This window comes from Dendrobium catenatum, unplaced genomic scaffold, assembly GCF_001605985.2.
Source record: "Dendrobium catenatum unplaced genomic scaffold, ASM160598v2 fragScaff_scaffold_542, whole genome shotgun sequence".
Classification (NCBI taxonomy): domain Eukaryota; kingdom Viridiplantae; phylum Streptophyta; class Magnoliopsida; order Asparagales; family Orchidaceae; genus Dendrobium; species Dendrobium catenatum.
Window position 1 is genome coordinate 1417436 of NW_021319004.1, and position 69495 is coordinate 1486930.

Sequence of the window (69495 nt, forward strand, 5' to 3'; positions counted from 1 at the left end):
TTTCTTTGATGTGGTGCTATTTAAACCGCTTAGATTCCCCTTATGCAAGGGAGATATTTAGAGGCTACAAAAAATTAGACAATATCTACTTACAATGAACAAATATAAAATGAAATTTCTAAAATAATGTACTTAAAAAATTATAATATTTAAAAGATTTACAATAACTTGCGACGATCAGAAAGTCCACTTGCAAGCGCATAGACTCACTATCAGCACTAAAACATTTACAAAACATTTAAGGACTCAATCACTAAATTTTACTGGAATAAAAATGAATTGAAAAACCCTAAAAATATATAAAGATGAAAGCATGACTCATAGGGCCCGCTTGCATTTACTATTTAGATTTTTTTATAATTAGTTATGATTTTAAAAAAGTTTGGTATTTATTTGTATTTTTGAAAATCTTAATTAGAGTGTTTTAAGGATTTGTTTCAAACGAACACCCAACTCCTTGAATCAACTCAAAGGTCAGGAATGACCTAGGAGAGATTCTTAAGTGTTTAGAATTTTTAAGAATGTAATTATTTTTAATTAATTAAATATTTATTTTTTAAATTAAAATTAGATTAAGGGTAATTTTGATGTCAAATCAAAGTGATTTTAATTTTTTTTAGTTAAGGTTTGAATTATGATCAGTTTGAGGTATTATTTATTTTTTTTTATTTAAATTTGATTATTAAGCTTAATTAAGGGTTTGGTTTTAAATTAATTGATTAAGTGGCTTGATGATTTTTAAATCAGTGAAAACTTTCCTAGGGATGTAGATGTCACAGTCAAATGTTCAAATTTCATGTAATAGGAGGTGCATCTCATTTTTATAATTTTTCTAGTTCTCTAAAATGTCCCTAATTATTGTCCTTAAGGTGTTACTAAGTCAGTTAGGCTTAAATAAAGGTTCAACTAACCCTTAGACATATATGAAAGAAATGCAATCATCCAATCAAAATCCTAGATCTAGGAGAGCCTAAAACTAGGTGTATGTGTGCATCCTAAATATATAAAATCAAAATATTAAACTTAATTAATATGAAGATTAATGTATGAACAGCTAGCAAGTATTGCTCATTGATTATATCACTCCCATTATGCTATTCATTCTCATCAGCCTATATTTGAAATTTCAAAGATCTCTCAACACTCAAAGATTTAAATATGTATAATTTTAAAATTAAATTTCATAATAAAAATATGTTGACTTTAAAATTTTGAAAAGATGTTTTAGATAATTTTCAAATAATATTTTTTAAAAAATACCTTATTAATTTTAAAATATTTAAAATGAAAGTTTCTAATTTTTTGAAAGTTATTTAAGGCACAAAAATCATAAATATTCTTAAATATTAAGATATTTAAAAGTAAATTACTTAAAAATATTTCAAAATATCTAAATGAAATTTAATTTTAAATTAAAATAATTCTCTGATATTTATTTAAATATTTTAAATAAAACATTTAAATTTTCAATATTATATTTAATTAAATATTGAAATATATAAGTAATTTCAAATTATTTAAAATAAAATTAAATTTAAATTTTGAAATTAATTTTGAATTAAAATATTTAAATTCAAAAATTTTCATTTATTATTATTTTATTTAAATCTATTTCTTTTGAATTTTCAAAATTTTATAGTAATTAAAGTATTTAATAAATTTAAAATTAAGTAATATTTAAATAAATATTTAAATAAATTAAATTAAATTCTAACTATTTCTCAAATTTTAAATTATTTAAAATATTTTTATTTGAAACTTCCAAAATTATTTACATTTAATTTTAATAAAATATTAATTAAATATTTAAATGTTTAATTAATTAAAAAATTTATTTAAATATAAATAATAGCTTAAATTAATCTTAAATTCAAATTAAATATTTTTAAAAATAATTCTTTAATTTTTTTAAAATACTTTAATATAAACTTAAAAGGTTTTCAAAATATAAACTAATTAATTATTTAAATATTAATATTTAGTTAATTTTTTTAATATAAATATTTAATTATATTAAATATTTGAATTAAGTTGTTTTAAATATTTAAAATATAATTTATAACTTTACTAAATTATATTAAGGCAAAATTTTGGTTTTTTAAAATAATTAGTTAATATTGATCTTTATATTAATTGAATATTAAAAGAATGAAATTTATTTAAAAATTTTTACAACAAAAATTAAATTAGTATTTTAAAATAGGATATCTTAAATATTATCTAAAAATTTTAATATATATATTTAAAATAAAAAGTTTAATTTATAAAAATATTTAAATTATTTTGAATTAAATGTTCATTTAAAATATAATATATTTAATAATTAAAATAATTTAAAATATATACAATATTTTAATTTAATTTTAAATTTGAATAAAAGAACTTAAATTTTTTAAAAAGTTTGATATAAAATACACATTTTTTTTTAATATTTTATTTATTATGATTTAATGAATGTTTTGGATTTAATAAATGATTTAAATTAATTAAACTAATTAAAAACAAAATGACGATGCTAGCAGCTCACGCGTCATCTCTGGATTGGTTGGATTAAATAGCAATGGCAATGACATTTATTGCTAACGATTACATCGACCATAATCGTTAGCAATCATGAAAACACGGCTGTGGCGCATGCAGTTTCCACTAATATGCAACAATGGCTACACCGAGCCATCAGATCTTCCACTATTCTAAATCAATGGTTTAGATGTAGATGGACAGTGATTTGATCAGACGAGAACCTGCATGTGGTTGGATTAAAGAACTAAACAATGGGATCGTAACCGTTGATCAATAAATCAACGGTTGAGATCTTGTATAGCTTATGCATGTTGCAGATTAAGCCCTAGAAGTAAAAGAAATGTTTGTTCTCTCAAAATACTAAACATTTCAATTTGAAATTTTAAACACAATAGGAATTGATGAAGGGCATCAATGGGGAGTAATTTTTATGGTCTAAAATGAGCTTAATGAAAAGTTATATTACCCGATATGTCCTAAACTAGGGTTAGAGATTTTACCCAATCTAACAGGTTAATTTAGCTCATTTTTGACTCTCTGAGCTTGTAGATTGTCCATGTATAACTTCCTTGTTAAAGTTGTAGTGTGATAAGCTCTCGATCTCCAGCTATTAACCTTAGATGGATTGGTTGCTAGGGTGGTCAGAGGATCATCGCCTACGAGCTTCTAGCGACTGGGTTTTGGTCAAGAAGTATAGAAGATCCTCTTGAGAACCCAAACAAAACAAGTATTTATCTGAAGAGCTTGAGTGTGAAGAGAGAGGCTCTAGGTTCAAATAATGCTTGATCTTGATCTCTTAGCCCATTCAAACATCCTTAGACTAAAGGGACAATCTAGATCATTGTGGCCTCTCATTAGATGCTTGCAAAGTGTCAACGGTAGTTAGAAAGCAATGTAAATGACAGGTTCAAAGGACATCTAGGTGGAAAGGTCCTTTTGTTCCCATGTGAACATGTGGAAAAGAATATGGCCATTTGATTTCAATCCAAGGGTTGAGATTGATTTAGAATGTTCTATGTAATGCTAGAACAGCTAGTGTTAGCTGAGATTTGATTTTGGAGGGTTTGATTAAATGTTTTGACCACTTAGACCTCTTAAACCACTTTGGAGACATTGTTGACTGGTCAACAATTCAACTAGGCTGCTGAGGTGGCAAGGGAGAGGTCTTAAGTGATGGTTAAGTGAAGTCTTAAGAGCTTAATTGAAGATGCACAGAGGTTTAGCTAGAGTTATGGATATTTGACTTAATGCAAGAGTTGACTTTGGTCAAAGTCTTTAGAATTCAACATATATTAAGCTTGAATACACTTAAACTCTAAAATGGAATATGATCAAGATCATGATATGTCTTGATTAAAGTATATAGTGAAATGACTAAAATATGAAAGTTTGACCAAGTCCAGAGAGTTGACTTGGTCAAATTCATATTGATGTGACTCAAGTTGGGTTTGAATAGATTCAAGATATACAATTGAGTGGTCTTTGAAGGTTTGAAGGTGTCACTTAAATTGGGTTTGGTTGTACGTAGTGAATGGAGCTTAAGTTGACTAGGTTTGACCAAACATGAGTCTGGTTGACCATGTCAACTGATGATTGAGTCAAGGTATCCATTCAAATCTCCAAAAGGGGTGGGTGATTAGGTGAGTTTAAGAGGATTTGGAATTGATCTATAACTTTATTGGATGTAAATAGGCTTAAGAGTTGAGTTGACCCAGGGTCTGAGATTGGGTTTAATAGACTTGAAATGATATTCTGAGACTGTTGGAGGTGGTCCTAAGGTCTAGAGAAATCATTTTAGTCAAATTGACTATTTGGACCTTAAAGGGCTTATTTGATTAATTTAGATTGACTTGGTCAACTAGGTTGACCCAGGGCTTGAATTTAGGCCCAACAGATTTGGTTTGATATTTGAAGTCTGTTGGAAGTGGTCCCAAGGTCTGGGGCGGTCAATTCAATCAAATTGATTGTTTTGACCATTAAGGGCCTATTTGGTCAACATAGATTGACTTGGTCAACCATGTTGACCCAGGGTCAAGTTTTGGGTCCAACAGGTTTGGTTTGATACTTAAAATTTGATGGAAGTGATCTTATGCAATTTGGATATCATTTGGTTCAAAATGATTGTTCACATCCCTATGGGATATTTTAGTCATTTTGACCCCTAGTGAACTGGGGTTCAAAGTGGGTCCACCAAAATACAATTTAATATTTATTAATACGTAATCAAGGGTTTAGAAGTGATTAGAAGCTTTTGGGAAAGCTCTAAGGTTGTGTTCCACTAAGGGACAGGTCTAGTGGCTTAGGCTTAGACTTATGCCATAAATATTTGAAGGTTTTACAATATTTGAATTTATATCTAGTTTCTAGGGTTAGAGGTCTAAGAATGAGCTCACATTTGGATTGTAGACCCTAGGGACATATCTAATTAATATGTGATTGATAGATCGTGAATCGGGGGTCATTCAACTAGGTTTTAAAGTATTTAAAAAATAACAGGAAAAGGCTTTCATGATAGAGCCTTTGAACCTTAGATTTTGGTATGAATTTCTATATTTGAGCTGGATTTTAAATTTGATTGCTTGATTTTAGATTATTTAAATCAATGACAATTATTTGAATGATTGTAAATGATTAGATAGGACTGGAGTTTGATAAGAAGCCGGATCAAAAGATAAATTGGGATTGAGATTTGCATAAGTTTAAAACCTAGAAAGATTTGAAATTTAAATTTATTTGAGGTCTGGATTAACTTGAATTTGGATTGATCTAAGATCTGTATAGATCTTAGGATCTGGTTAGCTCTAGGACCTAAATAGATCCTATGGTCTGGATAGCTCTAGGGTCTAGGTGGATCTTAGGATCTGGATTAATTTAGGGACTAGATTGGTCCTAGTGACCTCATACAAAAAAGAGGTCAACAGTCTAACCTATACAACTCTTTCTTGAGTTCTGATTCTTTGATAAAGCTTTATGTATGTTCAACCTGAAATATCCGTAATGCGTACTGAAAAATATGCAGTACATAAAGTAGGATAAACTAAATAATTGTTCAATAATATTAGTAGTCATCAAAATATAAGATTGAACTACCGAAATGTAATAGATTCTTCCTCTGTATTGATTTACTAATCTACGGATTTATTAGTTTATTAGTTTATCGATTATACTATTTTTATTGCACTATTTTATTGTCTTTTGTATCAGTTTGCTCTATTATTTCATAGATTTTATTACTAGTGCATGTGAGTTTTATTATTTCTAAACAAATTTATGATCATATAACTATTATTTTTATGAATTAACTAATAATATGCATACTACTTTTTTACCATGCATTAAGTCAATTATATGATTTAGTGACATGTTGGACTCTTTAGCTCATATTATATAATTTAAAAAATTTCATGTCATGATAGAGAATCGAGAGTGTAAGATTGATTAGGACTCATCAGGTTTTGCTTCTTTTATTTTAATTATTCTTTTGTACTTAGGATTGGATGATGTGTTATATTTATATGATTCATAAGTAAAATATATGAGTTTTTTAGCAATGAATATAGTTCTATATTGAGTTTTGATTACTATATTTATTTCTATTGATATTATTATAGATAAAAGAAAATAGATATTATTGATGTTGTTATATTAAAAGATAAAAATAAAAGAATTCTTCCAATTTAAATTCTATACAGCTAAGTACTCAGCCTCTCCAATGGAAATAGCTATGAAATTTTATTTTTTACTTGACCATTAAACTAATGATTTTCATATGAACTAGCATGTTCATGTGGTGCTTTCCTATTTGCTCTGCATCTAGCAAAGTCTAAATATGATTGTCCAATTAGGTCAAATATTAAATTATTCTTAGGATATTTATATTGAGTTTTGATTACTATATTTATTTCTATTGATATTATTATAGATAAAAGAAAATAGATATTTTTGATGTTGTTATATTAAAAGATAAAATTAAAAGAATTCTTCCAATTTAAATTCTAGGGCATGATAATAACTTCCTACAGCTAAGTACTCAACCTCTACAATGGAAATAGCTATGAAATTTTATTTGTTACTTGACCATTAAACTAATGATTGTCATACGAACTAGCATGTTCATGTGGTGCTTTCCTATTTGCTCTGCATTTAGCAAAGTCTAAATATGATTGTCCAATTAGGTCAAATATTAAATTATTCTTAGGATATTAGATAACTAAGTTTGAGTTCTTATGAGATACCTTAATATTCTTTTAATGGCAGTCATATGAGATTTCTTAGGTAAAATAAGGATCATATAATTCTCTAAACTTCTTTTGATCTACTAATACTTTGTCCCGATCTTTATTTAATCGAGTAGTCGGGCTCATTGGTGCATTAATGCTTTTGTAACCTTCCATATAAAATTTTTTTCATAATTTCTTTAATATATTTAGTTTGGCTTATGAAGATTTCATCATGTATTTGCTTAACACTAAATCTAAGCAAATAAGTTAATTCTTCCATTATAGTCGTCTCGAATTCAGAACTCATAGTAGAAGAAAATTTATTGCATAAATCATCATTTATGGATCCAAAAAGAATATCTTCAACATAAATCTAAACAATGAGTATATTTGCTCCAACATAAATATAAATTAAAATTTTTGTACTAAAAGCTGATTTAAAAAATAGTAAAAAAGTTATCCGAAACGAAGTCTTAATATGTTAATTTCCTCTATATCTCTCACTAAATAAAAATAGTTATTGTCTGGAGCAAAGATCTTGCTCCAGTTTCTCGGGAGAGAAGACGAAAGACCTTCAGAAGCCGGGCCTAGAGGAGGGAAATCCGACTTACTAAAGGATGTATCCATGGCGAAGGGGTCCTCCGGCCTCGCCGGAGGAGGAGAACGAGGAAAATCTTCAGGAGGCGGCGACGCAGAGGGGAAACCCTAGCAGAGCACCTTTCCTAAAATATCTCGTTCGATATCTACTTTTTTCCAACCTATTCCTCTCTATATTATTCTTATATCTATGAATGTAGATAAACACACATCTTGCATCCGATTTGATGACGATTCCTTTCCAAAAAATTGATGCCGATTCCTCTCCAAAATCACAATATTAGTTCTGATAAAAATGTCAGTGACTTCCGATCGAACAGAAAAGGAACGTCATCGACGGAAGTTGCAATGAAGTCGAATACCAAAGATGGAACTGAAGAAGTGGCTTATGCAAAACTCTACCTCATGCCATGCAACAAAGTCAAAACAACAACGACGAAATAGAGAAGATGAAAATCAAAATATGATGCAGAAATCGAAGATGAAGAGCAAAATATGTACTTTTCTTTTAATCAAAGTCGAGCAACAACGATGGAGCTGAAGATAGGGTAAGGAGGAAGCAAAGGGTTCGGCTAGGGCTGGGTATGGCGACGAGTTCGGCTACGGCAGTGGGGGTCTTTGGTTTGCTTGCGTGCGTGAGGAGGCGAAGGAAAGCTAGGTTAAAATTGTTGTTTTAAAACCGCTATGCCCGTGATTTGATGAAAATTTGGCAGCGTATACCCTGCTATAGTAGCGGTTTTAAAACCGCTGTTATTATTCTGCTGTTGAAACATCAAATTTTTAGTAGTGGGATTACAAAAAAAAAAGCAATGTAATTCGAAACTTGCTCGATAGACTTGCTGCTCATGCAAACACTTCCTCACGCGAAGCACCAAAGTGAGCTGAAGAAGCTACGTACTGGTACAAAACTATCTCATGCGAAGCATCGAAGTTCAACATGGGAGGAATAAATGTCGATGGTTTCCGCCGCATGAGGAAGAAACAAAAATGGTTCCACGTTGGCTTTTCTCTCACCTGCGTGATTTTCTTTTTTGCTCAAAAAGAGTGATTTTATCTTATGCTTAAAATGACTTTTAGTAGGGAGTTTTGAATTCTTTATGATTTTACTTTATTTTATATTATGTCCAACCAAACAATAAAAAGAAAAAAACAAATAATGTATTTACTATACTTTAATAAAAAGAAAAAAACAAATAATGTATTTACTATACTTTGTATTCACTTTTCCTCCAACCAAATTGCCCCTGAAAGAAGAAAACCTTCAGAAGTGTATGAAGGCAAAAGATGTCAATGCAACATAAAATATATTGAAATTGAGCACAAAACTATTACTTTTAAATCTTGAATAAAGAGTGAATATATAAAAAAATATATTACATAATAAAATAAAATGGGAGTCCAACATATTTTTTAAATATTGAATACCAAAACATAATATTCATATAAATTCACATATACTTACTAAAACTTATAACCCACACAGCTTATCTTATTATGTTGGTTCAGAGTTTTAACTATCAATCAAAATATTTTAAATTTAAAGTTTAAGTATGTGATGTTTGCATGAATTTGAGGCTCAAAAGTCACCAAAAAAATTTACAACCTTGAAGTGACCATTAAAATTATTAGGAAGACGCTCAAACTATTTAATTGGTAATTTTTTTGAAAATTTTGCATTCAATTAAGATAAATATGCATTAAATTTGGATAAAATCTTATATTGATAGTAAAAATTTCCAACCAAGATTAAAGTGATGCATTTTAACTGTTAATGTGAATAAGGCCATGGCTCACAAGTGATAGTTATGTGTCCTAATCGATTTCTCGCATGTTCAAATGTCAAGTATTTATTTTCGCGGACATCGTATATGGATTTGGACTAACGAAGCCTGCAAAAAATTTCGAGAATCCTAAGCAGGCGCGCGCGCTCTCTCTCTCCGTGGAGGAGGGGTTTAAAATTTAAATGGCGACCCACGAGCTGAAAGAAACCCTAACAAATCTGGCTAAGAGGTCAAGTTTGGAGGTGGAGAGCGGCAAAGATGTGGCAAATAAGGATGAGGATGAGGATGAGATGCAGATCGAGGCTCTTGAGAGGGAGGTGAAGGAGATGGCTCAAAAGATCGTCGATTTTCGGAGTTCCATCCCGGAACGCCTTGGTGACATCGTCTCTTCCGCTAGTCTCGCCTTGCTGAGGCCAAAGCTTTCTTTGGTGCTCGCATCCGCTGCTTCTCAGAATACCGGAAGTGAGAGTAGGCCCCATTCTGTGATTGGTTCGTTCCTCAATCTTTCTATTGCTAAGAATTGGGTGCTTTCAGTTTTTTTTTTTTTTTTTTTTTTTTTTTTTTTTTTTTTCTCAGTTTGTGAATTTTTTAACTCCTGAATTTACGTTGAAGCGAATTACATGCTAGTTATGTCAAGGGGCTGTTTGGCTACGGGCAGCATTTGGTAAATCTTGTAATTAGATTTAACAAATCCTGGAAGTGGAAGTGTTAAATGTTGAAAACTATTTGGCATGATAATTGTTAATTCTGATTAAATTATAGTGAACTGTTTGATAGATATTTTCAAAATTTAAGTTTTAAATGCAGAAGACGAACATGCACACTGAGTAAAAATAAATGTAAATATCTTAGATCCTATTTTCCTCAGAATGTAATAAATATAGGATTTGCTTAGAATGGGAGGATTACTGGATTTAAAGAGACAGTAAAATTTTTGTTGATTTAAAAAAAAAAAAAATTGCATCAGTTAGCCTAAACGCTGGCTAAATCTTGCATCCGAACTCCCCTTGACTGGTTATGTATTGTGATAACCCGCTTATGTTGATTTAGAGCCGGGTTTACTCTGCAATATCAGTAGCTCAGGAGGCATATACTGGATGACGACCACCCACTTAGCACCTAAGGGTCCTGCAATTGGAGGATTTCGTGAAACCACCAAGGAGAAGACAGTAGGAGGGAGCGGGGGAAATTTCAAGAGGCTGACGGAAAAGGAGATGCAGTAGAAGAGGGCAAATGGGTTGTGTTTCAGGTGTGATGAGAGGTATACTCTAGGGCATAGGGGTAGGGACTAAACTCTTCAGTTTCTCATCATCTGTGATGACGAGAAAACTGAAGAGGGAGGCGAGGGGAAAGTAGAGGAGGAGATAGAGGAGAAAATGCATTTGGATCTGACATAGGTTTTCCTGAATTCGGTGGTAGGATTCACCACGAATCATACCATATAGGTGAAAGGGGAGATAGGGGACAAAGAGGTAGTGGTTCTAATTAACAGTGGGGCTACCCACAATTTCATTTCCACTTAGGCTGTCAACTAACTGAGAGTGAAATTGGTGGACATTGATTATTATGGGGCGATGATGGGTACAAGAAAGGTGGAGAAAGGCCAGATGATCTATAGAGGAGTGGTGTTGACCATCCAGGGGATTCAGGTGAGGGAGGAATTTCTCCTAATGGAGTTAGGAAGTATAATTGTCGTCATGATGATGAAGTGTCTGCAGACCTTGGCGGACACCAAGGTCAATTGGGGAGCACTCACGATGGAGCTTAGTGTGGATGTAAGAAAGGTGTTGATAAGAGGAGATGCAGGGCTATCCAAAGCCATGGTATCACTCAAAACCATGGTGAGGAATATCCAAGAAGTAGGGGAAGGCTATTTGGTGGAGCTACAGATTGGATGGAGTTAAATTGGAGGAGGGAGGTGACATATGTCTCTCCATACAGACATTGATCCAGCAATTCTAGGAGGTATTTAAATCGCCTCATGGATTGCCTCCACCTAGGGAGAAGGAGCACGCTATCATCTTGAGGGAAGGTGTGTCACCCATCAGCGTTAGGCCCTACAGATATTCTCAATTTCATAATGATGAGATTGAGAAGTTGAATAGAGAGATGTAGTAGGCAGGAATTATTAGACCCAATATCAATCCTTTTTTTAGTCCAGTGTTACCGGTGAAGAAAAAAGATGCCAGCTAGAGGTTTTGTGTGGACTACAGGGCGATCAACAAGAAAACTGTGCTAGATAAGTTTCCTGTATTAGTGATTGATGAACTGTTGGATGAACTCAGTGAAGCAATAATGTTCACCAAGATAGATATGAAATCAGGATATCATCAGATCAGAATGAAGAAGTAAGATGTGCCAAAAACTGCTTTTAGGACTCACGAGGGGCATTATGAGTTCCTGGTGGTGTTTTTTGGCCTCCCTAACGCTCCAACGACATTCCAGTCACTCATGGACAAGGTCTTTTGGCCTTATCTTAGGCGATTTGTTTTGGTGTTCTTTGATGGCATCCTAGTTTATAGCAAGACATAGGAGGAACATTGGGAGCACTTGAGGAGGGTGTTAGGGGTGCTGCGGAACATCAGTTGAGAGCCAACATGAAGAATTATTTTTTTGCCAAACCAGTGTGGTGTATTTGGGTCATATTGTGTCCAAAGAGGGGGTGATAGCTGATCAATAAAAAATTGAGGCTATGTTGAGATGATCATTACCTAAGAATTTGAAGGAGCTGAGGGGATTCTTAGGATTGATAGAATACTACAGGTGGTTCGTAATTAATTTTTAGTTTGATAATTATCTTGAAATTGATTTGTTTTGCAATCTTATTTCTATTCCAATTGTGTTTGGCTTGATAAAAGTTTAATTATATTTTGTAAATATACATATACTACATAAATTTATGGTGAATGAATGCTTTTATGTGTTTTGTGCATATGCATACACAAAAATATAGAAATCAAACAGAACATATCAAGTAATAAACAAGCAAACAAACTAGAGTACCCAATTGGTGGACCTAATATAATTTGATTCATTTTCAACAACTATTAGCAATTCAATCAAGCTGAACACATAATAAAGTTTAATCTATAATTACATCAACCGAGGGTAAACAGTGAACCAAATGATTCCATTCACTTCACCATTTGGCTTAGAGTTGGAAACTAAAGTTTAAGTTTTGACTTGGATTGATTTGGTCTAAGGTGGTTTTAATCAATATATTTTGTTTTAGTTTGGTTCACACTATGACCATAATTAAAAAAAAAAATGGAGTTTATTAAGCTCATTAATCATGAGGTGTGAGATCAATCTTTTATTTTGTTTTCAATTTGATGGGTAGATACATCATGGATAGCTTAGTGTGTTTGGTTTCAATCATTTTCAAAAACCTTAAACCTTAATCAAATCAAATCGATTAATAACACCAAATCAAAAGCCAATAGTAATTTGAGCTCTATTTAAATGTAACTGAGTGCGCACGATTTTTTCAGCTTGAATTTTTTTGTATCTTTTAACAATTTTTGTTGCCCTTAACTAAGATCTTTGAATAAACGGTACTAACATAAAAAAGTCCCTCTCCACATTAGTTTGATTGGTAAATAATTTATAAGATGAGTTGGAGTCACAAACAACATGAATAACTTTGATGAGAAAGCTCTATAGGTAACACGTATTGCTAAGTCATAAATAACACCATGTGATGCATGCTAAATGCTCAATAAAGGTTGCATAAACATCATGTTATATGAATATAATAAACTCTAAAATAGAATCATCTTCAAGCTAAAATTTGAAATTGTGCAATTGGGTATTGAAGTGATATATATTTCTATGAAATGAGGCATAAGCCTCAGATTAAATTATAAAGGGTTCATTTGATTATACTGAATTTCTCCGTTTTCCATTTGTATAAGCCGACATCAGTTTTTGTTAACTGTTTGGAATTACAACTTATTCATAATTCCGTTTTAGTAAACCTCATATTTCGATGGTTAGAAAATTTATTTCGTATATGCTTATTTGGTTACGAATCAGAGTTTCAAATGACAAATTTCCAAAATACTCATCACGATCACACGATGACACACACCTTACCGGCCTTCTTCTTCTTCAGCATCACGCACGACAAATAACCTTCGTTATTTTTGAGTTTGCTCCATTCGCAGGTCTCCAGCATCTCCTCTATTTTGCATACTAGGTCTGAACTCTGCTCCTCTCCTGCGAGTTGACCATGACAGCCAACAACCACCCTAGCGTCGGGTCGGACATGATGTCGATTTGTTCACCCAAGTCCGTCCCGACGCCAGCTCGTCCAAGCACCGTCAGCCTGTGCTTTTCCCAACCGTCGACCCGACCTCCCAGCTGCCATCTAACATCCCCACTGTTCCTCACAAAAGCATATTCAACATCCATCTGATCGGTAACTATATCCACTTAACTTGCTTCAGTTGTTCCTTATATTGTGCCCTAGGTATTTTATGCTTCTCCTTCTTCTTCTTCATTGCCAATTTGTGACTTTTTTGGTTTGTCCTGCTGCTAATGAACCCAAATCACAACTTACACAACATATCATTAAAAACATCTAAAAAATCATAAAGAGTTTCATTCAATTTGGTATGCATGTATCTTTTAAGAGGTTCTTCTACTGTTGTACATGTTGTTAATTTGTATTTGATCCATGAAATATGTTGAAAGCGGCACAATATAAATGTCTGATAGAAGCTGATACTTTAACATGATTATTCATAAACAAAAATCGTCATACCTTTCTGATTATATAAAATTTATTATGCTATTTTTTCTGTAATTATATAAGTGCCTCGTATATTACTAACATCTTACTATATTATTATTATTATTTTTTGTAACATATATATGGAAAACTAAAAAAAAGGATGCACAACTGTAATGTGGGGCATTGATACTATTTTAATATATTGTGATATATGTATAAAAGAAATGGTATTAGGGAATAGACCAACTACATATTTTACTAAGGCTGGAAAAACCTACTTAAACATTTTAATGAGGAAGAACATATGTTCGAACTCAGCTAAAAAATAAGTGGGACCAATTAAAGAAGAATTAGAAACTATGAAAAGATTTGATGCGAGGCGAGATCAGAATTGGATGGAATCTAATAAAAAAACTATAGATACTTCTAATGATTGGTGGAATGAAAAATTAGAGATATCTCTCTAATTCTAAATCATTCACTTCATCTTTTAAATTTAAATCAACTCAGCAGTAACATAACACATGATTTCTAATTAATCATTTATTGTACTTTAGGTTATGCCAAATGCGAAGAAGTTTCATTACAATGGAATAATATCAGAATTGGAAGAGAAGTTAAATTTTATGTTTAGTCATATTGTTGCAACTGGAGCTAATGTTTGGATTTACTTCCCTCATAATTAATTCACGATTTTACAATCTCATCTGACAAAGAGTACACTCTAGACGAACAAACACATCGTCCACATGTTATTATAAATGACCCTACAAGCAACTACGATTCATAGATATCATAATAAAGTGACAGATTATTGCGTAGAAGAAAAAGTTGTCTTATCCCCGACTTAGGAGTTCTTACTCTTTTCTTTCTATGCAATTATCTAACACTTTGTTACGATCCTGTGAATCGTAGTTGCCTGTATGGTTATTTGTAGTAATATGTTGAAGATGTGTTTATTCGTCTTGAGTGTACTCTTCGTTAGATGAGGTTGTATGATTGTCAATTACTTCTGATGGAAGTACATCAGAACTTGGAATCCAAACATTAGCCCTAGTTTCAATAATACTACTGAACATAAGATCTAACTTTTCTTCTAACTCTGGTATTATTCCATTGTAACGCAACTTCTTCGCATTTGACATAATCTAAAGTACAATAAATTATTAATTAGAAATCATGTGTTATGTTACTTCTGAGTTGATTTGAATTTAAAAAATGAAGTGAATGATTTAGAACTAGAGAGACACCTGTAATTTTTTATTCCACCAATCATTAGAAGCATTTATTTATTTTTTATTGGATTCCATCTAATTTTAGTCTCGCCTCACATCAAATCTTTCCATAGTTTCCAATCCTTCTTTAATTGGTTCAACTTATTTTTTAGCTGAGTTCGATCATATGTTCATCTTATGCGTTCATTAAAATGTTTAAATAGGTTTTTCTAGTCTTCCTTAGTAAAATGTGTAGTTGGTCTATTCTTCAATCCTATTTTTCTTATACATATATCATAATATATTAAAGTAGTATCAATGTCCCATATTACAGACGTGTATCCTTCTTTTTGGTTTCCCATCTAGGTGTTACAAAAAAAATAAAATAGTAAGATGTTAGTAATATACAAGGCACTTATATAATTACAAAAAAAGCCTTAATAAATTTTATATAATCAGAAAGGTATGATGATTTTTGTTTATATATAATACTATTAAAGTATCGGCTTCTGTCATACATTCATATTATGTTGATTTCAACATATTTGATGGATCAAATATAGATTAATGGCATGTGTGTGGACCTCTGAAAGGGAATACCACCATGCAGGGGACAGAGCGCATAGGGTACAACCGCATCATGCCGAAGGACGAAACGATCACAGGCCTTTGTGCTCTTTGCAAGCGGGCCAATGAGAGGACATATTAGATTGTACATACGATTAACAATTAAGGATAGTGGCTCTCGCCTACGCACTTTGATGGGTAATAATATGCACAACTTGATCAGAGTTACGGGGTTTCCCCCACATGATACATCAGCTCGAATGTGATTTATTTGATGTGGGATTCGGCTTCTCACGGGCACAAGCCCCCGTGGTTAATTACATCTTAGGCTAGTGCCTAAGAAAACTCTCGATTAAAGATTCTATATTATCATCTCAGATGTGATTGATACATAGGGAGGATACTAGGAAGTTCCTACTTAAAGAAACTGGAGAAAAGAAATAAACAATACACTCGATGCATACAAGAGAGAAAGATGGAGGTGATGTCATCCAGGTGATGCAGATAAGCAAGATTTATAGCCCTTGAAGGATAGAAGATTTACCCACCGATAAGGCATACTATGAAACACCAATAGTAGTAGCCTTGAATCCGAAATCTATAATTAGTTTAGTATTCTATACACAATACTAATACCTGTGTCCTAGCTAATGCATTATGGACTTATATTCTGTCTGAAAAAGAAAGCCAGTTAACCACCTAGTCGTATAAAATCCATATCCGGTCTTTATGAAAGATGGGCGGGTAGCTCAATTTTTAAAAATTAAGGTTGGTATCTAGAGGGTTTCCTAAGTGACCTTGTACTTATGTAGGGTAGAATGCTTTTAGAACTAATACAATTAAAATTTTGATTTAATTAATTTCAAATGTAATGTATGTTGGTTAAAGTCTCCAAATTATGAATGCATGAAATTTAAAAAAGGCTTATAAAAATAATTTTTTAGAAAAGACTAATTTCCCTAGATCCAGCACTTCATCATCATATGTCGGATTATCTGGACTCTACCCACAGGTGGGAAAGTGTCTTAAAGCAAACAGAGAGAAAATGTATTAATATGCATGCGACTTTGGACAATTTCGGCTATTCCCTATATCGTTAAGTTTCTATGTTATTTAATTCCTAAAATATTAAAATTTTAATTATAAGTAGAAAATATTTTATTCCTAAAGAGCCTATCGAAATCAGACGCACACACATGCAAGAAAGAAATCTAAAAAAAGCTGACAATTTTTACGGCGCAAACAAAATAAACACATTAATATAAATAAAACCACAAGAGTAAAAAGAAAGTTCATGGTAAGTGTGTTGACCTGTATCGAGTGAAAAAAAAATCAAATCAAAACCTACTCACTGCTCTCCCACGTCGCACGACCTATGCACGTCGCCGCCGCTCTTCACACGACGAGGCCACACATCGCGTCACTTCTCCCCACGTCACGAGCACGACTCGAGCGTGTCGTTAAAAAGAGACGAAGGGAACGAGGCCGAAGGCCTCTGTGAACGATCGTTCACGCTCCCTCACGCTCGATCCCTCTCCGATGGCTCCTCTCCGACCTTCTCCCCTCAATCCCGAGCCCAGCAGCTGACCCCGCCTGATCGACGACATTCCCTTCTATCTAAACGGAAGTTACGACAATTTGATCGGAAGTGGAACAGGAGCTCGCCTGCCGTGAAAGTACCTTTCTCCCTTCCGGCGTGCTTCTTCGACCCCTCTATGCTGTTCGACTTTGTTCGTTTGACGGCATTCCCTGCCTATCGGACCGGAAGTGCCAACATTTCGATCGGAGGCAAGAAGCAGAGCTTGCTTCTCCGGCTCTGTTGTTGTTCGGCCTCGACTCCTTCGCGGTGGTCCGACTTTGCTCCTAGACCGACTTTCCCTTCCTGTCGAACAGGAAGTTACGACATTTTAATTGGAGCCGAGAGCAGGAGCTCACTCGCCGTGAAGATAACTTTCTCCCTCCCGTGCGTTCCGATCTAGAGAGGAAGAGAGGGTGAAAAAATTTTTTTTTTATATAATATTATTTATTTGTTATTTATTATAATTTTTATTAATTATGTTTAATAATTATTTAATTATAATAATAATTAATTATCTAATTATGATTTCTTATAATTATTAATTAATGATTAATTATAATTATAATTAATTTATTAATTATAATTATTTGGTAATTAGTGATTAATTATTAATAATAATTACTTAATTATTATTATAATTAATGTAAATTATAATAAAGAATTAATAATAGGTTTTGCAAAACCCTCTTCCGTCGGTTCCCGAGCCTTCATCAACGACCGCGTCCACCGGCCCGAAAGATATAATTTCTAACTCAGGCTCCTCCTCGGCTGTGACGACGGCCGGTACTAGCCACCTAAGCACGCCTTTGTTGAGCGTTGGTGAGGAGGAATCCGTCCGACGCCTACGCGAGGCGGACAGTCGCCTATTTTCGCTCTCTTACCTCGGCCTGCGTGTCGGAGTCGGTGGTCCACCTATTCACGCCTTTATGAGCGTAGGTGGAGGGGTACTACGCGACCCTACGACAAGGTAACGAGCGACCCTCGCCCTCCCTGCTTCGACATGCGCGGCCGAGCCGGGCAAAACCACCTAAAGCACGCCTTTAGGTGAGCGTGGTGAGGGGAAAGAGTTCGACGCACACGGTGGAGGCCAGGCGAAGCTGGTGTTAAACCTTTTCTTGCGCGGCCGAATAATTATAAGTACCCCCGGCGGGGGAGAAGAAACTGCTCTTCTTCTTGTAACAGGTACCGTCAAAAGACCGCCATGCACGTCTTTGTTGGCATGGGTTGGGTAGAAAGTTACGGACGCAGATGTCCTTTGAAAGAGGGCGCCTACCATTGCACCGCCTTTATTGCGCGTGGTGGGAGGCCCAATTTTCTCGTAGTTTTCCCCTAAACGGGGGAGACGCCGGGAGGCTGCCGAAATTTCGGGTGAAATGTTACTACACTTGGACCTGTTTTGAACTCAAAAGAACAAAAATTTTGGACCAAATGAGAAAGAGCAGTGAACTTTTGGAACATGAACATGAACATGAACAGTAGACTTGTGGACCGTCGAACTTGATTGAACACGAGCAGAGGACCTGAACAAAACATAAATGATTTCTAAAGATCAAAATCCAAATAAGAATGAAATCAAATCAGAACCAAATTCAAATCAAATCAGAACCAAATTCAAATCAATTCAAGTATGAAGTTGAACTTTACCCAGATTCAAAGCTTGAACGAATTCAAAGGACTACGGCACGAACACAACATCAACACTAAATCAAGCCTAATTGAATAATGTTAAACTGAGCCAAAGACTTGAACTTGTACTCCTGACTCGGACATTAACGGCTTGAGCAATTTGAATTCAAGAGAGTACTTGAGTTGGATTGTAAGAGGCATAGAAATAACCTTGCACACTGAGCTCACGAAGCTGATTCGAACTGGGCATGGAAGGGTTCATACTTGAGACAGACTCAACACCAATCAAATTACAACACCTCCTATGGATGTATTCAGTGTATGACACACGACAAATGCAAATGCCTGTAATCTACAGTAGAAGGCTCCTACACATTCAACCTACAACCTACAAACAAATGCAAATATAACACCACTTGAGATTGGTGAAAGGTGGTTTCAATGCAAAAGCAAGGGCTCTCCTACGAATACTACTAGGAGGTCGTAGCGGATACAACAGATCTCCAGCAAATGAATACTTGTGGATAACAACAGTGGGCATATCGTAAGCCCATCGAACCACTGTGGGCACAAGTACAAGTATCTCCTGCGACGATCCCTACGAGGTCAAACAAGTACAACAACCACCCGAGATTGGTGAAAGGGTGGATATGATGCAGAAAGAATGAATCTCTTACAAACATTTTCTAGTAGCTCGTAGTGGATACAGTGGTCCCCTACAAATGCATACGAATACTTGTGGATAACAACAGTATTTTAGAATAACATATCACTGTAGACACAAGTACAGATATCACCTACGACATTGGTGGTCAAGATCTTCAAGTATTTCGGGTACAAGGGCGACTTGATGTACAAAAAGTACACTTCCTGTCAGAAGGGAAAGAAAGTTTGAACAAATTAGAACCAAACTTCCTGGTGTTCCAAAGTCTCTTCCTAGTTCTATAATTTAGAAGAAAACAGTTCTGGTGTCTACAAACACCAAAAATAATGAGTCCGTTACACCGAAGATTCTGAAAGGAGTTTTTTCCAAATCAGCAGTCTTTGACTCCAAAATCTAGAAAATCCTATCCCGGTGAATGAGAAAGGGGGAGTCAATATCAAGATGTACGCCACCGGATCCGCAACACTCGTATTAGCGGATAGAAGGCGTGTATAAGCTTTCAAATGAAAAGTTGTGTGCATTCAAACGATAGTTATCTACACAACTACAAATATTTTAAAGTACCCATGCACATGCACTATAATTTGTATACACATAGGTACACAATGGGGTACGTCTAAATCAATATAAAAACCATCCGCATGGGCCCCGACGAGCGTGTTATTGGTACACACGTGACGCCTAGGGATGCTGCGCTGGTCGATAAGTGAATTCTAGTTCGAACCCGACCCTTCTATACGGATCAATAGAAGTCGACAGGGTTCGAACCTTTAAACGAATACACGGCTGTGGCGACTAGTGTATTTGTTTCAATACATTCGTATTAGGCATTCCAGGCCTACAATCAAAAGAATTCACTAAACAAAAGGCATGAAGCCTACGAAACCCGATCCTCCTAAATAGAGAAATAGGAGTAGACAGGGTTCGAGATATCGAATAAATATGCGGTTACGGAGTTGACCGGAATATTTATTTTTGTGCATTCATATTCGGCTTTCAAGGCCTACAACAATATGAATTCACTAATAAGGGCATAAAGCCTACGAAACCTGATACTCTGTTGACAGCCAGACAGAGTCGACAAGGTCCAATTAAATAATGGGAAATGACCCCAAACACCCCGATGATGGCCGTGTTGAATGCAGATCTCAACCGGAGGGGTTCCCAAATATTTTCAAATGTCTCCCAAAGTCCATACAAAATCCAAAACTCCAGAAAATCCCAAATTTCAAGATATTTAAATTTGAAATAAATCCATCAATGCTTAAAGCAAAATCCATCCATACTCCGCAATAGTTTGTCGGGGTGGATAAATTAAAAACTACTTCAGCTCACAAAGAGCGAAATGCCTAGTCGAAAATATCACTAGGATCCATTCTCAAAACAATCTCCTGCCAGTAAGGACGTGGTACGTGTCCTTTAACCGGCGGTCTGCCGCCAAATGGCACCGCAGGATAAACGGTTATGACCCGGGGCCCTCTGAACCGAGTGATTTTGCCGCCAAATAGAACCACGAAATACGGGTTATGGCCAGCGCCGTTACGCTCCTTATTGGCATCAAATCCTTGAGATATGAATCAATAGGATATGATCGATAGGACACGAAGCCCTCTGTTAGCTAAGGTAGATTCAAATTTGTCCCCTTAGACAAACATTCAACCCCGGTCTACAAGGTCCCCTTGGACGAAGCAACCCATGGCTGCCGACAAAGATCCTTCTGTCAGGTTAGGTCGATTACCTCCTCTGACTAAGTAGACCAGGGACCACGATGGCCCGGGATGACGGAATTATGGGATCTTGATCGGGTCTATCATCCATTCCCTCACCATCCGCTTTAAGTGCACGATGGTGAAATTTCTATTTTTAAATATCAAATTTATCAAATATCCTAACCCAAATTCCAAACATCTGAAATCTCCCAAATTCCAAATCCATTTCCAATTTTCAAATCCCAAATTCATGCTGCTACTATATGCCAGATACCACGTATATTCTGCGTATCTGATCGACGACTAGCCTTAATCGAAAATTCTCTCTCGTGATCGGGAGGGGTAATTAACTATAGGGGCTTGCGCCTATAGGAAACCAGAACTCAGATCATAAAGTCCTCGCAAAATGAGGGCGAAATCTCTGGGTAGTGTCTTATCTACAAACCCATCTGCCTTCCAAAATTTACCCCGGAACTTATTCCGTTAAAACTCCCCTCGCCGAATAAAAAGAGAACAGCGCGGCGGGGAGGCCGGGGCCGAATTTTCGGAGCCCACAAAGTGTCATATAAGTATAACTAAGGGGTTGCAGAAAAGTAATGGTGGTCAAGCTCCACCGACAATAACCTGGATTCTAATCCTACTGAATCACGCAAGTCTTAAACCCAAGGCATTTCATCTTCGAGTCCTTCTCCCGATCGTCTTTCTTCGATCTTCATAGGATTTGTCCTTTAGAATGATACACAAATGAAAAAGAAATTCCCTTTGAAGGGCCTTTCTTTTTTCCTTTGGATCCCTTATATTTGAAATACCTCCTTTTTAAAGACTTTCACAACTCAGTTACATCAAATATATATTACATTATTAAAAAAAGATGATTTAGACTCTTCTGTATGTTTATCCTAAATAGTTAATATAAAAATATTCCAAACAGTTATATATGAAAAGCAAAGTACTCATGCCAGCCACACTTGGTTATTATCTTATTTATTTGGGGATTAAGCGGCTGAAGCACTTGTAGCAAGCAATTATATGATTTATTTATTATTTTAGCCCTCTTTATTAGCGCTGCATGAGCATGACCATCTGCAGAAAATATCGTCAGTATCAAGATCGCCTCTAACCTATGGGTAATCTTTCGCACAACACATCATGAAGATAATATAAAAAAGGCATGGCTCATCATCAAAGTAACAATCATAGCAAGTCAAAACAACCAGCACATGTGCTATATGTAGAGTGTCACATCACAAAAATAGAAAAAAAAAACACTAGCCTAACTTAGAACTAGAAGCAGTGCTCTAGCAAGCAATTATATGTGTGTGTAGTAGGATGTGTGGTTCTGGATGTGTCATATATTAGGTAATTAGTTCAAGTTGTTTATGATATGATTTGTTGAATGTCAAAAAGGGATTTTTTAGTTTAAAATTTAAGTATTAATTTCTTAGGGTCAGTTTCAATTAATTTAGTTGGTTGGTTAGTTTTAATGCTTAGTGTAGTGTTATCTGAAATTTAAGTTGGATTAAAGAATTTTAGAAGGTTCGGGGTCAGCCTACCCACTATGTTAAAAGTGTAAAAAAAATGACTTTTAGAAATAGGATAGGCTTTAGGGTTCTAATATTTTAATTAAATATTAGACCTCATAAGGAGTAATTAGACTTTGAGTTTACTAGATTTGGAGTTTTCTACACAAAGTTATGAATTTTAGAAGTTTTGGATCCTAGTTAACGAACTACAGTTGATCGAAGAGTTGACTATTTAATTTTGGTTGATTTTTGGAAAGCTAATATTTTTAATAAATGCTAGATTTTAATTAGAGTTGAATGCGTTTTAGTTTACCTATTTTGGATTTTTCTAGAACTAGTTATAATTTTTTGAAGTTTGGAAGTTTAATGAATTATTAAAAATGTCTAATTAAAAGCATTTTAGGGGTTTTAATTCAAATCAACTCCAAACTTCTTGGAATTATCCCCAAAGGTCAGAGCTGGCCTGAAAAGATGTTCCTAAGTGTTTGAGGAAAATTTGGAGTTTTTTTAATAATTTTTAATAATTTAGTTTAATTAAAAGAGTGATTTTTAATCAAAATTAAATTAAGGTTCAAATTGAAGTTCAATTAAGGGGCTTTTAATTTTCTGAGATTAAGAATTGAATTCTGAAGAGTTTGATATATTATGGGTAATTTTTGGATTTTTGAATTTATTAGAATTTTTTGATGTTATCGGGACTTAATTAATGGGTTGAATTAGAGTTTGTTAATTAATGGGTTGAAAATTTTGAGAGGTTTAGGATGTCACTATGTTTAAATATGTCAAGTTTCATGTCAATTAGAGGTATATCCCAGCTCCTAGAATTTCTCTAAGTTTGCTAGACGGGTTCTTAATTATTGTCCTTAGGGTGTCGTTATGTTAAGTAGGTTTAAATCAAATGTTAATGACTAACCCTCAGGGTAACATAAAGAAGAAATTTAACACAACATAGCACATCATGTTCTTAGATCTAGGAGAATCTAGGCTAAATGCTGGTGCGTCATACACATGTAAAAGAAGGTTAAACAATAAATAAGCGAAATTAACAATGTGATTAGTGAATAATTAGAATCCAATCATCTACTAATCCTCCCCCCATAAATGATACTCACATGCATAGCCTATTTTTAAAATTTCATAAGTAGATCTCTCAAAATTAAGGGATATATATATATATATATATAAAGAAATAAATACTAATTATTAGTCTCATGGTTACTAGACCTATTATTAATGTCAATAGTATATTTAGTTTTTTCCTATTATTATAATTAATATTCATATAAGGCCTTTAAGGTCTTCAAATTAATTAACAATACTGCAAAGCCAGCAACAACCCGATCCTCTATCGACAAATTGGTAGAGTCGACAAGGTTCAATTCGCAAATGGAAATGACCTCAAACATTTCGATGATGGTCATGTTGAATGTCTATCTCAACCGGAGGGGTTAACTCCAACCATTTCAAATGTCTCAAAGCTTCCACAAAATTCAAATAATTTCAGGTGATCTCAAAGTCACCTCAATGATGGCCGTGTTGAACGTATATTTCACTGGAGGGGTTACCTCCAACCATTTCAAATGCCTCCCAAAATCTCAAACACCCATGGAAAATCCAAAAATCCAGAAAATCATCAAAATCTAAAATATTTAAAATTAAAATCTATCTATAAAACACTTAAAGCAAAATCCATCCACCCTCAACATTTTTGTCGGGGTGGACAAATTGAAATTTACTTCAACTCATATGGAGTTAATTACTAGTCGAAAATATCACTAGGATTCATTCTCAAATAATCTCTTATCAGTAAGGACGTGATACATGTCCTCTGACTGGCAATTTTGTCGTCAAATAGCACCGCATGTAAACAATTATGACCTGGGGCCATCTAAACAGAGTGGTTTTGCCATCAAATGGCACCACTAAATTATGGTTATGGCTAGAGCCAATACATTCCTTAGTGGTATTAAATCCTTGAGATATAAATCAATAGGATATAATCGATAGGGCACAAAGCCCTCTGTTAGTTAAAGGTGTATTCAAATTTGTTCTCTTAGACAAACATCCACCCCAGGTCTACAAGGTCCCCTTGGACGAAGCAATCCATGACTGCCGACAAGGATCCGTATGTTAGGTTGGGTCGAATACCTCCTCTAACTAAGTAGATCAAGGACCATGATGGCCCGGGATGATGGAATCATGAGATATTGATTGGGTCCATCATTCATTCCCCCACCATCCGCTTTAAGCGCAAGATAGTGTAATTTCCAATTTTAAATATTAAAATTTCCAACCAAATTTTCAACTTTCCAAATTCTCAAACTCATACTGCTATTATATGTCAGATAACACGTATCTTTATGTTTCTGATTGATGACTAGCCTTAATCGAAAGTTCTTTCTCGTGATCGGGAGGGGTAATTAACTATCGGGGCTTGCGCCTATAGGAAATCAGACCTCAGATCATAACATCCTCGCAAAATGAGGGCAAAATCTTTAGGTAGTGTCTTATCTACAAACCCAAGCCTTCCCAAAATTTATCTCATAACTTAATATGTTAAAACTCCCCTGGAAAAGCAAACAAGGGGAGGCCGGGGCTGAATTTTCGGAGCCCACATGAACATAGAAAAAAATATGCTTACTTTAGATCAAATCAGTCAATTGATCAATGCATTTAATTAGATTACTTGATTATTCTTTTATTTGCGTTGAAATTTCCTCACCAACAGTTAGCAGCTACAACAACGGCACTCTACGCCACTGGTGACGCCTGTCAACACTACAACAGTTGAAAGAAAAGAAAATAGAGACGATTATGTTAACATTGATAAAGGGAAAAAGAAGGATAAGTTAAGACACTCTTATGGGACACTAATAGTGTTTCCCAATGCAATCTTGATGAAAGACTCCCTCTTAGAATGTGATAACAATCATCAGAGTATGGAATAGAGAAGCAATTAGTGCAATTAAAACATAACTCTGTGATAGGCAAGGTGACATCCTGTGCGATGTAACTCCATTGATAAAGGAGGCAATGGTGTTGATAAGTCTAAATTCCGTGACTACCTTAATCTTGCAAATTAACTTTGTTGATTTCCACTTTTCCTGCCTAGTAACATGGTTGAAATTGGATCTCACATCATTGTGATTATTATGCTCAACTACAGGTCAACTTTGATCATCAGAAACATCTATTTTTTATTATTAGGTGTGGAGTCTGGACGTCGTCCAGAGGCCAATAAAAAATCAACACTTTACCCCAAAAGTGTATTGCACTCGATACCGAGTGCGGTACCAAGTGTCGGTATCGCTCGGTACCGCGTTTGGTACCAAGCGGTACCGGAACTCCCATCCGGTGTCCACACAAAGTAATCTCTCCCTCTTTGGAGGAGATGAAGAACCTAATCAGATATCTTCACCTAAACATGATTGTAAAAGATCATTTGTAACTGCTCTGGAATTAATTACCAGCATGTTAAAATCATGCTTCTATTATTTTTCATGCTTGCTTAGAATAATGAACTTTTATTTGGTTCGGTGTAAGGATGCAGAGGAACATTCGGTTGTAGGCAAAATCGCGCCTATACCGAGGTGTACCGAGTTTTTTCAAAAAACTCGGTACACCTCGGTATAGGCGCGATTTTGCCTACGACCGAATGTTCCTCTGCATCCGGTCGGAGGACGTAATAATTCTTCTAGAATAACAGAACAAAAAAAGCTACTCCAGAAGATACAAATAATGTCATGTTCTAGTTGAGCTGCATTGACTTAGGGCATTCTTTTTTGTATTAAAAGTTTGGTAGGAAATACTTGATTCCTAGCCCAAATCAGTGGACAACAACACCCAAAACTGCTGTTTACAGCAGTAATACAGCAGGTTATAGAAGAAAAACAGAGAAATCGGTAAGAAAAATTGAGACAGATCACTCCAAATACTTGATATTGATGGTAGATGCAATAGAAAACAGTAAAGATACAAGAGATCCTCTATTCGAGAGGAGGATCCACTCTCCCAATCTCTAGATAGCAATCTAGAGCTCTAACCACAAGAGAACAACAAGAGAATTTTCAGAAAATTGCACATGCCCCTAACCCTAGCCTTTTCTCTCTACTTAATGCATACAATTCAAAATTAATACAAAAGGACCTAATTGCCCTTGCTTCCCCTCCTTTTGGCTCCAAGATTGCATTTGAAAATCAAGTGGACCCCACCCTTTCCTCTCTCCTTGCTTCCGCCAGCCTCCTCCTGCTATAAACAAACCGGACCGGCCCAAGGGATTGGGCTGGCGGGTCTGGTCCATAGAGGACCGGTCTAATAAAGTTTTGTTCTAAAATTTCAAATATTGTGGAACCATACATGATATGTAATGCTAAAAAAAAAATCTGGACTTGTTATGCACAAACTTGTTTTTCTACCTTTTGAGTTCATTTTTATAATTCTTTTTTTATATATATTTTATAATTCTTATAGTTCTCTTGATCGGTGCAATTAATAATATTTAAATTCTTCCATTTTTAGAACTAAGAAGAATAAACATGCTTGAATGGTTGGTTTGTTTTGTTGTCAGTCTTTGAATCTTAGATCTGTAATTGAGTCATAGTAGAGTGAGTTGCAATGATTTTTAGAAATCATAGTTTTTTTTTTATATTAAAAAACTGTTTTAGAAAACAGTAAAAAAATTGTCCCAACTTAAGCTTGAGTCTTTACATACAAACATAGTTTTACTGTGCATTGAAAATCACTGTTTTTTAGTTCTAGTGATTTCTAAAACAGCTTAAAATCACAGTGATTTCAAAACAGCTTAAAATCTCAATCGGGACAATTTTTTTCACTTTTTTCTAAAATAGCAAGTTTCGACTTATTTCAAATTTAATTGTGCAATTCCCATAGTAGATTCTAAAGCTGCTCAGTGGTCTGTCCTAATTTAATGCATTAACTGGATTCTAATAAGAGAATCGCCGCAGCTTTTGTTTAGTTGAACTCTTTAACTTCCTCAGAGTGCTATTCCACACTAATTTGAATCATCATTAGCATTTTTTATGTATCATATAGAATTGTGCAAGGAAAAGGGAATATGAAAAAGAAATCTGTGATTCATTTACTGTGAATGAATGCGTTATTCTTGGAATTTTTAATCTGGCGCTGTTCAGCAATGGCAGATTCTATTTTACTTGCAAGCAAATGTTTCATAACATCTTTGCATTAGTTAGCCTACTTGCTACATTTCTTTTCCTTAGGGGTCTATTTTATAACTCTGCAATGCTACAATTTATTGTTCTTTTCAAAATTTCTGCTGTGGGAATAACCTTTCATAACAAATAGAAAAAAAGCTGTTTTTCTTTAAAAAATTATAATACAATAATTTCTTTTAAAAAAGCTGTTTTTCTCATAACATATTTGCAGTAACTTATATAAATAGTTGCAACTGTTCCAAACTTACCTTAAGAAGCATAAGATTAGCCCTTCTATTACTGTCTTTTCAATATAGCTTCTACATCTGTAATTTATTTGCTTTCATGCTTTGTCCTGCAGATGGGCCTCAGACAGAGTTACCCGGCGATTCACCACTTACCGAAGCCGGTGAAAGGGAGCATGAGAAATTAGTTTATCTTAGGAAGAAAGCAATGAGCAACATAGCTACAGCACCCGTCATCTTGAAGAGAGTGAATGAATGCCTTGCAAGGATCAACAAAATAGAAAGGAATAATGTAAACATACCTTCTTCTTTCAAGAGGAGAAAGAAATAGTTTGTACTGCAAAACTCTTTTGTTGGAACATTAGCTTATGAAAAGCCTGCAGATAACTGTTTGTTGTGTGGTTAGAATACTCTGCTACAACTACAAGTTTTTGCCTCTTTGCCAAGTCTTCAACAGAATTAGTTTATGATGTTGGACAGTAGTGAATGTTTTGTATTAAGCATCTGTTGGAATATGAAAGTTTGATTCTCAATCTATTTGTATTAATAATCCTATTTGTTGTAATAAGTTGACATTTAAATTAGTCAAATTCTCTCTCATGGACAAAATGACTTGTAATTAGAGTCTTGCTCTCCGATAGAGGTATCAATTTCTAGTCACGGGTCGGGTTCAGGTCGAACCCGAAACTAACCCTATACTATTCAGTTCAACCTGAATCAGACCCGCTTCAGTCTCGGTTAACCCGACCCGACCTGAATGACCCGGTGCCAAAAAAATGCTAATTTTCAGGTTCAAAAATGGGTCAATATTCATTTTTTGAGTAAAAAAAGGGTTAATCTCAAGTTGCTGGGTCAAAAATAGGTTCTCGGGTCAATTTCGAGTCAATTTGGGTCAACCCAAACTCGAAATTTTTTAGTCAGATTTAAATGAGATTTTTGCGTCGAGTCCAATATTGACACCCTTACTCTTGGATCGAAATTTCTTTATTCAAACATTTATGCAGCATGCATTACTGAAATCAAACCATTCTGCATTTATCTTTCAAACCACAACTGATAGTTTGTTTCCAAAACAACATTTCAACTCTATCCATACATTGCAAGACATGAAAGTTGTAGCATTTAAAGATCTACACCTCAAATGGCAATAGTTTTGCAGCTAATAACTGAAAGATCATTATCAAGTTTAGGTACTAATGAAGAACCAACCAGCACCCCTTCTACCTGTGTCGCCTTCTCCATATCAACCACAACTGTACTCAGCTTCTGCCCTACTATGAAAATACAAGTCCCAACAGCTACAAGCTGACATGGAGGCTTTGTGAGCATCTGTGCCAGTCTACCCAAAGGGACCCATTCCTTCGCTTCATTTTGCCACATCATAAGCCTCGTGCCGTAAGTCTCGTCTAACATGTAGAGAGTATCTTGAACGACAACGGTCGGGCCGCGAGCGCACGAAGACATCTGTTGATTTGCATCTTCCCATTTTCTGCTTGAGGGGTCGTAGGCGCGAGCGAACTGCCTATCAATCCATGTGTTATGAATGGTGTATACCTTGCCTTCAAAAATGAAGGACTTGACAATGTCAGGGATGAGAGATGTATCTTCATAAGAGTTCCAGTTGTTTGAGTGGTAGTCATAGATGTCCCAGGAGTTGGAAGCATCCGAGCTCAGGCCAAGGCCACCAGTAACATATATTTTATTGCCTAGAGCTGCTGACAAAAAGTAGCACCTGAAAGGTAGATGAGGTAGCTACTAAGTAAACGAGGAAGAATCAGCATTCGTAATATTATATAATGAACATATTAAGGGCATCTCCAACCGAAAATCTCATTTTTCGCTCCAAAATGCCGTGAAACTAATAAATGATGTGATTCATCCCCAACCGAACTCCATTTTTTCCCCTTTTGTGAAGGTATCGGTTGTTCTCTTCTTTGGCGTGTTTCTTCGTCAAGTTCAGTAGAGACAGAAAAATAGCGGAGATGAACAATGCAACGCCAATATTGACGTCCCACTGTTCACCCGCAACCAAATAGCGGAAGTTTTACCATTCAGCTGTAGCTCGCGCGCGACGCCATTCAAGCGTTTGGAGTTCGGTTGGAGATGCCCTAAAGGACTTTACACAAGCAAATGGATAGAGTGGAAGAGCATCCAATGATGTAGATACCTTGCAGTTGGCATTCTAGCAGCTTTCTCCCATTTCTCTGTAGAAGTATCATAACTATATACATCATTTGTGGGATTTTCTTGGCAACTACAGCCACCTAACAAAAAAAGTTTATTTCCTAAAGCTTCAAAAGACATGCCCTCCCGGCCCATACATTCAGATGGGATGCGTTGGAGAAGCTTCCAATGCTTGCTTGAAGGATATGGATTCAATACATAACAGCAGTTGACTCTGTATTTGTTTACACACATTGCATAAATCCAGGTTTCCCTCAGATTCTGCCTAGAACGACAAGAACTAAACTCCTTACTGCAGAGCAAAGCACTCCACCTCTTAGAAACACATCTAAGAACATGATGAAATTGCCGAGGGACCTTTGATAAGCAAAGAATGGCAAGGTCGTCAGGAAGACCATATATGAGTGGTACATGCTGCTCCAGAGCGTGCTCGTATTCTTGTCTAATATTTTCTGGAGAAGACATTGTCGCAGGCCAGAGTCAGCAACCTACAATCAAATAGAAAACGGAATGTTACAAAGCTACTCTAACCAGTTACAATATTATAAGAAATTAACCATCCACTGGTTTTCTTGCTAATATTATATAAGCTGTATAAATTATATAAGCTATATATACATGGAAAGAATGAAAACATGAATTTTAGATACCAGGAAATGCACTGAATCATCGACATTTGTTTTACATCAGCTAGAAGTTATATAAAATATAGTGAAGAAATTCTACAGGCAGATCGCTAGCAACTTTCAAGCAAGGTCCATATCATTACGCAAGTATATGCCTTTGACATGCATGAATAGATAAAAATGCCAATAAATGATAAATATAAGAATAACTGTACAAGAGGGATGGTTGGTTGATCTAATGTTCATCCCTTAATTTTATTTATTTATATTTTTAATGTTCATCTCTTAATATGATGATGAGAGCCCTCAATAAAAGGTTGGAATGAATAATAAAAAGGAATTTTAGCAATTTTTTTGAGGTTCCCTAGAGATTTATGATTAAAAAAGAAAAGTAACTCAAAAGTGTTGTTTCTTGCTATATATGGCTTCTCCTCATAGGCTAGGTCTTCTTCTTGCTGGTTTTGCCTCTTAGTTGCTATAAAGAGATATCAAAGTCTTTGTTTCCCCTCATTGTAGGTCTCAGCCAGGGTGACGACAACAACAGGTAATAGGTACTAGAAGTGGTGTCAGAGGTGTTGCAGGTGGGGGCAGAGAGTTGTAGTAGGTGGCCGTTTTGGGGGTTGGGTAGGTCAGTGACAGAGATGACAGTTTGAGGAGAATTTCACTGACGTCATTGCAGGAATAAGCCAATAAAAAAGAAACTACAACAGCTTTGGAGTTTAAATTCAAGCTCATCCTTCCAAAAATAACTCTACAGAATAAACAAACGAGAATTTTAAATTCAAAAATCAAATTTAATCAAAATAAAACCAAATTAGACCATGTCCAGTGGCATCCAGTCATGTAAGGCTCCTCAGACTAGTTAGACACATCAATTCCAGTTTATCAATCATCATCCAACAATCCAGATATACTACTTCCAAATTTGATCACCAAGTGTCTGATCAACAATTTGTTTTCACTAGTGGACTCCTCTTAACTTGATTTCCAATTTCAATAATGGGATTTAAATGTCTCTAGCAATTAAAAATCTTCAATAATTGTTTAAATTGTCAAAATCTCATTGATCTTAATCCTTTCAATCTCTTGATAATATGATGCTCAAATCATTATCATAAATGATCTAATTAACCATCGATTAGATCTGATCCCCAAATCATTAGAGAAGCATCAATGATAGATAGAATTAGAGTACAGTTAGTTACTTGATGCTAGAAAACATGTTCTGTGAAATGAAAAAAATTTGCTTAATCCATCATTTGGTTGTATATGTGATCGTAAATCATCATTATTTTTAAACTCTGCAAACTTCCTCATAAACCCCTTCAAAAGCAGTAATTTTATTTTTTAATTAAAGAATGAGTGGAACGAAATCATCACTTTTCAAAAGTATGTCATCTACAAGCAACAAATATGCCCTTAGATGCTTTGGATAGCTGCATTGACAGGTAAAAAAATGCACCCATCAATTATGAATATAAAATTATTATCAAATGATTAGAAAGGAAAGAAATAAACCTAAAACATGGATAGACATTGTTCAAAAGATTTGCAAGGATTTAACATCTCTTGCAACATTGAGGAAAAAAAAAACAAATAATTGAAAAATTATACAGCTTGCCCAAATGGTTGATATAAGGCTAATGATGATGTTTTCTAACAAGAAGTCACTATATGTTACCTTTGATGCTTGGTCCAAGAGGGACTGCCGAGATTGAAGATGAAGTCTTCATGAAAATCCAATCAGAAACAAATGAATATTGAATGCATTCTAGCTTCATATTCAGTATCAACTTCATCTAATAGGTTGGGTTGTGCAATCAAACAAGAGGCCTCACAACAAAATACTTTTGCATTTAACTCATTGTTTGATTGATGATTCTGTAGGTTACTAGGGTGCAACTGACATTCCTGATAACATCATCGAAACTAACTTTTTATACCTTTCCACGTCTCCATGCTAGTGATTCACTCTGAAATGAAAAGAGCAACATCTACCTATAATAGTTTTTAGGAATCATCAAATGACATGAAGGCCAATGACTTAGCAGCTGTAGTTGGTGATAGTTTTGGGGGTTGGGTAGGACAATGACTAAGAGGTGAGCTAGAGGAAAAGAGAGATGGATTAGGAGGAGAATTGGATTGATTTCATTGCAGGAAATAGGCCTATAAAAACTATAATAGGTTTTGAGTTGAAAAAAGTTTATCATTCCTAAAATTACACCACAATACATGTGAACCCTAATTCTCAATTCAACCATATGAGATCAAAATAAAACCAATTTAGACTTTATATAATGCCATCTAGCCAGGTAAGGCTCCTTGGAATGGTCGAACACATTAATTCCTATTGTCTCTTAATCATCATCCAATAATCCAAATTTCTTGCATCCCGCTTTTGATCACCAGCTATCTAATCACCATCCTTTTTTCAACAATGGACTCTTAATGACTTCATCTTCAATCTCAACAGTAAGCATAATTGAAAACCTTATTGATCATAATCCGCTTGATAACTTGTGATCTAATGCTCAAATCATGATCATAAATGGTCAGATTAATGATTAAATACATCTAATCCCCAAATCATTGGAGCAGCATCAATGTCTAGTTAAAAATACAATTGGAGTCCATTTGATTGCTTGATGCTAGGAAACATGTTTTGAGAAATAAATTAATATTTTAAATCCATTGTTTGGTTGGATTTGATCATTAATCAGCATTAGTTTTAAGCATTACAACTCTCTTTACAAACCCCTACAAAAAATGATTTCATTTTTAACAAAAAGAAAAAAGAGTGAGAAAAATAATCACTTGTCAAAAGATGTTTTCTATCTACTAGAAACAAAATGAGCCCTTAGATGCTTTGGACATGTATTGGCGGGCAGAAAAAGCACCAATTATAAATCATTAGAAAGGAATGTGGTAAATCTAAGATAACTGGATAGAATCTGTTCAGAAGATTTGCAAAGAATAAGTTTAATGCTTCAAACAACACTTAGCAAAAAAAATCGAAAAGATAAGATATGTAAAGCCGGCCTTAATAGTTTATATAAGGCTAATGAGAAGAAATCACTATATGCTTCTTTTAATGCCCGATCCAACTAGCCCTTTCATTTTGTTACTTCATCAAAAGTCAATCAGAAACTAAATGAATAATGAATACATCCTAGCTTCATATTCTGAATCAACTTGATTCATATTCAGAATCAACTTGATCTAATACCTTTGGTTGGACATTCAAACAAGTAGCATGCTAACAAGATACTTATCCATGTTAGGAACTTACTTCGCAACTGGACAAACAACAGCTAGCCACAATTGTATTTGGGAATGGTCGAATGAGCTAAAACAATACCAAACGAGAATTTTACATTCCACAGCAAAGTACATGGGGAAAAAAATACCAAAACTACTATTTACCGGAATATCTCCAACAGCCAAGGTAAAAGCCCACAAGTGGGCTAAGGAGTGCATCCAATAAATACAAAGTAAAATTTATCATGGCCAGCTCAAGTAAAATAAAAATATACAAATCAAACCTATTGATGGAGAAATGCTGTAAATCTCTCCCCCAAAAAAATGCTATAAATCTCTCCCCCAAAAAAATGCTATAAATCTCGTGAAAAAAAACCCCATTCTTGTCTCTAGATCCGCCAGTTAAAATTGGGGAAGGAACGCTGTCTTTCACGAAGACATTCCCCTGAAACACTGCTGATGTCATTCAACAAAGAAACCCTAATTTCTAGATCGTTGGCAAAAATCTAGGAAGGATTAGCGATCCAGACTAACGCCTACGATAACAAACACGATCTAAATGGCAGATAGGATGTAGAATACAAGGCAAAGAGATATGTAATGCGTTCTGGATGGAGAAAGCTTCGAGCTTACCTGTTCGATTCCCGGCCAATGGAAGCCTGGGCAACCTAAGGCAAACCAGTTCGGCGAAATTTAAGATATTTACACAAATAGGGGCTGTTTGGTAGCAGGATTTGAGGCCAAATCAAATCTCACGACAAATGAAAGCCACATACCCGGAAAATTCCGCTTTTCGTGCAAAATCCCGGAAATCCTTTTTTTTTTAGGATTTATGAAATCCATTAGTTTTGGTCACCCGACATTCACTAAAAATTTGTCACATTGATTGTGCTTTGACTCAAAAAAATGCAACCAAAAGTGCAAGTAAAGCGAAGGTAAAACGCAGTCAAAGCGCACCTAAAGCGCACATAAAACGTAGTCAAAGCGCAGTCAAAAGCGTAGTTTACGTGGCAAGTTTTTATTATATGTCCGGACCTAAAAATAAGTCTAGTGACCGGAACTAATAATTTGCCCTCTTTTTATAGTCAAACAGTCACATATGAATTAATAGGATTTATAATAAATGTTACCAAACAGTTTTCAGGATTTAGAACTTTTAGAATTTTCGAAATTCAAATTTAGAAGATTTATGAAATCCTACTTAAATCAAATCTTGGGCGCTACCAAACATCCTCATAACACTTCAAACTATTGTGAATATATATTCTATTCTAACACTTCTTTACAACCCCTTTAAAACTTTCGTATTTACTGATATACCACATAAAACTCTTCTTTTCATATATTCTAACACTTCGTTATAACCCCTTCAAAAATCCATATTAGCTCGACATCATCTTTCGTTTCCTGCGACTTGTCTCTTCCCTCGCCACGCATCTTCTTAGGTCGGCAAGGATTGCTCTTCATGTTCTTCATTTCGTCAATAACGCTTCGTTTTGATTTTTTTGCCATTTGAATGCCTAATGTTCACTTTTCATCTGCGCCATTTCATCGTTCCAACTATTATTGTTTGTGCCTTTTACCATTTGATGTTGTCTTAGTTTTTGTTATTGTTGTTTGCTCTTCGTCTTCTCCATGTCTTATGTTGGTTGTTGTTCGTCTTCTCTATGTCATTGTTTATTATGTCTCCTTGTGATAAGGGTGTCAAAATCTGACCCAACCGGATCCTGACCACAAAAATTTTGGATTCGGTTCAACCCGTTTGCCATGCAAGTGAGGTTTGGGTTTGATATTTCAACTCATTTTTAAAATCAAGTCTGGTTGACCCAACAACCCAAAAATTCAACCCGCTTTGCTGCTCGAGTCAGCTTGACCTCGCGGGCCCGCCTTGTAAGCGCATGCCTCGGCTTTGCAGTCACACCCCTGGTCTCGCACGGGTTGCACCCGCGTTGACGCTAGCCTCTCCCAGACTAAAGCCTGGTCACCTCGCACGCTGGTGGCTGGCCTCGCTGGCTCTACACCTAAGGATGGCGGTCAAGACGATCTTACTTAGCTCGCCCAACAGCCTAAGTCGCCTCGTGTTGGCCTCACGGACCTTATGCTGCATGCTGGCTTCACCCCACACTGAGTCAACTGACACCTACACTTTGGGTTCACATTTTATAAATGACTTGCGGGTCGGGTCGGGTCAACCCGGTAACTCGCACTGGTTGGGTCCGGGTTAAAAATTATGACCCATTTATAAAATCAAGTCAGGTTCGAGTTGACCACCTGGGTCAACTCGGGTTCGACCTAAACCCAACCCATCGACCCATTTTGACACCCCTACCTTGTTACTGTTAAAGTGTCAAAGGAGCTTCAATGTTTTTAGAAATTTAGAGAGGGGCGTAAGCGGTTCGATGAAATGCCAAGGAGTGATTATGTCACAACACCATTTTGCAACAGATTAACTAATGTACAGTCACAAGAAATTTTTAATCTGAAATGATATTGCATATTGGTCTTTCAAGTTGGTGCATTGAAATGCCATGCATTGTTGAAACTTTTCGTTCTTTACTTTGAAAGTGTATTTTTATTGTTTCTCAAGTTGTAAAGCCATTGCACAATAAGTTCGAGCTCCTCGGTGATGCTAATAAAAAATCTAAGTAATTAAATATTTTGTCATTGCAGTTTGCAATATACAATATATACCTCATACAAATCTCGTAGTAGTTGAAAATTTTTTAGATGCTCCTAGAAACTGTTCATAAGATGATTGTTTTTTTTCAGTGGTGTGATGAACTAAATGATTTTACATCTAATATGAATTATTGAAGAAATGCAAATGTTGCCAAAACCAGCCCAACTCATGTTATTTCATTTAGAGTCGAGCTTTTTCAGATAAAAATCATGTTGGTGATCGTGATTATCCTAATTTTGACTATAGTAATCACCATGAAATATCTGCTCACGAGCTGTAATTATAAATGTGATTTGCATTTTGAGTTAAATGAAAATTTGAGTAAATTGCAATGAACTCTGTTAAGGTAATGCATTTTCTAGCTAAATTTAAGCTGTGATCATTATCTATACTTCAATAACTATAAGTTGCAATAAGAATAAGCATCCAAACATCTTGCTAGCATTCAACAAATTTTCTAGTGTCAAAAAATTCTGCTACCAAGAAAATAAAATGCAGCAGGATGTTTCATTAGCCTTTTAAAAAAGATAAAACTAAAGTAAAATTTCCCTATTCCAACAACACAGTACTTGGACAATGTATAGTCAATTTCACACGAGCACTCAATGTTGTAGGCAACTGATCACTGAATAGAATCTCATTACCAATTTTTTCACCTTCCACATTTAATGGATTCTTACAGGTGCTTTTATGATGGCCCCATAAATCATAATGACTACACATGTGTCCAAGTTTTATTTTCTTTCCAATCTCAAAGAAATTGTTAATTCACCTTTTTTTGGTCTACCACGTGGTCCATGTGAACTTGACGTAGTAACTACCTCACTATTACTAACTGCAGACTGCAACTCCTTCCTAGGTAGGGTTGAAATTGTTCCATCATATGTCATTTTGTATCTAGTCATAAAATATAAATTTTTTAGATAACTAATGTGACAAATAGGTGGCCATTAAATGAAGCAATTAACAAACCTATATGGGTAGTAGTGATCATCAACATACATATTTCTTAAGGTATGTTGTCTCGTTCCAATTAATGAAACACTATGTATATAGGGTAGTCCACTTAATTGCCAGAATCCAAAACTACATTTCTTCTTTTCTATGTCCACCTTATGCCTTTCATGAACTCCCTCAACTTTAGCTCTGGTTGCTATCGATTGACGAATTATAAAATACCCTTTCCTTATTCTGATGTCCTTGATGTACTCTTCTACATGGCGAACTAGTTGACCTTTCTAAGAGCTAGAGTTTTTCTTTCTTTGAGAGCGATGTTCGATAAATATTGCCCTAATTATATCGATCAAATCAATAATGGCTTTACTTCTAGCTTCTTCAACCCATGCATTAAAAGCTTTGGGCATGTTGTTTGTATTGTAGTGATTTTTAATGTGCTTGAGAGAGAGGGGGATCATGACTCTAGGTGATGGGAGTAATTTATTTTCTTATTATTTATTCATGGCATGCTTGAGAGAGAGGAACTTTTATTGGGTGCGGAGTGCGGACGTAGCTCTGTGTGTGCAACCAAATAGTTTCGCGCCACGTGGAGCCCACCTTGACCCCATCGATTTGAAGAGCACGTGTGTTCTATTTACCCGATAACCTGTAACACGAACCACCCGAAATACTTGAAAAAATGTGCGGTTAAAGCTAGGGTTATATTTGATGGCGCCGTTTTTTTACCTCAGTTAAAACTTTTTCTCGTAACACCTGAAACCTCAGAAAGCAGGAGAAGAGCGTAAGGTCTATGAAGATGGATACTGTGCCGGAGGACATGAAAGACTGGTCGGAGATGGAAGGTTTTACGCAAGAGTCACAGCTTAGAAGAGGAGATGGTTTGCAACAGAGTACCCAACCAAACTTGGATATATTATCGGTAAATATGATATGAATGTCGCGACTTCTTCAGTGTTTACTTGAATATTTTTTGTTTTAAAAATTTTGTATTGGTGAGAATATATGTATTGGTGGGCAGGAGGTATCATTTAGTACCCTTTTTAAATGTTCGATACCGCTCAGTATCAGTAGGTATCGGTCGGTACTTGTAGGTACCGCCAGGTACAGAAGTTATTTTGAAATTGTGTGTGTGTTTCCAATGCTAAACTCGAATTGGTTGTTGTTTATAGGTTGTTTGTAATAGTGAGAAAGAGGCATATGATATTTACTGTCATTACGCGCACAGTGTTGGTTTTAGTGTTCGCAAAGATCATCACTGTTATTGACCTAATTCGAGAAAGATACGGATGAAAGATTTTGTATGTTTGAAAGCTGGTTTTAAGAAGGGCCTTGACTTGAATGTCAAATCGAAATACAGGAAATCCAATACTAGGACAGGGTGTCCCGCGATGATTAAATTTTCAGTTGATCAAGATGGGGAATGGAAGGTTAATAAATGCATTGAGAACCACAACCATGAGTTAGCAAGGCCTGAAGATCAACATTTACTGAGATCATGCATGAATATTATCGAAGAGAGAGCATTCATTCTTAAATCTTTAACTAATGCTGGGATTAGAACCATTGATGCATTCACATACTTAGCTAATGAAGTTGGTGGGAGGGAGTATGTAGGTTTTTTAAGAATAGATGCATATAACTTTGTTCAGAAAAATAGAAGATGCAAGATTGAGTCTGGGGACACCAATTCCCTAATTGAAATTTTTAAAAATCGACCAAACAGTGATAACATGTTTGTGTGGGAAGTCCAATATGACAAGGAGGATAGATTGATAAATTTTTTCTGGGCTGATGGTGTGGGAAGAATAGACTACGACTCCTTTGGAGATGTTATACTTTTTGATACCAGCTATAGATTGAACAAATACAATCTAGCTTGTGCACCTTTTGTTGCAGTTAATAACCAGTGGCAGAATGTTCTTTTGGGGGTTGCATTTCTGTCGGAAGAAACAATAGAATCATTTACATGGTTGTTTAAAACATTCTTGCGAGTATCGGGTGATAAACATCCCATTACAATTTTTACTAACCAGGATCAGGCAATGTCTCGGGCAATAGAAATTGCATTTCCTCAAACACGCCATAGGCTTTGCCAATGGCACATCACCAAGAAGCTTCCATCCAAGTTGCATTGTTACAACAGCAACAATAAGGTTAGAGGTCTCATTTATAAATGTTTCAGCAAGTGTGATTTAGAGGAGAAATTTGAAAGTTATTGGACTGAAATGCTGAATGAAGGGGACCTTCATAGCCATGACTGGTTGAAAGAACTATACAAAATAAGGCATAAGTGGTCCACAGCATACAACAAGACTTGTTTTAACCTTGGTATTCTTTCAACACAGTGTAGTGAATCCACTAGCAATGTGTGCCACGGAATTTTTAAGCCTACTAGCATCATTACTGAGTGTTTTTTGGGACTAGAGAAGGTGATGAAGACATGGCGTCGGAATGAAAAGGATGAAGACTTCAAATGCAGTTAGTCCGATGTTGTACCTTTAGTGAAGAGTAGTCCAATTCTTAGGCAGGCCGCGCATTTTTATTCGCGTAAATTGTATTCTTTCTTTGAGGATGAGTTTTTACAAGGTGTGCGTGGTATGTGCATAGCTCATGCCTCAACTGACTTCTCCACTTTTTTTGTCAAAACTGTTGAGAACATTGATCAGCCTCGCCACTGGACAGTTAATTTTGATGATGAAGAAGGCACCATCGAATGCAGCTGTGGAAAATTTGGCATGATGGGGATATTATGTTCTCACTGCTTGAGAGTGATAAGGCAGATTGATATAATTAATGTACCTCCGAAATATCTACTGAAGAGATGGTCAAGTCAAGCAAGAAAGGACCTTTACTCAGACAGGCCGTTAACATCTATGGTAGCTACCGGAATCCCCTCGGATGGCATAGGAGGTATGATGTTCAGAAATTATTTTAGTAGATTCGCATATCAAATAAGCACTAGAGGGCAAGGGAATACGGAAGCAGAACAGTACATGATTGATGCAATGTCTGAGATTACTGAGAATGTGGATCTGATATTAAATGCCAGCAAGGACCCTAAGTTAATTACGAATTTAAGCATGCCAACTAAAATAAAAGACCCTATAAAGCGCAGACCCAAAGGAGTTTTAAATGTAAGGTTGAAGAGCCATTGGGAAAAAAGAAAGCCAAAGAGGATGAAAGCTGAGGAACTACATACACCTTCAACTCATCAGCCAACACCTGTGGAACCAACTAGTCAAGTTTTTTTTACAAATATACCAGAATACTTCACTTCAACTCATCAACCTACACCTGTGGAACCTACTAGTCAAGTTTCTTTTGTAAATATACCAGAATATTTCACTTCAACTCATCAGCCTACACATGTGGAACCTATTAGTCATGTTCCCTTTGTGAACATACTAAAATGCTTCATCGATGAGTGGATTCTTCGTCGACCAAGCAGTCAGCCCAACCCTGAATATTTAGAGATGATGAATGGATTTATTGATGCAGAAAGACTTGGATAAATATTCACAATTTCTTAATTGGCTTAATTTGATTTCTGTTATTATTGTAATTGATTTTGTATCGTAGAAACTTCGGTGTATTGATCGGTACCGAGCTTCTAAGTACCTCTCGGTATCGATCGGTATCGGTGGGTACCTTTAGGTACCGGTAGGTACCGCTCGGTACCTCTCAGTACCGATCAGTACCGAGCGGTACTTCCCGTACAATGTTCTGGTACTTCTAGTTAATATTATTGTTGTGGTATGATATTTACTATGTTTGTTGAAATTAAAGTTGGCAGTTGTACTGTTGCACGTATTTAAGATGGGTTATTGTGATATTAACTGTGGTGGTTGAAATTTAAAGCTATATAAGTTTAGGTGGTTCATGTATTTTTTTTTATAATTCTATTATGGTTTATAAACTTCGTTTGCCGGATGCAAAACTTCATCTCGGCATGCCGATCAAGGAATTTGTCGAGCTTGGCACAATTAGAATGCATTACTGTGTGGATGTTGTTGCAGACTGTGAACTTGAACAACAAGCTAGAAGGAATGAAATATATAGATGCTGTGTTCATACATGGCATGATCGTTGTGATCGTTTGCTTCAAGTCGCGTGGAGGGAAGAGATGGCTATTGAGGATAACAGATCAGGTCGCTTCTTAAATTCTGGCGATTGGAGTGCTGTCCAAAAGAATTTTTTTGCAAATCATCATCACCTAGCCAGTGTTCATTTCTTGCAGCAGCGTTAACATGAGCTGACTTATAAAGGAAATTTAACAAGCTCTGATTATGTGGTCAGACAAGCTACTGATGTTGATAATGTAATTCTTTACCACCCGTGGGATCTAGCTGAAGAAAGTTTTTTAGTTGATTTGTATAAGTAATTATTAAATGAACGTGTTTATGGGCGCAAGAGGACGATGTTTTTGGATATCAAAGATTGGCAAGATTTACAATTTGAGCTTATGACAGAATTTGGATGTTGTCCTACACAAACTCAACTCCAACAACGTATTCGCTGTTTGGTTAAGAAGTAAAACTTTTAAAAATATAGTTACATATTTACCAAATTAGAACGTTTTGTAATCTATTTACAATTTACAATTGTAGTCCTACTATCGTTTAAGCATGGAACATAACAACATGAATGCAAGTTCTGCTCTAAACTTAGGCATTTCAGCTTGCAAGTCCAATAGTAATTCCTATTTAACAGAGTGTGGTTGGATAACAGTTTTCATATATTTGCAAATGAACATTCCAAAGTTATAACCGTTTGTTTGTGTTGGAATTCCCTTAGCTACCTGAACTTGCCATGATCTGATATCAGTATGAAAACTGCATTGAGTTTCCTCGTGTAAATGATTTATCTGTAATAGTTAAGTTGTTTATGTCTACGCATGCATAAAACAAACTTAAAATTTACAATACGAATGTATACAACACACTTAAAATGTACAACACTTGACTTACAACTTGTGGAAGCACAGCCTGATGCATGGGGTTAGGTAACGAATCAAAAAAATACTAAGTTGACTACTTCAAATAAGCAACCATAAGAGTCCAATGGTCATTATCATGTATTGGTAGTAGAAGGAAATTAGAAGCGGTAACTGCATCTTTGTTAATGTGAGACATGTATTGCTTGCTTTCCATCTCATATTTTTTGGACTCCTGTATGTTTAATCGGGTAAGGAGAACTGTAAACATATTCAATTATAGTGAGCAAAATAACAACATTACCTAATGCAGACTAGAAACATAAATAAATAGTTGATAAAGGCCAGGACAAAGTTTATTTTTCTCAGCCAGCAAACTTGCGAAGGCGTCGATGTGGCTGTTGTCGAGATATTGGTTTGTTAACAGTTCATCAATCTGACTTCTGAATATCTGAATGTTTCCTGCAGTATAAATTGTATATGACCTGCAAAATATAAGAAGGTGTGTTACTATATGTACCGAACAGTTTATAGCGGTACTGATCGATACCTACCAGTACCGAGCGGTACCAATCGGTACCGATCAGTACCTAGAGGTACCTGCCGGTAACTAGCATTATTTACAGCTAACTATCAATGTTACATACTTACTTATCAGTATATTTCTCAAGGCAATCGTCGATAAACATCCTCATCTCGTCATTTATCATTGCTCGCACAGGATAATCTATTTTGGTAGAAGCTGGTTTTGGTCCGGGTGATTTTTGACTTTCAACTTCAATCAGAGCATTTGTAAGATTAATCTTTGCTAGGGAGGGCCTAGCAGCAGCTGTTTTAACATCTTCTTCTTATATTGGCCCTTGGTGTATAGTGTCTTAACCTCTTTAGCTTTACGGTTAGCCCGACGTCTCACCCGTTTGGCTATACCTGAGCTGCATGGTTCAGATTTGGCAACATCATCCTTAATTGGCTCGTTGTCTTCAAATAGACATTTAGCAATAACCTCTGCACACACTACCTTCTTCATTTCATCAGTCATAGTCATGGAGGAAGATTGAACATGTACATCTGCAGTCGAGGAGGGGTTAAATGAAGGAAAGTTCTCAGATAAGAACTGCTCCATTGATTCCAATCTCTTATTCATCTCCCTCTGCTCAAAAACATGATGTTCAAGTGCCTCCATTCTTCTTTCATTCAGAGATATTGTTGTTTCCAAGCTAATTAACCTACTTTTCAAAAAATTATTTTGATCTAAAACCTTATGCATATATTCTACTCTGAATTCATGTTGTCCATCAGGTGGGGAAGTTGGTTGTTGCTGCTGCTGACCATGTGACATAGGTGGTGTTTGAGTGGTTGGTTCACCTAGGTTGATTGGGCTTGGGGGCGGCCTAATTTATAGTAGCTCTGTTGTTCTGTGGTTGTGTGTCTGTTGAGTTGATTAATTTGGAAGATTCAGTTTAGTAACCAAATTCCAAAGCCAGATCCTGGATAAGAAGGTTTTGTCGTGGTCCGGCTCGGGCGGGATCCGTCCCCGTCGGGTCGGGTCGTGACTGGGGCGGCCTAATTGGGCTTGGGGGCAGCCTGATTGGGCTTGGGGGTGGGCTGTTTTGTCTTGGAGGACTCTAGGGTGTAGGTGATGTTGAAGGTGAAGAAAGTTGTTCACGAGGTTTGTGAAAGATGATTTCTTTGTTAGGGGATTTGTCAGGTGATGTCTGTGGGGGAGGATTTGCTAATAAAACCCTCTCCTCAATTGTAATTGCATCAAAAGAAGTTAATAAATCAACAGCTTCAAGACCATCGAATAAACTAGAAGCATTTGCATCATTATAAACTACATCAGATCCCCAACGGAGATACCTTGGTCTTGATTTCGAATTCAATGATTCGTGGAGTGTAAAATGTTCTAAAAATCATATCTGAACTCATACATAAGAATATCAACTTAAAATATATCTACCAATTTTCAACATCATCAATTAATACAAAACTATTTAAATTTACTGTACTCACAATTATAATATGAACAAAGCCATTCAAGTAATCGAGTGGCAGTCCTTTCTTCATCTTTTTGGAAATGGCATTAAAGTCAGCAACAAGAAATTCTCTGATTGATTCCGGCCAATTATAAGATAAAAATTTGTCAACATTTCGAGCCACACTAATGATAGAGGCTAGTGTTCGATAGTTGTGCAGAGAAAAAAATAGATTTGACAATAAAAATATGATGAATTTCTTCAAAACATCAGGCATTGGAGTTGATTCATCTAAACTAATCACCTCTTTCCTAATATCATTGGCTGATTTTCCCGTTATTCTAGCACTACCTATTTTAAAATTGTTGCCTCTGTTTGGTAAGCCTAATATCATAGCTACTTCATCGACAGTAAATAGTAACTTTTGATCCTTAATGATAAAGCATTGTTTCTTAATGTCCCAGCAGGACAACAACTTGAAAACCAACGGAACATTCTGTACTAAACGTTGCATAAAAAGAAAGTGATGCAGATTATTTTGCTTCAAACTCTCAACAAGGTTCTTGCCAAATATTTCAACTAAATGATCACAAACTTCTCTAAAGGTTGATGTTCTGCAACAGAAGCTAATCTTCGGCACATATCCCTGCGTAATATGTTGTAATTGATTAGGATAAATTTAATTCCTGTCCGGCACATCTACATACCGTTTGGTACCTAGTGGTACTGATCGGTACCTAGCGGTACCGATCGGTACCGAGTGGTCCCGAACATACCGAGCGGAACCAAGAAAAAGAATCTAAAAGAGCTCGGTACCGAGCAATACCGAGAGTCCATAGAAAGCGGAAAAATAAAAATTAAACTCTAACGAAAAACCCTGGATCTAGAATAACTTATGGAACTTACAATGCTTACAGAAATTTCCCAGCGTTACCTGGTAGGAACCACTGGGTACACATTCGGATAACGCAGCGGTACCCAGCGGTACATTCTGTCACACAACTTAACAAGCAAATAGCATTCTCAACATCATTCAAACCCTAAAAGCTAAAAATTATCAAAAATTACATATAACTAAAAAAAACAAACCTTGCCCATTGCCACGATGAAGCTCAGGATGCTTCGCGTAGAAGATGAAGTTGCTTCGTTCGTGTGGAAGATGAATAATCATCTGCAACTTCTCCTTGTGGAAGAATGGACTGTAGACTAGCAAATCGCCCGAAAAAAGTTAAATTGGAAGCGATGTTTCGGATGTTCTCGAAGATATGGGTACCGCGCATTTTTTCAAGTATTTCGGGTGGTTCGTGTTATCAGGTTATCAGGTAAACAGAACACACGTGCTCTTCAAATCGATGGGGTCAAGGTGGGCTCCACGTGGCGCGAAACTATTTGGTTGCACACACAGTGCTACGTCCGCACTCCGCACCCAATAAAAGTTTGAGAGAGAGGGGGAGAGTGGAGAGATTTGTTTGTAGCTTCTTATGCTTGTAGATATTTTTCTTTTATTTATTTTTCATTTCTTTTGGTTTAGGGGAAGGGGTCCCGTGATGTTGTGATGTGAAATTTTGTTGTGGCCATGAGAGCCAATGCTATTATCTGATAAGAATAGATCCTGCGGATTTTGATTGAAAATGGATTAGGAGAATAATGTTTCATATACTAGTTATATTATGTTATTTTTAATAGTTTTATTCAATATCTTTGAGCTTATTATCATTCAAATGAAAATGCATGTTTATTTCATATTTAGTTTTTACTTGTTCTATTGTAATGTGCTATGTTATTATATTTAATTTAAATTCTTTTATGCTTAACATTTGAGTATTATTCTCTATATAGTATTTGCACTTTGGTTGCTTTTTTAGCTAAAATAAAAATGATAATTAAATAATAATGTAAAATTTAGATAATAATAAAATCCTAGATGTATGATAATTCATAACTTGAAAAGTTTAATAATTAACTAATACAGATCACTTAAGTCATTGACTTATTTTTGAACTTAGAAACTATACACTAATACATTGACTATTGATTGAATTGAAGAATGAGTAATTGAGTTTAGGGAAAAGAAGTTTGTAGCTTAAATTAGGAAGATCATAGTAAACTTAAATATGGAATTAGTGACCTTATTAAATCATTACATTAAATCAATCAAGGTTTCAAGAATATGAAAGTGAAACTGATATTCGAAATAATTAAATGTGTTCTCCACAAGTACAAAAAGTGAGAAATAAGAGAAATCAAAAGTAAATATGAAAAAGCAAAAGTAGAGAGGAGTGCATTCAAAATTGGTATCTATTGAAGCTTAAGTCCAAAACAACCTAAGTATTTAAATAAAATATGATAAGATAAATGAACTAATACATATGATTGTGCACTAATAAACTTCTAATTTAACTACAAACACAACTAATTCCTAAAAAATACATTATTCATTCATGAAATTAGAAGTCAATCTTACATACACACTCATATTGGATTAGGTTCAATACAAGTAATAACAATGATGACTGATTGGGGTAATTCTTATGACCTCTAAAATTAGAATTATACGTTTGATCATTCTAAATTACTTCTATACTGTGATGTATTATCTTATATTTTAATAATTTTAAATTATTAATTTTTACTTTGACTATTATGTTAATCAATAGGTGATTTAACCATTAGTTGAAGACAAGCAAGAGTTGAAGAAAAGAAGAATTTGTTAAGTGTATTACAATTTATTGTGTTAAATTTTAGTGAAAAAGTATTATTTTAGTAATATTTGTAATGGAAATATTTAGAAAAAAGGCAAAAAAAAATTATTTATAGCTTAGCGACGCTATGGGGCGCTTCAACGCCCACAAATCCAGCATTATAGTGTGGCAATCTACGACACTCCAATGCTTATTTTAAACATTACAACCTCTTAGGAATTTTAAAAATAATTAGCACCCCAATGAAGCCAAGGTCAACATCATAGTGCCTCACAATGTTGCTACGCTAAAAAGCAATATTGCAGCACTGGAGCCTCAGGAAAATGAGCGCTAGAGTGTTGATATTTAAAAAACCGCATCACTTAATTTTTATAGTGGCACAACAGAGTAGTTATTAAAATAAAAAGTCATGCCAACTCAGCAAAAAGATGCTCCAGTTAAACTAGTAATCGTGTCAGGTCAGTCCAACACTATAATGGAGTAAACATTACATAGTTGAGGTGCTTGTTTATTTTATAACATCACAGTGCAACCTTGTTGAGCATCGCGGTACTTGAGCCCATAAAAAGCTATCGAGTTTTTAGTCATAGCCCATTACAAATTAATCTTATTTAATTAAATATTTAAATTAATTTTTGATTGCATTAATCATGCAGTATGATCAAAGTCATCCAGTATAATCTGGAAAAAAAATTAAAAATATTTAATTATATACCCCTTGTATGTGTGCACGGTTGTTAAGACAATATACATCTATTATAAATATTGACTCAAGAAAAATAAATATTAGTAATGCATAATATTTGTAATTATCAAAATGTATAAAGCATAAGAAAATAAAATAAACATCCATAATATAATTTGTAATTATCAAAATGGAAGGTCGGACTCCTGGATTGCAACAAGTATTTCATCTTCGCCCTTCACCAATGCTTTCAGTTAAATCTTGTTGTCCTTCACCGAAGTCATTAGTGTTATCTCTCATTGACATCATTAACCTTTAATACCCTTGAGATTACTTCTAATAATTTGGATTTCTTATTTACTCACACCTTCTTTAAGTATGGAGAAGTTCAAGCCATGTATTTTCAAACTCACATTAGGAAATGTATTTCAGCTGGACAAAACCCGATAGCTTTTTTCTCTTAATTTCTTTCACATAAAAAATATTTGTGTCATATGTATATACTATTTTTTCTTTATTTATATATGTATATATATTCTTCATGCAAGTTAACTCAAACTTTCATATAGTATGAATAATTTGGTTTTATTCATTGTTCTATATCAAATATACTCTTTAAAAAACACTACCAATTATCATCACCTTAGTTCCCTTCTACCATTTACTATCATAATTACTTGACATTGAATTTGGAATCATATTGACTATTTAAAATAATAAAATAAACATTCCCTTTGTAGGAGACATGCTAAAAAGTTTTGGAGATCCACGTTGACTTGAAATGAGAGTCAAAATATTAACTTGAAAGCAATGATAAATAGAAAATAAATTAAAATAATAAGATCTTAAAAGGGCTAATTTTTAAAGTAGGCATATTAAAAACTTAAGTATAAAAAAAGGCAAAGTAATCTATTAAACGGGGACTTACTGTTGACTTAGATATGTTGAGTCAACTATTAATGGGCGACTTGCTGCACTAAAATATTTTTTTTAATTAAACTATTTTAGAAATCTAAGGGAAATTATTAAAATTTAAAGAACTTTAACTAGTATACCACGAAAAAAATTCATGTTCTAAATTTATCGTTCTTACTTATCATAAATTAGGTGGATTTTCACATAAAGATTATTTCAGTTGAAACATAGCTTTGTCGCTTTCTTTAACAAGATTAATGAGAAGCTTTTTAAATTCACTATTTGAAATTAAATTTTCTTTAAAAGAAAAGATTAAACGTCATAATTAGATGGAATCGATTGATGGATGTTGTATATGACTCTTTATAGAGTTGATTATGTAGCTCTAAATTGAAAAGAACCTTTTATTATATGAAATATCAAATATTCCTCAAATGTGGATGTCATAAATATGTAGGAGCAAACAATAATGGTACACATGGGCACTCTCGATCTGTCATATGCCAAGTTGCTGTCAATGATTCCCTTTAACCAACTTAGTACAGGTTTGTTAGAAGTTATTGTATAAATACACTATGTAATCATAGCCAGGGTATACGGTTAATAGTAAAATTTATCTCTCCATCTACTGTACCTTCTTTTCTTTACTTTTTCTTATTTACAATATTCTTCAGGTTATCATGGTGTCATAGCAGATTAATTTGTCCTTGACATCTTTTCTTTTTCTGCTACAATGAATCCTTCCAGTGATTCTCCGACCATTCAATCAGCCACCGCGGCCAATCCAGGTCTCCGCTTGGATAACACCATTACCCCTTACCAGCTCAAGTTTTTGATGTCCAACGTAAAAAACTTCATCGTTACTCTTCCCACAGCCGAAAATTACCATACCCGAAAATCACAAATCATCAAACCCTTTCGGGTCAACGGTTTGGAGGGCTTCTTGGACAGATCCTGTGTCTGTCTAATCAAGTACACGATGAACACCGCCAGCTTACCTACGGCAAATCCCCACCACAATACATGGGTTTTGATTGACTATAATCTCGCCGCTACACTCTACTCGGTGATTTCCCCAACTCTTCTACCTTACGTTCTGTCTCTAGATCACTGCACAGACGTATGCACAACGATTAGTAAATGGCTCCAATCCTCTACTCGATCCAGAATCATACAGCTCAAAAATGAGCTTCAACATCTCTCCATGAAGGATCAGTTGATGGCACAATATCTTCTGCAAATTAAATCTAAAGTAGATTCACTAGCAACAGCCGGAACCCATTTAGATATGGAAGATATCATTCATTACACATTGAATAGGTTACCTGCCAACTATCAGGCGTTCAAGACTACAATAAGGACCAATTTACAACCATTAACTCTAGACGATTTATACACTCTCTTATGTAGTGAAGAGCTAAACTTGGCTCATGAAGGTTCCAAAGAGCTCAGCTCCCTCCAATTATCTGGAAATACATTAGCTCTAGCTGCACCAAGAGGATGAGGACATGGTCGCTTCAATCACCAAAATTGTTGCCCCACAGTATCATCCAAACCTTCTTCATTCCCCACTCCCTCTGCCCCGTGGAGGAACATCCCCATGTCCAAGCATTACATTCCAAATATGTTGTAAACAAGGGCACTACACCATTCGTTTTTGGTTCAATCATGATTCACAATACACCATTAAACCATTGCAATATGCCCTCTTCACTCCTACCGATTCTCCCCCTGCATCAGAATGGTTCTTGGGCAATGGTGCCTCATCTCACCTTACATTCAATTCAGCATTTCTTCAAACACCTCATATGTACACTGGTTCTAACCAAGTCACACTATGCAACATACATCAACTACATATTCAAAACACCGGTAAAGACTTACTTCCAACCTCAACCATTAGTCTCTACCTTTCTTAACACAATCATATTCCAAATCTTTCCTTCAATATAATATATGTTCATAGACTCACCTCCGACATTAACTGTGATGTCTCTTTCTCCTCTCATGGCTATGTCGTTAATAAGGATTGGACGAATCGACACCTTCTTCTTCAGGGTCCATGTATTAACGGGCTTTATCCACTCAGCATTCCACCGACAACATCTTCAAACCACCTTGCTATCATCTCCATCCAGGCAGTACCGGACCTCTGGCATAGACGATTCAGCCACCTGTCGTCTGGCATCTTTTCCTACCTTGCTAAAAATGTTCATGCTATTAGAATTTCTTCTACTTCTCTCTTCTATAATGCTTGTCGGTTAGATAAAAGCCACCTCCCTTTATCAAATATAATTCACATTGTAATACAAAATTTGCTCTAATTCACTCGGATGTTTGGGGTCCATTCCTTACTCCTTCAAATAATGGATTTCATTTTTATGTTTCATTTATTTATGATTATAGCAAATTTACTTGGGTATATCCACTGCTTCAGAAATCTGACTTCATTCACAAGTTTCTTGCCTTTAAAAATATAATACCAACATCAAAATACTTCACACCGATGACGTTGACAAATTCACCAGCAAGTTGTTCACCTCATTCCTAACTAACTCCGGCATCATTTACCAATATATTAGACCGTACACACCCTCTAAAATTGGTGTTCCTGAGTGCAAACATTGCCACATTGTGAAAACTCTTCACTCCTCCTCATAGAAGCCCACCTACCACATTATCTATGGGTCGAATCACTCAATGCCACTATCCACCTAATTAATAGACTTCCTTCCCAATCTACTCAAAATGTCTCTCCCTATGGCCGTCTCTATGAAATCTCACTAGCATATGTTCATCTCAAAGAGTTTGAATGTCTATTCTATGATTGGCTTTAACCTTATAGCCCAAACAAACTTTCTCCTCTCTCCCATCCGTGTGCTTTCATAGGCTATGCCTTCTCGCAAAAAGGGTATCTCTGCCTTGATCCCACCATAAACAAAGTCTACACCTCTCATCATGTCATCTTTAACGAATCCATATACCCATTTTCTCAATTCCCCCCCTCAACCACTCAACCGATAACCTCTACAAATATACTGCCACTTTTATTAATTCCCACTTCAACCCTCTTGTTATCCATTTATCTAACCCAAGCCACATCACAATCTTATTCACAACAACAGTCAACAACCGTAGCACACTCCAACCCATCACCCACATCAGCCAATGATTACCCCCCTCAACCCACCTTCCCTCATCCAAGCCACATAATGCGAAACATTCCACTTCCCTCCCACCATATGCAAACTCATCTCAAGAGTGGCATTACCAAGCAGAGGCAAATCTTCAATTTAGCCCATCCACTTTTCCCTACTTATCCCACTACAAATTAACAGGCCTCCAAGCACGAACACTCGCGGCAAGCAATGTCTCAAGAATTTCAAGCTTTACAACAGTAGGGTACTTGGGAGCTGGTTCCTCCATTGCCAGAGTAAAACACACTCGATTGTCGTTTGACATACAGTACCAAACTGAATTCAAATGGGTCCATTGCAAGATACAAGGATCGTCTAATTGCCCAAGGATTTAATCAGGAACAAGTCTCGATTATCATGAAAACTTTAGTCTCATGGCTAAAATGCCATCTATTCGAGTCTTCATTCTGACTGTCTTGCATCACAAATGGCCTATCATCCAACTAGATGTCTACAAAGCATTTCTCCATGGTCATCTTCAGGAATTGGTCATATGCAGCAGCTGCCTGGCTTCATCGATCAAATCCATCCAACCTATGTCTGCAAACTGAGGAAAGCTATATACGGACTAAAACAATCTCCGTGGAAATGATATGAAACTCTTTCCACGCAACTACAAAATTTTGGTTTCAAATTTAACAATGCCGATCCGTCACTTTTAACATACCAATCTGGCTCCTTGCTTCTGTACATCCTCATTTACGTCAACGATATTCTACTCATCGACAATGATCAATCCACCATACAAGGTCTTCTCCACAAACTAAAGTCCCAATTTTCCATGAGAAACTTTGGATCTCTGTCTTGTTTTCTACGCATTCAGGTTATCGCTTCCCCTCAATGAGTGCAACTCACACAAACACATTATGCCCAAAAAATTTTGCATAGAACAGGTATGCAAAATATTAAGTTGGCTACGACTCCCAGTTCTATCAAGCCCCCACCAACTAATCTCAACACATCTCCATTCTCCAATCCACAATTGTATCGACACCTCGCCGGCTCTCTCCATTAATACCTCACCCTCACTAGACCGGATATAACATTCGCTGGTCAACAGTTGTGCCAACACATGCACAAACCTATCATGTGCCACTTTGACATACTCAAATGACTGCTACAATACATTCACGATACCATTTCTTACGGATTACCATTGTCCATGGACGCCCTCACTCTACAGAGCTACGCCGATTCAGAGTGGGCTGGCAATTATCATGACCACAAATCCATCTCGGGTTATTGCTGTAAAGGCCATTTTGCTCCCAGGTTCGTCCGGAACGATCGGTATAGGTTGTGCAGGAAAACATGTTTGGCTGCATGGTTCGTCTGGACGAAATTTAAATCGTCTGGACGAAAATGTTACAGAGCCTAGTCGTCCAGGGACGATAATTAAATTCGTCTGGACGAAATTCGTCCAGAGCCACTTCGTCCCGGGACGAAGTTGCGATCGTCCGGGACGATCAGTCTGGATATATATAGAAATGAGATATTTTGAAGAGAGAGAAAAGCCCAGGAGAGAGAAAAACGAAGGAAAAAGAAGGAAAAGTGATTTTTGGGCGACTCCCGTCCGTTTTCGTCCGTTGCAGTAGTTCAAGAAATTGGTGTACGTAAGGTAAGGCACATTCCGCCTTTCTTAATTTTCAGAACGGTGAAGTTTGAACGTTTTTTCTGTCCGGATTTCGTTTTCGTTAGCGAATTTCGTCCGTATTTTTTGATTGGTCCAGTTTTTATCGCGTAACTTTTGGTATGTTTCTGAGGTGCCGAGTGCGCACATTTTGATTATTTTATGGAGAATTTTGACCGGATAGTTTTGATTCGGTGGTGTTTTCTTTTGACTGTAATTTCTGATGATGTCTGAAATTATCTGGGCAGTAGAATAAAAGTCTTATAATGTTGTTGTGAATGTTCTCTGGTAATTTGGTAAATTTTTGAATCTGTGAATTTTGTGAAAATTCCGTATACTGCCGTTATGCCGCTGGATTTTCGTACGATTTTTGAAATTGTCCGGATTTGTTTTGAAATGACATGATATGATTGTGTGCTATGAAAAGGGAGTTATAAGGGGTCAGGATCCTGTGAGATCCTGTCTGTGTCAGAGAAAATCTGAAATGAGCTCTGAAATCTGAAAATAAGTTCTTTTCCAGATCCGATGATAAGTTCTGTTCTGGTGCTATAAGCACATCTGTTCTGGTGCCATGAGCACAAAGGGAGACATAAGGGGTCAGAATCCGAGAGATTCTGTCAGTGTCTGGGAAGGGAGGTACAAGGGGCCAGAATCCGTTGAGATTCTGTCAGGGTCAGGGAATCTGTTCTGACTTTTGATATGTTCTGAATGGATATGATTTTTGATTTCCGTATAATTCTGATATGATTCTGTTCTATTCTGATTTGATCTGATCTGTACGATTCTGTTCTGTTCTGATTTGATCTGATTTTGATATGGTTCTGTTCTGTTCTGTTCTGATTTGATCTGATTCTGATACGATTATATTATGTTCTGATTTGATCTGATCTGTATGATTCTATTCTGATTATGATTTCTGTGATTTCTATTCTATTCTAATTCGATATATGATTCTGTTGATCTGATTTCTGTACGGATTTTATCTGATGTGGATTCTGAGGATTCTGATTAGAGGTTTGATATCTTGCTGAGTTGTTGTAGCTCATCCTTATTTTCTGCGTGATTTTTAGGTTCTGGGAAAGGGAAGGAAGTCTTGGAGTAGGAGTTCAGAGTCTGATCTGTTATAGGTAATGGATATGATTTCTGATTTCCGTATGATTCTGATATGATTATGTTCTGTTCTGATTTGATTTGATCTGTACGATTCTGTTCTGTTCTGATTTGATCTGATTCTGATACTGTTCTGTTCTGTTCTGATTTGATCTGATTCTGATACGATTCTGTTCTGTTCTGATTTGATCTGATCTGTATGATTCTATTCTGATTATGATTTCTGTGATTTCTATTATGTTCTGATTCGATATACGATTCTGTTGATCTGATTTCTGTACGAATTTTGTCTGATGTGTTTGATGATTCGATATACGATTCTGTTGATCTGATTTCTGTACGGATTTTGTCTGATGTGTTTGATGTGGATTCTGAGGATTCTGATTGGAGGTTTGATGTCTTGCTGAGCTGTTGTAGCTCATCCTTATTTTCTACATGGTTTTTAGGTTCTGGGAAAGGGAAGGAAGTCTTGGAGTAGGAGTTCAGAGTCTGATCTATTATAAGTATTTTGTACTTTTGATCTTTTGAACAGTCATGGCTTTTCTGTTCTGTTTTTCTTTCTGTCTGAAAGCCATGAGCTGTATTTGTATATGATTCTTTTGAGAAAGAAAAAGATAGATGATCTGTTCCGCTGTATTTGATGTTTATAGTAGCTCTGTGTGTCTGTTTCTGTGCGTAAATGTTTGGAAGAAAGTTCTGAAACAAATTCCAAAGCCAGATCTTGGAATCAGTTCAGTTAGTTTGAGTTTGGATCACGACCCGATGCTAGCGGGATCCGTCCCGGTCGGGTTGGGTCATGACAATTGTAATTTCTTAGGCAAGCCATTGATATCCTAGCAAGTGAAGAAGCAACCTCAATAGCGTGCTCCTCCATTGTGGCCGAATATCAGTCATTGGCAACAACAGCTTCAAAAATTATATGGCTTCGAAGACTCCTAGTTAATTTTACATCCCCATTACCAAACTAACCATGTTATTCTGTGATAACATGTCTGTAATCACCCTCACCAACAACCCGGTGTTCCATGTACGCACCAAACATATAGAAGTCGACTGTCACTTCATTCGCGATTGTATCCATACTAAATAAATTATAGTGCACCACATAGCTACGAGAGATCAGCTCGCTGATATGTTTCCCAAATCCTTATCAATCCCTCGGTTTAAGGCTTTAGCCAACAAACTAACTGCAGCCATCACTCCATCAGTTTGAAGGGGCATGCAAGAGCAAGAAATAATAGTACATATGGGCACTCTCAATGCTTCACATGCCAAGCTGCTGTTGCTGATTCCCTCTGCTAAACTTTGTACATGTTCGTTAGAAGCTAGTGTATAAATACACTATGTAATCACATCCAGAGTATTACGATTACTAGTAAAATATATCTCTCCATCTACTGTATCTTCTTTGCTCTACTCTTTCTTATCTACAATACTCTTCAAGGTATCAAAATCAAATGTTTGCTTGATTGTCAGCAATATCATTACACTTGAGCAAATACAAATCTCAAAATTACAATGGAGCTCAGGACACTCGTTAGATACCAAAGGCACAAATACATCATATCTGAAGAAATATGCTAGTTTATATTCAAACAAAGAACCACTATCAGCGTTTGGTAATGTGGCATTATCTTCCACATTTTAATGGATTCTATCTTATCGAAGGGTTTATAGTGGCATGACATCCTCTTAAAACCATCATTATGATCTTCAAGCTGAGCTTGGCAATGCAATTTCCTTCTAAAATTTTCTTCGAAATTTGAACTACTTCCAAAGACAAAATATTTCCAAAATGATGCTAAAATATGTATAGAACATGATTTTTTTTTTAAAAAAAATTTGCTGTAGCAAGTTGCCTGTCTTGCTATAATCATAGCCGACTTAATATATCGGAGTGTCTTTGCTTATTTTTAATTTTTTTAACTCACCGTTATGTTGCAACAAAAGTTTTAATTAAATAATTAACGAAATAAAATTTTGAATTATAAAAATATCAAATATTTTCACGTTTTCTTAGAAAAATGCAAAAATATTTTATGTTTCATGTGTAAAATGCCAAAATATTTTACGTTTCATGTGTAAAATGTGAAAATATTTTACATTTTTTAAGAAAATGTTAAAATATTTGACATTTTTATTTTTATTTTTTAATTTTTTACTTAATCACACCCTTTTTCTCAATTAAACTTCAACTATGCTAAAAAAGAAAAACCTTAAACTACACTTCTTTGTAATGTATCTAGTTAAAATACATCCAATTTAACTACGACCTAAAAACAACCTAGGACCCCATCGGGCTTAATTGAGTTGGTGGTCAAGCGTGATTGAAAACTCCCAACCAATTTTCGATTCATCTCTCATGCAATGCGACTTCTCAAGTGGGGAGAATAACTGTATGATACTGCACCTGTGAGGCTGGTTATTGATAGGCCCACCTCATGATTAATTATGCCGTCATGCATCTTTCAGGGTGATAACAGATGAACTTTTATTTGGTCCGGTGAACGTACGCAACTCTACGTTCAACCGCCAGTAGAATCGCGCCACGCGTTTTCATTATTTATCGCACGCTTCGACAACCCGACCTGGAACAGACCCAAGATTGCTCGGTATTGCTAGGTATTGGTCGATTTTGCTCGGCAATAACCAATATCGAGCAATACCGAGCAAATACCGAGTTGTACCGAGTTTTTTCTAGCAATACCGAGCAAATCCCTAGCAATCTTGAGCAAATCCCTAGCAATATCGAGCAAATCCCTAGCAAATACCGAGTTGTACTGAGTTGTACCGAGTTGTAGAAAAACTCGATACAACTCGGTATTTGCATGGTATTGGTTTTCACAGAGCGGTATTTCTCGTTTTTGCAAAGCAATACCGAGCAAATACCGAGCAATTCCGAGAAAATCGCGAACATAGCATTCCCGGGTTCCGGTCTAGGTGAAGTCATTGGGACGCACTGTAAAGAATAAAAGCACATGGCAATATGTTATTGACGGCCGAACGTAGCTCTACATCATGTCAAAGGACGTAATAATTGTTCCATAACAAATAGATGCCCGTCTCTTAAAAAAAAAAAAAGTCCAACCTCACCCAAAACCCGACCTGCATTGATATAGGCAATTAGGCTTATCCCGGACGGACGTACCAAGGTAATAAGACACTTCAATCGTTGTCTTCAGATTTCTTCCACGATCTTCCTGTCTTACTTAAAAACAAAAAACCCTAGAATTCCTGGGCCACTTTGCAACAAAGCTCTCCTCCATAGAAGAAATGGCGTCACTGGGCAACTCCTTGTTTCCTGGCTCGCTACAGGTGCGATCCATCCGTCGGGGCCATGAATCGTCTTCCGTCCTTCGTCGGATCCGATTCCGTTTATACCGACCCCGGATTGTTCTTGCCTCTGCTTCCCGAGGGAGCACAAATGAAGATAGGGAAGGACAATCATGGAGCATCATCAACAAGTTGCCTGAGACATTTGCCGGATGGTCTGGATTGGAGAGCGAGGGCGGGGGGAATTCTCAGGAAAAGGGAGGGCGTGGAGGTGAGTGTTACTTTTTCTGTTTCAGTTCGTCAAATTGAGCCTTTTGATATTTGTTTAAAGTTATTAACTGTATTGGCTGGTTTTGATTCAATGACTTTTACTGGTGTCATTGGGAACATAGTCTCGAGCAAGGTTTAAAATTGCGTAAATAAGCCTCGAGGCGTTTTTCGTCCGTGAGGCGAGGCGTAAGCCTCACCGACGAAGAATTGCGTAAATGAGAATTTAAGGGTTTTAGCAAGTAAAAATAGTAAGATTCTATCCTACAATAAAAACATCTAAATGACAATTAAAATTAGGGGAAAGTAAGAAAATAAATGCAATAAAATCATGTCCTAAAGTACAAAACCACAAAATATTAGTCTATCAAAACTTCCAAAGTACAATTAAGAAAGAACATATATAATCCAATCATGTCCCATCACTAAATGAGTCTTCAAGGGAATCTTCTCACCCCTTCCTCCTCTCCTATAGAGTCCAATGTCTTCCAATCAAAGCATGCACTCATGAACAAGTAGACTAACACTAACAACTATTACTAAAGATGATGAATAGAACAATATGCCGGACTGTCGGGGGTCCAAGGGGGCGCTACCCCCTAGCGGGGTTCGACGGGGTCAACGCCCCTGTGGGGGTTTCCGGGGGCAACGCCCCCGGAACAAAATTTTATTGTAAGAGTAATTTTGAAGTTCTATTTGTTTTTGAAGTTCGTAAGTTGTTTTTATGGGAAGATACCGAGTGGTACCGAGCATGTTCCTTAGCAGTACCGAGCATGTACCTAGCGGTACTGAGCAGTACCGAGCATGTACATAGCAGTACCGAGCAAATACCTAGCTGTACCGAGCATATACTAAGCGGTACCGAGCATGTACCTAGCAGTACCGAGCAAATACCTAGCTATACCGAGCATATACTGAGCGGTACCGAGCATATAATTGAGGCGTACGCATCAGCTAGAATTGCGCAATTGCGCCTCTGAGGCGCGTCTCAGTTCAAGTGAGGCGTACGCCTCTGCCAGGAGAGGAATTGCGTAAGCCTCGAAGCGGTTTTGGGTCAAATTGCGCAGAGGCGCGCCTCTTATTGCGCAATTTTAAAGAGAGGTCTGGAGATACTGAATAGGTGTTGACAGTTAATCATAAAAGCATTTGCTTGATATGGTTCGCTTTTTGCTTGGCACTTTTCTCTATAATGATGATTGTGATTAAAGCTTGAAATGCTAAAATTGGTGTTTTGAACAAGAATATACTTCGTCCCATGCAAGAAAGACAGAAAAACATGTATTCGTGGGTTTGGCGTTTAGTGTATTGAGAAAATAAAACTGCAAAGGACTTGGGAGGAAGAAGCAACACCGAACAGTGAATAGGTGAACCTATTCTTAATTGATTTCATTGATAATCTTTATATCCAGGTTTGGTGATTTTTTGGGGTGAGTTTAGAGTTAAAGGTTGCAGATATTCTTAATGTTGGAGATTTGGAATTTGAGTTAAAGAGGAATGGGGGTGTTAACCATTTGGAGAGGAGTTGTGGTTTCTTCATGCTAGTTGTGTGTGATCGACTCATTAGATGGGTTCATGTTGGAAAGATAAAAAAGTAGTTGAGGGAAGGGGGCTATTGGGTAAAATTTCTAACACCAATAAAGTAAAGCTTTAAATGACTTGAGAAAAAAGAGGGAATATAGAATAATGTGCTGGAAAAAGCTATTCTTTATTCATTCCATTGATAAACTATGTTATTACTTCGTGCTATAGCTAGCTAGTCTATTTATAGGAAAATAGGTACTTTATATAGCTAGAGACCTTTGATGTGGATGGCCTATATCAAAGTAATGGCTATGAGTAAAGGGTTGTGACATATAGTGGATGGATGTTGGCGTACCCTTTGAGTAATGGGTTTTTATATTATATAGCTTTTATTATATTGAAGCTTAAGGGCTTTTAGAAACGGTAGCAAGGAGCTTGAGGAATCAAACATATTGTTTATGATCCATGAATTATTAGAGAAAAGTGCTACCTTTTGTAGTTTGAACTGATATGCGCCCGAATTTTCTTATAATACTTTTGCCTTAGTTCATTCTGTGAGGTTTTACCATATTATTTATGTCGCAGATATTTTTTCTCTTTTGATAGTTTTTTTTCTACTATTTGTTAGACAACAATTTTTATATTAGTCCGGTTCCATGTTGTGCTTATACTTCTAGGATTTAGTTATCTATCAGTTGCTCAATATTTTTGGGGTAGAGCAATGAAGCCTTAGGTGCCCGAGCAAATAAATTCACTAGATGTTCCTTATAAGGTGAGGTTTTGGGCCAAGATGAGCATGTCCCTAGAATTCTCCTTTTTCTTAATTGAATAATTATATTATATTTCAAATTTTCATAGAAGATGATATTCAACATAGATGGATGAGATATTTTGATAAACTTTTAAATAAAAGTTTTCAAAATATGATGAATTGTGACCTTAACACCCTAAATGAAAATAGAGACTATTGTTTTTATCATCTTATTAGTAAAATTGATGTTGGAGAGGCTTTAAAAAGCTAATGTGTGGAAAAGCGGAAGTGTAGTAGAAGATCAACGAATTTCTTAGCTTGCTAAATTTTTTTAATATTATCTTGAAGACTAAAAAGATGCCAGATCAGTAGAGGCTTGTGTTGGTTCCTATTTTTAAGAATAAATGTAATGGCAAGAGTGTACAATTATGGTGGAATTAAGTTAATGTGCCATACATTAAAATTATGGGAGAGAATAATTGAGCATAGCTTACAACGTGATACTAATGTTTCTTAAAATTAGTTTGGATTCATGCTAGTTAGGTCTACTATGGAAGTTATATATTTGCTGAGAGGTTTGATATAAAAGTATAGAAAGAGTAACGAGGATCTCCATATGATATTTATTGATCTAAAGAAAGCATATGATAAAATTCTAAGAGAAGTGCTCTAAAGAGTTCTAAAAAAAAGTAAATAATGCTTATATCCCACTCATTAATGATATGTTTATAGGAGTTATTATTTGTGCTCAAACGCAAAGTATTTTGACTAAGTATTTGTATATGTTAGTTTATTGTTCATATGTTAGTTTATTGTTTTGCTTTAGTCATGGATGTTCTTACTAGGCAATTGCAAGAGGATCTACCTTCGTTTATGCTTCTTGCTGATAATATTCTTCTTATTAATAAGACTAGAGAGGGAGTTGATGAAAAACTTGAATTATGGATGTCAATTTTGAATTCTAAAAGTTCTCTTGAATAGATCTAAAACCGTATACATTGAGGGTAATTTTAATAGTAATAGATCTGGTGGTGGGATTGTGATATCGGATGATCAAGTCATTAAAAAAAAGTGCACATGTTATGTATATCAAGTCTTTTGTTCAAAGCAATGGGGATATAGATGGGGATATTATTAGTAGAACTCAAGTTGGATGGTTGAAGTGGTGGAATGCATTGGACTTGTTGTGTGATAGAAAAGTATTCCTCAAACTTAAGGGAAAATTTTTTATAAGATGGTGGTGAGACTTGTAATGCTTTATGGCGCAGAGTGTTGGCTATTAAAAGAGAAGCATAAAATTAAGTGTTATAAAGATGGGGATGCTCAGGTGGATGAGTGACTTTATACTTAGAGACAAAATGCGAAATGAGTATATACGTGTAAAGGTTGTAGTAGTTCTAGGCTTCTAGTAGTAGATAGATAAGATTAGAGAGATGGTTTGGTTGCATAAAATGTTGGCCTTCGGAGGACCTGGTTAGGAGAGTATATGTAGTAGATTTGACCTATATTAAGAAGAGTAGAGATAGATCTAAAAATGCTTGGTTAGAATGTATTAAAAATGATATCTTTTTTGTTAGATGGCTTCTTGTTGTTGTTGTATTTTCAAATTTCTTATTGTTATTATACCTTTTTTAAAGGTATGGTTTGTTGATTCTGAGTAACATATGTGACTTTCATGATTCATGATATCTGGACCTCTAACTGAAAACCCACAATTAAATTTTGATTTGATGTTTATTTTTGATAATAAACTTCAAATAGCTTCGAAAGCATCCCGTATTGATAATATGTTCTGGAATCCCGTATGGCAAGATTCTAATGAAATAATTGATACCAACACGCCAGATACCAGAATGTTATCTCTAAACAGTAAATTCTTTTAGAAATGTTCCAAAGTCCTTTATTTTTAGTTAATTTAAATGTTTGGAGTACTAATGACACTTCTCTAGTAGTTTTCTTTCAGGGATGCTGGGAGCAGGGCTTGCTGGACTCTTTCTTTTTGGAGGGCTTACCTTTGCAACGTTGTCCCTCCGCAGCAAAAACAGCAGAAATACTTTTGGTATGGATAATATTTTTGGCATTTAAGAAGCTAATGCTGATATAATTTGGATTGCTTTCAAGGGAAATATGATTTATGTAGTTTACTAGGTTATGAGTTGCCCTCTACGTTCTTCATCTCAAGCAACTAACTTATTTTCTTAAATAGCTTGTTAATCTTTGGCTCAGGAGTCAACAAACAGATGAAACCCTTAACAACTGAGCAAGAAGTTCTGTTGACTTCTGATGATCAGAGTTCAGAAATTGTTCAGGATGGAAATGAGACTAGTGCAATATCATCTGACAAAGAGACCAGGATAAATGACCACAATCCTGATTCTGTGACAGGTATAAACAAGGACCCTTTTCCTCCACTAGAAAATTCTGATATTACTGAGGATAAACATGATATTATTAATCAATTGGTGGTTCCATCAGCTGAAATCCTTGATTTGAATGATGATGGGATTGGATCTGTGGATAGATTTAATCAAGCTTCAGGTGGAGATGACCTGCATATTGAAACTGTTGTTGATGATATTTCTGTACCTGCAGATTCTAATCCCTTCCTACCTGAATTTTATGCAAACAATGCAACTGATTTAACCCCTAATGATCTGAATACTATGGAGTCACAGAGTATTGTATTTTCTGGTTCATCTGGTTCCACTGTCAGCCATAATGAGAATCTTCAAATCACCAATGATTTTGACTCGTTATCCTTTAACACTTTTTCAACGGATTATGCCATTGAGCAGGGAAATCCAAGCCTTGAAGATATTGTCAAGTCCAATGATCCCTTGGATATTTTGAGTGAATATGAAGGCTCACCTGGTGAGCCTTTGAGTTTAAGTGGTACAATTCAAGAGTCAAGTAATTCCATTGACACTGAGTTCAGCCCTGATGGTGTAATAGAAAATGTAGATTTTGTTTCAAAGGGAGATGATTTTCTTGATAATGGTTTGCTGCAGCTTTCCCCTGAAGGTGTTACATCAGGGCGAGTTGAATATTCTTCAATTAATACTGTTTCATCTGGCGTTGGCTCTAGTTCAGATCTTGGTCAAAATGAAGCCCTAGTTTTTCCTGCTGACTCAATCAATATTGAAGAAGGGTTTAAATTAGAGGAAGCTACCTCTATAACATATTCTGTTCCAGTATATGCTAATCACACTGAAAATGAACCTAATATTAGCATCTATAATCGAAGTAACAAAGACTCAACATTTGAGTCAATACTTCCTCAGAAGTCATTCCTTTTTACTGGTGTACCTGCTCCATCTCTCGTGTCTTCAGCATTGCAGGTGCCTCTAGGAAAGGTTCTTGTTCCTGCAGTAGTTGATCAGGTTCAGAGTCAGGCTTTCGCAGCCTTGCAAGTTCTGAAGGTACCTTAATTTATTTCACCCTATCTTTTATTTTTTCTATTCTTTGGTAAAAGCTATAGCTTCGGGGGTATAAACAGATAAAATTCACTTCTAGGGATGTCTTCCTGCTCTTTGTACTATATACGCACAATTTGCCACGATAATAATTTCATGGAGAATATGTTAATATTAATGTTAGTTCTGTGAGATTTTTTCCAAAAAAACTGTTTTTTCAATATCAAATCCTATTTAAGGTTGAATTTGTCATGTGTGAATAGAAACAGATTTAAAATCAAGTCCAACCAATTCATATTGGCAGAGGAACCATGCTTTTGTTGTCATCCAGTCATTTAATATTTGTAGTTATTTGGATAATTTGCCTTAATCTGTATAATAAGTTAATGGCATTTTAATATTGCAGTTTTCTTTCACTTCGATTGCTTAATAACAGTGTAAGGTGAGGTTGAGTCATGACATAAAAACTTCGATCATATTATCTCATGATACCAACTTCATAACTAGGTGATTGAGGCTAGTGTTCAACCTGGAGATCTATGCACCCGCAGGGAGTATGCTCGTTGGTTGGTTTTTGCAAGCAGTGCCCTCTCCAGGTGCTTATGCAATAGACTAATATTTGATTTCGTGAAAATGTTCCTCTTTTATATTGCGCAGTTTGAATCTTTTAGCCCACTTAGGCCTCGTTTGGTTCCCCCACATTTTTTCGTTCTTAAACGGAGATATTGCCACATTTTTTTCGTTCTTAAACGGAGGTATTACAACGGAGAAGCATAATTTTTTTTCTTTCCAGATCGGCAAAAATACGGAGGTGTAGCAGAAAGTGTTTTGAAAAAGTCACGTAAACAAACAGTAAAATAATAATTTTTTCACCAATTGAAGTCGGAAATGGAGAACTTGCGGCCAACCAAACGAGGCCTTAATTTTTATGTCATTAAGGCATGCTACATGAGAATAGAATATTATGTTTGTTGCCAAAGCTTTTAACTTATGATAACCTACGTAGGAATACAACTTCGAAATTGTATCCGGCAATGTATATAGAGAACGTTACTGAGCTTGCTTTTGATGATATCACTCCCGAAGACCCAGATTTCTCCTGTATTCAAGGTGAAAAATTTGTTATTTTCTGATATAGATTAATTGGATTGATATAAGGAATTCAAATCAAAGTTAGACACTCCTGTTTTATCTGATGGTTTGATGACCAATTTGTTTCCTTGTCACAATTCATGCCAAAGGCTTAGCGGAGGCTGGAATAATATTCAGCAAGCTTTCACTTTCTGATACGAGTGGCTCTTCCACCCAGAGTCAAGAGCCGCTTCTCTTTTCTCCTGAAAGGTGTTATTAAATTAACATATTTATTATTTAGTTCAAAAGAATATTTCATTTGTTTGTAGCTGACTTTTTGTTTTCCAGTCTTCTTTCACGTCAAGATCTTGTGAGCTGGAAGATGGCCTTAGAGAGAAAACAGCTTCCAGAGGTTGACAAAAATGTAATTGGAAATGCTTTATTTCCAACTCATCAACCTTCTTTATAGTTTGGTTCAATTCATGTTCTGGTACTCTTTTAAACATATCATTCTTTATAACAGCTTCTCTACCAGACATCTGGTTTTATAGACATTGAGAAAATAGACTCAGGCGCATGGCCTGCACTGCTAGCAGACTTATCTTCAGGGGAACAGGGCATCATTTCCCTTGCTTTTGGTATTACTTCTATACTATTATTTTCCGCTTGACAGTAGTAGAGTACATAAGGATGCTATTCTTACTTCCCTTTTCTTACAACAATACAAACTCATAGGTTATACCAGATTATTTCAGCCCAACAAACCTGTTACAAAGGCTCAAGCTGCCATCGCTCTTGCCACTGGTGAAGCTGCTGAGATTGTCGGTGAGGAACTTGCACGCATCGAAGCTGAATCATTGGCAGAAACCGCTGTAAATGCACATACTGCTCTAGTTGCGCAAGTTGAGAAAGATCTCAATGCTAGTTTTGAGCAAGAGCTTGCAAAGGAAAGGGAGAAGATAAATGCTTTGGAAAAACTGGCCGAGGAAGCAAGACTGAAATTGGAAAGAATAAGAACTGAAAGAGAAGAAGAAAACAATGCTATCCTTAGAGGGCAGGCTGCTGTGAAATCTGAAATGGAAGTTCTCTCAAGACTGAGGTGTGAAGTACAAGAGCAGTTACAAGAGCTTATGACTAACAAGGTGGAAATATCTTTTGAGCGTGAAAGGATAACCAAACTTCAAAAAGAAACAGAAAGTGAGAATCAAGTAGTCGTTCAGTTGCAATATGAGCTAGAAGTTGAGCGGAAGGCATTGTCCATGGCTAGGTATCTATCCCTAAACTAACTCAAATTCAGGCAGCGATATGTTTTTCATTTAACTTCTTCAAGTTCTTATTTAGCTGCATTGCCTCTGGCAGTTTTGTTGATTTTATCATTTTGTGCTTTCGTTTAGGCATGTTTCCAACCCTGCCATATAGAAAACCAAACATGCAACCAAGTATTGAAAATCCAACAAATTCCCATTCTTAATGATGTAGTGACTTCATTAGATGATTGATTACACTCTATTTGTTAGATTATTTATGATTTGTATGACATTTTGCCATTTTAATAAGTTTGAGATCTATATTTTAGTAAAGAGACGTTTCAGCAAAGTTCTAGTTTAGTTGTGATGACGATCAATATTTGTAATTTACTTTTCCTAGGACATGGGCTGAAGAGGAGGCTAAAAGAGCTCGGGAGCTAGCAAGAGCTCTTGAGGAGGCTAGGGAAAGATGGATAAAGCATGGAATTAAAGTGGTAGTTGATGAAGACCTGCAAGAAGATGCCACAACCGGAATTACATGGGCTACTGCTGGGAAGCAATCTCCAGTTGATGAAACAATTAGCAGAGGAGAAAATTTGGTCGAGAAACTCAATGCAATGGCTGCTGAAATAAAACTCAAATCCTCAATCGTGATTAAGAACATAATTCATACCATAGTTGCTTTAATTTCAGCTCTCAAGCGAAAGGCATCTGAGAGTTCGAAGCATTTGGCAGAGCTCCAAGGTAAGATTGTTCTGAAGGCTGGCAGATCATTAGAAATCTTCAAGGAAAGTGCTTCTGTTACCAGCTCTAACATTGCTGAAAGAGCAAGAAGAGTCCTTGATGATTGCAAAGAAAGCGTTGAGAAAATTTCACCAAAGTTCAAAGCTTAATGGATCTGGAACTTCATCAAATTTTTAGTATTGCTACTTTTTATAGTACTTTGTCTACTGAATGTACTACTTTTGTCAACTTCCTTTTGTGGGAAGGTCCAGGAGTTAGAAAGTTAAGAGTGATTGGAACTCCCAATAAGTTGCAGAACAGCTTTACAGCTTATTTTTTAGTTGTATTCTGCGTACAAGGAAAGCAGAAAAGCTGGTACTTTATCTGAAATAAATAATCGAATAAATCTGATCGTTTTGTGAATTTCTTGTGGATTGTCTCTAAACTTAACATATTGCATTTTAATCAGCCTGAAATTGAATTTTATTGGCTGTTTTTTTTCCTTTTCATGAAAATATTTAATAAGTTGTCCCAACCAATGCCTAAATGAGCTTAAGCTCAACTAAATAGTAAAATTAGAGTTTAATGTCCTTTATTTACAATACTTTATTAGGTATCTAATAAATTTAATGAAAAAATATATATTTGTTGCTTATATCTCATCTTCTATTTGAAGAAGCATCTCCTCCCTCCACAGGTTCATTGAAGTGACAATTATTTTAGGTTGTTTTTAAAGAATGAATATTATTTGGATTTGAGAGACATATGTTGTACCATCATTTAGATGGAATTTGATTCTATTTCTTCTTTAGATAAATTTGGCTACTTTTGTCAATTTATTATTTCTTTGAATTATAATATTATTGGTATTGATTCTCTATCTTTTCATGCCATATACTTATTTGATAATATTGATATAGTTATATATTTTAATAAAATATTGTATATGCGTTCATGTGCAACAACAAAAATAATAACAGCATCTAGCTTTTATCCTATTGTGGTTTAGGCTACATGAATCCTTTTTCTCCATTGTGTCATGTTAAGAGTTAAATTATTATTTAAATCTAATAAAATAAGGTCGTTTCTAAAATTTTCTAACCAAGTATTTTTAGGTCTATCTCTATCTTTCTTAACATAAGCCAAATGTAATACATCACTCTCCGAACCGGATCATCAGAAGACTATACCTTCGTAATGAGTTCATGTGATATAAGACAAATTAATTGATAAGAATTCTATGCGAATCGAGCTTTGAATGTCTTAGAACTAATCCAAATATATATTTATGGATATTCCCCCCACTCCCCCTTTTTTTAATTGGTCAATAATATTTCATTTTGTTCTTAAATAATTTCTAATACATCTATTCATATTATTCATGAGAAATGTCATGCTTAAGGCTTATAAAGCCAAAGTTGAGAACTAACTCAACAAAACAATTATAGGTATTAAATATAACTATTATGGTGTGTACAATGATAAATATGATCGATTAGGTGAACAACATCCATGACCCTTTGTCAAATTCAAAGAGAATTGTGGAATAGTATAATAGTATACAATGCTGGAATCCCCTAGTTTGGATTGTGTTATTGGGAGATGAAATCAGACTCTTAAGGACATGGTAATGATTATGATTGATGATGATGGGAGGCCTTTTTAATGGAATTTGGTTAATGAAAATACGCATAAATATTTAATTTATTATTTAAAGAGGTGAGCTAGAGTTTTTGGTGGAATGATGATTGGTTTGGAGGGATATGATGAAAGTTATGATAAGACTAGTTTTGTTTGTGCAAGTTTGAGCTTATCAGCAAGACCACTTTAGAGAATGGGTTTGGAGTGGGGTAAATGGATGGAACTATTGGTGGAGATTAGCATAAGAAGTAAAATTATTATATATATTATATGGTAGGTTTGGTGAGATTGAAGAATTTGCAATAATATGGAGAATAAGATGTAACAACCCAAAAATTTGAAAAAAATATTTTAAAATAAAAATTTGAATTTCTATTTGAACTAACACATGTCAACGTTCTGCTTTGGAGCGTTGTGGCACTATGCTTAAGATAACAATGACGCCAAAAGTTGTCTCCCTCGCCGCAATATTGGAGTATCTGTTCTACAATAATTCTGGATTAAACATATGATGCTGGGTAGGACAAAAACTATATATATATATATATATATATATATATATATATATATATATATATCATATG

General features: G+C 35.7%; 4 protein-coding genes across 12 annotated transcripts; 3 read left to right on the plus strand and 1 right to left on the minus strand.

Annotated features, from left to right (window-relative positions):
• The first annotated feature begins 9157 nt into the window (after positions 1-9157).
• LOC110097384 lies at positions 9158-28754 on the plus strand. The gene is made up of 2 exons (XM_020823742.2): positions 9158-9610; positions 28271-28754. The coding sequence occupies exons 1-2, from the start codon at positions 9304-9306 to the stop codon at positions 28483-28485; spliced, it is 522 nt and encodes a 173-aa protein (XP_020679401.1). The 5' UTR covers positions 9158-9303; the 3' UTR covers positions 28486-28754.
• Positions 28755-29164: 410 nt separating this feature from the next.
• Positions 29165-35011, minus strand: LOC110097387 (F-box/kelch-repeat protein SKIP4). 2 transcript variants are annotated; one of them, XM_020823745.2, is made up of 3 exons: positions 34856-35011; positions 30322-30826; positions 29165-29886 (listed from the first exon to the last, which is right to left on the minus strand). In XM_020823745.2, the coding sequence occupies exons 2-3, from the start codon at positions 30801-30803 to the stop codon at positions 29292-29294; spliced, it is 1077 nt and encodes a 358-aa protein (XP_020679404.1). In that variant the 5' UTR covers positions 30804-30826; positions 34856-35011; the 3' UTR covers positions 29165-29291. The 2 variants fall into 2 exon arrangements, with proteins under 2 accessions (XP_020679404.1, XP_028550527.1); XM_028694694.1 differs by lacking the exon at positions 34856-35011 and adding an exon at positions 34507-34819.
• A 4134-nt stretch (positions 35012-39145) lies between these two features.
• LOC110097378 (protein FAR1-RELATED SEQUENCE 5-like) lies at positions 39146-40342 on the plus strand. The gene has a single exon (XM_020823726.1). The coding sequence runs from the start codon at positions 39146-39148 to the stop codon at positions 40340-40342; it is 1197 nt and encodes a 398-aa protein (XP_020679385.1).
• Positions 40343-58139: 17797 nt separating this feature from the next.
• LOC110097380 lies at positions 58140-67693 on the plus strand. Of its 8 annotated transcripts, none has more exons than XM_020823732.2 (11): positions 58140-58548; positions 62780-62875; positions 63043-63201; positions 63292-64235; positions 64737-64825; positions 65236-65339; positions 65471-65570; positions 65649-65724; positions 65824-65938; positions 66036-66567; positions 66948-67693. In XM_020823732.2, the coding sequence occupies exons 1-11, from the start codon at positions 58278-58280 to the stop codon at positions 67438-67440; spliced, it is 2979 nt and encodes a 992-aa protein (XP_020679391.1). In that variant the 5' UTR covers positions 58140-58277; the 3' UTR covers positions 67441-67693. The 8 variants fall into 8 exon arrangements, with proteins under 8 accessions (XP_020679391.1, XP_028550528.1, XP_020679389.1 ...); XM_020823736.2 differs by having other exon boundaries at positions 58142-58548; positions 64147-64235; XM_028694695.1 differs by having other exon boundaries at positions 63043-64235.
• Positions 67694-69495: the final 1802 nt, after the last annotated feature.

Bases quoted from the DNA above. Each gene is read 5' to 3' on its own strand.
- LOC110097384 (XM_020823742.2), top strand. From the start codon at position 9,304: ATGGCGACCCACGAGCTGAAAGAAACCCTAACAAATCTGGCTAAGAGG. The intron at 9,611-28,270 runs GTTCGTTCCTCA...TTTGTCCTGCAG, and splicing joins TAGGCCCCATTCTGTGATTG to ATGGGCCTCAGACAGAGTTA.
- LOC110097387 (XM_020823745.2), bottom strand. From the start codon at position 30,803: ATGTCTTCTCCAGAAAATATTAGACAAGAATACGAGCACGCTCTGGAG. The intron at 29,887-30,321 runs GTATCTACATCA...TCTACCTTTCAG, and splicing joins GCTAGAATGCCAACTGCAAG to GTGCTACTTTTTGTCAGCAG.
- LOC110097378 (XM_020823726.1), top strand. From the start codon at position 39,146: ATGAAAGATTTTGTATGTTTGAAAGCTGGTTTTAAGAAGGGCCTTGAC.
- LOC110097380 (XM_028694695.1), top strand. From the start codon at position 58,278: ATGGCGTCACTGGGCAACTCCTTGTTTCCTGGCTCGCTACAGGTGCGA. The intron at 58,549-62,779 runs GTGAGTGTTACT...GTTTTCTTTCAG, and splicing joins GGAAAAGGGAGGGCGTGGAG to GGATGCTGGGAGCAGGGCTT. The intron at 64,826-65,235 runs GTGCTTATGCAA...TAACCTACGTAG, and splicing joins GCAAGCAGTGCCCTCTCCAG to GAATACAACTTCGAAATTGT.